Here is a 60,703-nt window from a genome sequence, read left to right as displayed (position 1 = left end):
GTGTGTCTCACTGTGTGAGTGTGTGTGAGTGTGAGTCTCACTGTGTGTGTATGTGTGTGTGTGATTGTGAGTGTGAGTGAGTGAGTCTCACTGTGTGTGTGAGTCTCACTGTGTGTGTGTGTGTGTGTGTGTGTGTGTGAGTGAGTCTCACTGTGTGAGTGTGAGTGTGTTTGAGTCTAACTGTGTGTGTGTGTGTGTGTGTGTGTGTGTGTGTGTGTGTGTGTGTGTGTGTGTGTGTGTGTGTGTGTCTCACTGTGTGTGTGTGAGTCTTACTGTGTGTGTGTGTGTGTGTGTGAGTGAGTCTCACTGTGTGTGTGTTTCTGAATGAATCTTCACTGAGGCCAGCAGCTCCCTCATCTCGTCGCTGTGGAAAGTGACGACCGGCCTGGGGACCGGGAGAGGCTGGGCTGGGGGAGCTTGGTTTGGTCATGGCCCCGTCCCCCCCCGCAGGCCCCTGCAGCAGAGCGGTGGCGCTGGGACTCAGACGTGATTTTCTCGGGGGCCAATTTCTTGGGCAAGGCCAGGGGGGGTTCCTCGGATTTGGATTCGCCTGGGTGTGTATGTGAGACTGAAAGAGTGTCACTGTGTCTGTGAGTTAGTCTCACTGTGTGTGTGTGTGTGTGTGTGTGTGTGTGTGTGTGTGTGTGTATGTGAGTGAGAGTGATAGTGTCACTGTGTCTGTGTGTGTGTGTGAGAGTCTCACTGTGTGCATGTATGTGAATGATAGTCTCACTGTGTGTGTGTGTGTGTGTGTGAGCGAGAGTGTGTGTTTCTAAAACTCAAATGCATTAAGGAGTTACACAAACTTGCTTCTTAGGACTGCAGCCAGCTCCAGAGAAAGCTCTCGCAACTCAAACTAAATGAGTAGCTCAACTTATTTATATTAAGGCAATGGAGGGGGAGAGTTTTGTAGTTTGTTGCCAGTGTATTTAAATGTGTTATATGTGCTGTATTTACATCAGTACTGCCATAAATACAGTGGAATTGAAGGGACACACTTTGTTTTACCTGGGAATCAGTTCCAGTGGTTTGTTGCCAGTTTACCGTCATTAACTGCAGTAAACTGAAAGTACATTTCCCTCCCTCCATCCCTAATGCTAACTAACAATCTTTAAAATCCTCTCTTATTGATTTATTAACACACACTGAGAGACACTCACTCAAGCAGCACTGTATTTGAGGTATCTCGAGTGCTGCTGCAATGACTTGGGCGGTAAGCCAGCGATTCTCGGAAATTATTGATTGTGAAAGGGACTTTTTCTGTGCCTTTGTCTGGAGGGAGGGGAGAGGGCAAGCCGAATGATCACTTCACCTCTAAATCAGTTGAAGATTTCTAAATGCATTCTAAAAAGATCGAAAATGCATTTGGAGGCATTGCTAATGAATAATTTGTCTCTTCTATTACAGCTATAGCCCCAAGCATAATGCAGCAGGGGAATTTGTGCCACCGTTGTGCAGGACAGATCTACACTCACACAGAAAGGAAAGCGCAGAATGCCTGCTGACGATGTGCAAACCACAGTTAGACAGGTGTGAAAGAAAATATAATGTGTGGCTGTTCATACATTGCAATTTGTCCCATGCCATTTACCAAATTAAGAACATTCATTTCATATATCGACCAGCAATCAATAAACATACTATTAAAACAACAGCAACAACAGCGCAGCTCTCTTGTAAAGGAAGAGAGAAGACACAGAGAAACGAAAAGGTCCCCCTGACTGTAGATGAGAGAATTACTGAACTTGGAAAGACACAAAGTTCCGCAACACCTGACATTTTTAGCTGTTGGAAAGACACAGATATATAAAACACATGGCAACAAATATATATATATATATATATATATATATATATATATATATATATATATATATATATATATATAATATATATATAATGTTTTCATTCATTTATACAACAAATACTGTCTATGAACGGTGTGAATAATACTGAAGGCAGCTGGATACGTCGAAGCCAGTCAATCACCCAAACCACTCCTGCAACCAGTTTTTAAAACAATAACTTTGTGATGAAGCCATCGATAAAATAAAATAAAATAAAAACTCAAACAAGCTTTTAAAAAACTGCATCCCGTGGCTCTCAAACATTTAAAACACCTGCAAAAAAACAGCAAGCCCAAATCTGCAGGAAATACACAGGCCTGAAAACTGTTGCTTTGACAGACCATAAGTTCACTGGTAAATCCCTTTTCTGGTTGATCAGCTTCTCTCCGTCTACATCTCCACGTCTTTCCTGATTCCAGCACTTAGTTTCTTTCACAAAAAGCAAAAGTTCTAATAAAAAGCCAGCTATTGCCTCAGCTATTGAATGAAAATGTTCAAACTAACTATAAATCAAACTCAAATGGATAAAGAAGTTACATGAACTGTTTTTGGGACCACCGATGAAAACTAGCTTTGGTTAAATCGGAGTGTGCAACGCATCATCGCATGTTCAATCATGAATGTTTTAATTGCACGTGGTCCCTACCAAATAAATGAAAATATAGAAAGGTTACCATATGGCTCCAGATTAACTGGATGCTTTGAGACAGTCCGGGATTTCAAACTTGCCCCTAAACTGACAGTAATTCTCGTATAAATGAGCTCCACCTTTGCAGAGATGAATTCTGTGGTGGAATTGCTGTGCGCAGCAAACAAGTCCCAGTGATCAGCTGCTTCTGATCAGATCTTAATGAATGAAGAGCTAATCCATCAATAGAGCAGCGAGGTGATGATGAGGAGGATGCTTTGATTGTGTTTGCATACTTGGTGATTGAATATTAACAAACAGAACAGAAACAGCGACTGGCTGCAATTCATTCTAGTATAACACAATTATTTGATGTGGATGTGGGTATTTAACCAGCGTTATTCATTGTAGTGAAGGATGGTTCATTTACACACTCATTACTTTCAGTTTAGGGGCAGGTTTGAAATCCCAGTCTGTCTCACAGCGTCCGGTTCATCTAGAGCCAGATAGTAACTCCTCATGAATTTATTTCTTATGAGTGTAGCCAGCTCCAGAGAAAGTTCTCACAACTCAAACTAAATGAGCAGCTCAACTTATTTATATTAAGGCAATAAGTTTACTCTTTTTTTTTGGAGTAAACCTGACTGATTTTCTATGGCTTATTAATGATGTATGCCCCCCCAGCTGCAGTTTGAGATCACTGCTAGATTATATAGACTGGACCAGTGCAATTGCATTGGAAACACTGCAGTTTGAGATCACTATTGGACTATAGACTGGACTGACAGTGTGCATTGACAGGCTCACCTGTACATATCTGGCAGCATGCATTGACAGGTAGTCTGGTGCAGTGATCAAGCAGGATCCCATGTTAGAAGTGGTGTTGTGAAGATCACAGATGAAGTCCACTGAGCGGTCGCTTCCCTTCTGACCCAGCACTGTGTTCATCTCCCGAGCTCGGACCACTTCATAGGGGTCGGAGGGGGAGGGGGGGGGGCTGGGGGCGGAGAAAGAGACGGATTGTTTCAAGCCTGATTTACTTCACCTGGTCTAAGTGACCACTTTCAATTCCTCCCATTTATATCATCTGTGCTTTTATTTACCTGTATTAAGAAGAGACCACCTGTCTAACAGTGACCACAATTCTGTTACCCAACAATGGAACATTTTAAATCAATGGACTCAAACTTGTATTAAGCAGCCATTTAAGTCTGGCTTTTATCTGTAATCAATAAACATACTATACAGCACAGCTCTCTTGTAAAGGAAGAGAGAAAACAGTATAATCACAGTATAATATTTACATAATATATTTATATTTATTTATGTAATATTTACAGTATAATCGTAAATCTCGAAAAACTACTCACTTCTAAATCTTTTGTAGTCATTTTTGTATTACTTTAGTATAAATACATGTTAATTTGAATTCATATGTTGTTTTTTTCTGACTTTATGTGAACGAAAAGACACAAAAGCTCAGGTTTTCTCATTGGAAACAGTGATATTTTGAAATATCACTGTCCTGGTCACAAAAGCAAAGTTTGTGGGGAATAATAGCCATTTTCTATACTTTTGAGGCATAAGCAATTAGGAAATAACACTTACTACCCAGGAACAAAAATTGTGTTACATAGTGTTATCAACTATAACAAAGACATGACCTCAACAATATTCAACAGTTCTGGCTTAAATTATGCCAGATTCATGATCACAAGAGATTAACAAGTAATTAATAATACGTATGTTTCAATATTTCAAATCAATCATAAATGTATATTTGTTATAAGAGCAAAAAGAAACTCGACAATCAAAATCATTATTACATTTATTCATATTCTCAAAGGAAGAAGAGTAAAGGTTAGGCTTCATAGTTAAATACACATATGTATACAGAAGAAACTAATTAAAACATTCAAGGTAAAGTAATGCATTGTTAAATGTTCATAATGAATCCTTGATGTGCTCTCTGCTCATAGAGTTCTGCATTAGTGAAGCAGGCTTAGCAGTTGGACTGTGTATAAACTTAAGGTATGGTTCGAATCAAAACTAACACGTACTCATTGACGGGAGGGTTGTGCTGATAATGCAAACGTGCATTTATTGACAGGGAGGTTTGAATTGTTGTCTATTCTATTATATTCAATGTAATTGTTGTTTTGTTTGTTTTTTTGTTTTTCTCACCTGCCCAGGGGCTACCAATTGAAACTAGCTTTTAGCTCATTTTGGGCACATCTGACATGTTTTATTTATGTTAAAAATTGTCCAGTGTCCCTGTTAAATAAACAAAAAAAAGTTTGTCACACATTGTGAGGTTGAGTCACGCATTACCGGTGCATTTTCTCCCACTAGCCTGGTAGGATAGAGACACATCCTATTAGCAGGTTGGGGTTTAGCAGGGGGGTGCATTACACTGAGAACTCCTGAACCAGAAAAACATAATGTTTTATACATACTTATAACTTAAATCGAGTGCTCTTTTAAATCGTCATTAGATGCAAAATATCATGAAAAATGTCTCTTAAAGGGGAACTGTAGCCAGGTGTAGTCCTTCCTGCATGTGTTTATTTTAGTTTAGGCTGGCAGGGACAGGGTTAAATTCACCTGCCTTGCCTATTCCTTGTTTGCAGGTGGCTGGTGGGTTGATTGATTGTTAATTGTTCAATCAACCCCAGCCACCTGGTGTAAAAGGAGGCCTCAGCAACTCAATTAGGAGGGGGAGCTGAGCTGGCAACTGGCAAGTGGCAAGTGGGATGTGTGGGGCGGGTGCTGGGTTCTTTTTGGGTTATGTAACCCAGTAAAGATGATAGCCCAGCCTGGAAGCCTTTGTTTTATAAGTTTTGATTAATTCTTTGTGTTTGAACCCCTTTTTTTGGGCCTTGTGCCTATTTGTTTGTAGTTTTAGTTTGTAGTAAATAAAAGCTTTATTTTTTTCAACTGCAGTCTCTGAGCCTCAATCACTCGTCATCCTGTCATAGGAACTCAAGTTGTTTTTCTATTGCATGTGTTACATGTTTCTACTGTTTAAATAAGGTATGTGTGTTATCTTTTTTTTGACATCTGGACATCTTTTCTACACTTTTAAATTGCAGTCCAAAGTGCTCAGTTTCCAAAATAGCTGCAAGCATACCCTTCATACCCCATCAATGATACTTGAGCAGGAGGATGATGGGAAATGTAGTTCTGAAGTTCTCCTGAAGGGTATGTTTGTGACCAATTTACTGCAATTTAATAGTACAGAAAAAGTGGTCCGGGTGTCTTTTATTTTTGATAAGAACAATATGCACACCTTAAACAGTTATAGCAACATATGGGAACATGTAACACACAAAAAAAAACACTTGGTCAAATAATCAGATTAATGTGTGTGGTTTTGTTCATTCTCTTTTCTTGTACATCACTCTAGGATGTCTAACGGGTCCTATATGAATGTTTGTATTGTTTTTAATAAAACTTTACAATCTTTAGAACTTTAGAATCCTTAGAATCTTTGAGTCTTCTGCTTTTTCCTTTGGCAGTTAAGACTGATTTTGTGAAAGTGCTCAAACCAAGTGAACAAACCAATAGACACAAGTGCCCAAGAGATGATTCCCCACAGGGGCACTTCCACTCATTTTTGGAGACTTTAAAACTGGGGTCTCCAATCCTGGTTCTACAGGTTTCAAAATGTTCATTTTGCCACATGCAGTAGTCTGGAGGATTGTGCTGTGCTGTGTCTCTGCTGGACTGTGCTGTTATAGGATGATAGTTATCAATCTTGGCTGTGCTATGTCTGCTGGGCTTTGCAGATCTGATCCATGCTGTGTTGTGCAGACTTGGGATCAAATTCAAATGACTCTAAATGCAATCTGTTGAACAACTTGCATTTGACTTGGTATTTGTATATTGTGAAATATTATTTTCATTTGTATTTAAAATCATGGGAAAGCTTCAAAATATTTTAAATGCAATTAAATATTTTTCAATAATAATACTAACAATAAAGTAAAGTAGAGTAGACATTTTAGTATTGCTGCTGGTAAAGTTTATTCACCTGAAATATGCAAAGGCTTGCAAACTTTATGTTTAGTAAATGGAACAATCAAATGATAAAAAAAAAAAACAAAAAAAAAAAAAACAACAGAAACTGAAGCTGTCTCTTCAAGTTCAGAATGTTATAAAAACGAGAGTGGCTTCCAGTTCAAACCCAGAGGTTAGTGTAACATGCTTTTTTTTTTGTAAAACCCTGCTTTTTGGTTAATAATATTATTAAGCTCCAATATAATTACTACTGTTTCATGAATGTTATACAAATAACGTTACTGTTTTTATTATTCTTGCCAGTCTACACATTGTTTGGATGTGTGTATATATATATATATATATATATATATATATACACACACACACACACACACAGTGTATACAATGCGTTGGCGGTATGTGTTGGTATTTTTTATATGGTGGTAGCAGGCAGTTTCAGTTTTACTGAACGAGAAATATTCCTTTTTTTTTATCCGTGTGTCCTCTTACATTAATTACACTTGGTGTAGGAAAATATTTAGTGGTACATATGATGTATCTCTATACCGTTTCTTAAATGACAAAGATCTTCTATAGTAACTATAACATATATTTGCTAATAATCAGCAGTGGGTATACTAAACAGTTACAAGGATTAACAGAATCATCCAATTCACCACAACGGTGCTGCAAGCATGATTAGCATAGGCACAGCATCACCATCATACAGAAACAACACTTAACATAGATACCTATGTGTACATTCATAGTGGAAAGCTATTGCAAAACTGTTAAAAAAATAGTGTAGCCTAATTAAATTCAATTCAAATTATTTGAAACAGATGTGTCTGTGTACTCTGTGTGTAGAGATGCACAGGAAAACGTTGTTGCCATGAAAATAGGCCTACCGGCTCTGCTCAAGAAAATTATTTTTCATGTTTTGTGAATTTCACATTGCCCATGTTCACAAACCAATTGCTTTTTATTTTGCAAAAAAAAAATAATAATAATATTTGTCAAATCCCAGCTCAGCAGCGATGTTTCACATGTTTACAATAGCAATACCTTCCCCGAATAGCGATGCTGACGTCACACACCGGAAAATTCCAAACTCTTCCGAAATCAACATTTACTGTTGACAGTTACCACGAAGCTCAGAAAAAAAACGATGTCTGTTTGTTTATTAAATTACTTCATTTTTGCACAGAACTTATTAGTAACATCTGTTAATGCCAGTAAAATTTCTTCTGTGTGACCTAATTTGAAGCGGAAGGGTGGAATAACAGCTTAATGAAATTTAGATGGCCAAATATTATTGTCATAAATTAATAACGCAAAGTGGAACATTTTGGAGAAAATCTGAAAAATCTATAATACCATCTGATGGGCGGCCCCTGTGTTCATGGATGATAGTGATTTGTGCAGGCGCAGTGGAATTTGTACTGCAGCTTAATGAGTACCGCTGAAAAACATTACACTGTATACCAGAAAAGACGGTCAAAAAACACTGTATCGACTCCCATCCCCCCCGTCCTCTTGCTAATCTTATTGTTTAAAGGATGCCAGTATTTCTTTATACTCTGCAGTGTTTACATCCAAATAACTTTCCTTCTCCACCCATGATAACATTCCATCTTTCTGATTCTGGTTGATTAATTCGTCTTCACAGTATTGTTTCACCAGTTTGCGGAATCCAATCAGGTAATAAGACTTAGTTGCCTCTTCAGGAAAATTAATCATTCTTTCTTCAATTTCTCTAGGATTCAACCCTAGAGGAAAAAAAAACAGAAACATTAGAAAGTGTTAGATAAGCCTTTTTTCATAAGAACACGAAAAGTGGTTCTTCATAAATATAGCTGGTATTTCCAGAACGCCCCGTGGTGGTGTGTGTGTTTTTATTTTTTTTATTTTTCTCATCATAAAACTACCTTCAGGCTCAATAAATCATGCTACTGGCAAGTTTTCAAACATCTAATAAAGTTTAGTATGCAAAGTAATTTGCCCAGTACCTATGACCTAGCTAATGGTAAATGTCTCCATTCTGAATCCATTATCCATTCTGAAACTTTTTATTTTCTAAATTTAACAGCAACATTCCAGAATGTAGCTGATTTTACTTATGAGATCTCAAATGTCCCATCCAAAAATATAACATACTCTAATGTGTAAGATGTGTGAATTGGAAATTTGTACACACACACACACACACACACACACGTTTGCACACACAAGTTTAAACATATATAGCTTGCACTAGAATCCCCATGGGAAGTGTTGTAGAACCCAGCTGGCTACACAGGGAAATTTGAATTTGCTTTGGTCATTTTGGCTTCACCTGAGGCTGCTACAGACATTTGGTCAGAGAGGGGAAAAGAACATGACTATTTTTATTTAACCCACTTTGGTCTTTAACTTATCTTTGTTTACATCAGGCTTTTGTCTTTTGATTCATTAAGTATTTAAGAGCTCATTTACAAAAGTTCCTTATACTTTTCCCAGGATAACGCACATTATATGTTAAATTTTCATCACCGTTAGTAGTCACCATAACGTGCCCCTTAAACTATACTTTAAATAAGGCAAACAGAAAACAGGCTCGGGTCTGTCTTGAAGAAGCTACGTGTAACCTTGAAACCTACTTTTGCTTGATTGACAGAAATTCCTAATTCAGACCCCCCACTTCATCACAGTATAGCCTATTAAAAGAAAAATGCCAGAGTATTCTACTCCTGTTTGACTATTAAAGTATCAACCTTTCTTATTTTTTATTTTAATTTTGATTTCCATTACACAAGAGTAGGTATTAAAACTTCATGCTGATTTGAACTCGGCTCTCGCCAAGATAAGCACCAACTAAGACATAGCTTTACAGTAAACTAATGTGATCCATCTGCATCTCCATCCATTTGCGTTGCTTTCCATCTGATGATATAGATATCCTTCTGCCTGGTGTTGATGGTTGAAGTGTAATGCTGGCTCCAGGGATCAGCTTATTTTGCCTCCCCAGCGCATCAGCACAAGCAATGTCTGCGATGCTGGCTCCAGGGATCAACCACAGTGTGGTCTCCCCAGCGCATCAGCATGACAACTGTCTGGATTGAGCTAAGTGGGGTACATCTCTGGGGTCTTCAAGTCGGCACCTTCCATCCTCGGTGTTTCGTTGACTAGTACACGACACCTCAAGAGGGCTCAACAGTGATTCTGGCGTCCCAGCATCACCCCCCTCCATCCTCCACTCAGCTCAGCCCAGCTTACTTACCTGTACATCAGCATTGCTTTCTTCCTATTGTGCTTGAGATCCCCATCCAGAATCTTTCCAGTTGCTGCTCCTCTCTGCTGCTTCAGATAAGTTCTTCACTCTGCGACGCAACTCTTGGCCACTGAACCCAACGTCTCTGAGAAACCGGGTTGTAGAGTGTGCCACAAATCCTCGACAACCCACCTCCACTGGGTAAACCCAGACTCCAGCCTCGCTGTTCCGCTTCAGCAGCTAGTTGAGCATAATGTAGTTTCTTCCTCTCATACACCTCATCCTCCCATGGCACTGTTAACTCTACCATATGAACAAGGCATGCTGATCCAGACCACAAGACAATGTCTGGTCGAAGGTTAGTGGTGGCAATCTCAGGTGGAAAAATAAGCCGTTGACCAATATCTGTCAGCATCTTCGAGTCTCTAGCAGCTTCCACTTGTCCTGGATGAGGCTTGGTTTTAACACCTTTTCTTGGTGGTTGCTCTCCACAACTGATTAATCATATCAACAACAAAAACCTATTTCGTGGTGTGGCAATGTTGCTCTGCCCCTGTGTATATTTATTTGTGTTGTATGTTGCGTGTTATCTGTTAATATTGGTGTATAGTCATTGGTACACGGGATATAATATGGGTTATGAGCATGAGTGTTTAAAATGTATGTCTGTGTTTAGGCACGAGGATTGCACAGCACTTCACGTGCAGGTAAAATGTAATATGTGAGCACGGGGAATTGCACTTTATTAATTCACGTGCAGTTGTACCGTGACTCCAATTGAATGATTGATTAGCAATCGAGCCTCGGTACAGCTGCATAAAAGCAGCACGTTTTCACTCACTCAGGGTTGTGTGTTCGGGAGTGGAGAACGGGAGATAGAGGAGAAACGTAAAGTATAATATAAGATCAACTGCTACGAGTGCTGGACGCACCAGCACCGTACTTGTTTTGTGTGGTGTTCGTCCACCCTGTGGTGTTAGTGTCTACTTGTTCTGTCTCTATTTTTGGAGTAAAGTGCCGTGTCCTGTGTTTTCTGTTACAATCTTTATTTTCTGTTTATTTACTACTTATTAAATGCTGAGAGCAAGCAAGCTCTCAGCTTCACCAAAAACCCACGTCTGTGTATTGTCTCGCTTCTTCCTGGTCGTGACATCACCACGCACCTGTGCACTGAGACCATCTTGCCACACGTGGTAAAAAAAATGAAGCAAGAATTGTTTTGAAAACTATTCAAAATGTTTACTTGGAGGCTAAGAATGAAACATCTGAAGAATAAAGTAGCATTTTTTACATTGAAATAAATAAGGGGTAACAGGAAATTTAAGGGGATTCCCCTTCGTAAATGTCCCTTTACTTATGGTAATAAAGTGTACCTTAGTGCCTTAGAGTTTGTTTTGTTTTTTGCTATCAAGTTTCATAATTGGATAACAATTATTTCAACGATCTCTTGTTCTTGTTAATCAAAGCTCCACTTACATTCTACCTTTATAAACTTGGTGAGATCCTTTTATTTCTTTATGTACTCCACCTGGATGTAGACACTATTTCAATAGTTTTTCTTTTTGGGACTGTTTTCTTTTTGATACTTTCCTGATCATCATTTCTTAACTGCTTAATCATTCTGGTTATTTATTATCCTGATGTGCTTTTTATGTTGTATTCTAACATTTCCAACCTCACTTTATTATCTGGTCTTTGCAAAATCACCTGGGACTTATTTTTAATTCAGTGCAGTGGTGACCAGTACCACCTATTTAACAGGGGTGGATTGTTAGTGTGTTTATCTTACAGTAGGGTTCTCCAATCCTGGTCCTGGAGGGCTAGTGTCCCTCCTGCTTTTTGTACCAACTGTACTCTAAATTACTTAATTGGGTCCACCTAGGTCATTTAGGGTACAGTTGGAACAAAAGCTAGAAGGGACACCACCCCTCCAGGACCAGGATTGGAGACCCCCAGAATCATACAGGAAGCTTATTGTACATTCCTGAGCATTGGCTAGTGGGAGGCTATAAACCATGTGATGTGGTTGAAGGTCTATGTTTGCAATACTTAAGAACTAGCTGACAATGGCAAATCTACCAAGAACTAAATAATTATCATATGAAAATGAGAAACGACCAAGATCAAGTTGAGGAGTGAGATTTCCTTCTGGGGATACAGCACCAATATAAAATATACAATACCTGCGTCCTGTTTGAGCCGCAGTGATGAGAAGGGATGGGCCACAATAAAAGACATCTTCAGCAGCTTCTCAGCATCTCCACTCAACAACGTCTGAGTCAGATGATCTCTGGGAGCAGAAATAAGTGAATTAACTGTATTATTGGCACAGCTGATGTACTATAATACCTAGTATGCCCACAGCAAGAGGGGTAAGTCAGTAGAACCTCAGCAAAAGTTTTATTTTTTTTTAAAGCACAGGAGAGACAGAGAAGCAGAGTTTGGTGAAGCTGAGCGCTTGCTTGCACTCAACATTTAATAAACAAAATGAAAGATTTAAACAAAAACACAGCACAACAAAACAGGACACGGCACTTGAGGCCAAATTAAAGAGAATAACAAAATGAATAGACACTAACAGACAGGGTGGATGAACGCTGAATACAAAGCAAGTACGGTGCTGGTGCTTCCAGCACTCATATTTACTTTACTTTCTTTGTTCTCTCCTCTCCACACCCGTTTTCCACTCATGAACACACAACCCTGAGTGAGTGAAAACATGCTGCTTTTATGCAGCTGTACCAAGACTTGATTGCTAATCAATCATTCAATTGGAGTCACGGTACAACCACACGTGAATCATTAAAGTGCAATTCCCCTTGCTCACATATTGTTACATTTTACCTGCACGTGAAGTGCTGTGCAATCCTCGTGCCTAAATACAAATATACATTTTAAACACTCATGTTCATAACTCATATTATATCCTGTGTACCAACTACAATACCGCAACATTAACACAATATATACAACATATAACACAAATAAATAGCACAGGGGCGGGGCACTTTGCCACATGTCACTACTCTCTTTCTACTCCTCTCCCCTCCCCTACCTGAACGCTTCAATTCCCAATGACAGTAACGCTCCTTTTCCAATTCATACTGTAGTTGGTGTGGAAAACGTACCACTTCAGTCCAAAAAGTAAGCATGGATTGAAAACAATTGGGGCTCAGTCAGGCTGCAGAATTAGGACACGTTCAGCTGTAAAGAAACAGCGCTGGCTGCCACACATTTATCGAGCATTGTCTGGTTTTTTGCAGTGAAGTGATGAGAATCTTGCTACTGGACAGGAACAGTTTACTGCTGTGGGTCAACAAAAGGAGCATCTTGCTTCCCTTCCAAAATCACAGATAGAGGAAGAGCAAAGCATGTTGTACAGGAAATGGAAAAACTTGCCTTTGAAGGGTTTTGTCATTGTTTACACAATCTCTTTTCAGACGTGTCAAAACTTAGCCTTACACATCAGAAGAACAGCTTAATTCTTCCTCAGCCTGTTGCAGCAATTGAGAGCTGTGTTTTGACAATTAAAAGTTTCAATGAAAAGCCATAAAAAACATAAAACTAGAGAAATGTTTGCAACCCCAGGCAGGTGTAGAGCAGCAGAAGCTTTACCAGCATTACATTTCATGACATTAAATTTAAGGGCCCCAAGACTCAAGGAGCTTACACAGTGGACAAGAAAAGCAGAGCAAGGCAGAGTCGGGCAGCACAGAGCAAGAATGAGGCATCGCAGGAGCTAAAATGAGTAGAACATTCTGTTGTGTAGTTTTGTTTTCTTGTACTTTAAAGGAGTTGAATTTGGAGGCAGGTAACTTTTTTTTTTTTAACAATTAAACTGTCACCCAACAACTGGATTTGGTGCCCAAAAATGTTGGTCTAATAGCAATTGGCTCCTTGGGTACACAGTTTGTCTGGAGCCATATATATATATATATATATATATATATATATATATATATATATATAGAGAGAGAGAGAGAGAGAGAGAGAGAGAGAGAGAGAGAGAGAGAGAGAGAGAGAGAGAGAGAGAGAGAGAGAGAGAGAGAGACAGAGAGAGAGAAGAGAGAGAACCACCAGAAAACAATAGTTTTTTGCTTATACAGCATAGTATGCTATTTTTTATTTTTTTATTGTATTTATTATTACTATGAATTGATTATCAATACTTATTCAAAATACTCAGGTATTGGGAATATTGCCTGCTGGTAAACATAGTGATTGTATCAAGCATAAATACAGAGCTTTAACAGAACTTGGGGACACAGTCCTGAGAACTTACAATACGCAAAGATGGAACATGTAATCTTTGGAGAGTTATGCTGTATTGTAGAAGTGTTACCTGCAGTGAATTGAGAGTTTACTGTTGCCTGTGGTCAATGCAGCTCTGTGATCCTGATACAGGGTGTTCAGACACAGCAGCTCCTTGCCTTGAGGGTCAGTGTCAGTGCCCATCAGCATGGTGTGCAGTTTCGGGTTCTTTTTCCTCAGTTCTTCATTGGCTTGATGGTTTTTCTTTACTTTGTTAAAAGCATTCCTCAGTACGGCCTTCGGTGGGATGTGGTCTGCCTTTGTGACATGCCCAGAATAACCTTCGTTCACATTCAAGCCCCTCATCCTTACATTTCATAGCACAAGAAAAATATAGAAATTAACTTAGAGTAAATGATCATGTTAAATTTAACACATGGATCAAACACATCAAGGGATATGCAGTTTCGCAAATGTGCAAAGTGACTTGAGGCCAGTTCGTGATTAACCCTTTTCAGACTGCAATGATAATTGCGACCAAATTTGCACAATGATGTTATTGCTTACTAGACAGTGACAAGTGTGTTGTTTTTTTCATATTAACATGAAAACCTTCAGCAGACTTCAGGAAATTAGGAAAACAACATCTAATCTTGTTTGTAAATGAATATGATATTTATTTATTCACTGTGTATATTTACTTTCTGCTGGGAGATTCTGCTTCATCACTGAGCTCAGTCAAGTGCAAAAGTGCTGCCTGACAGCAGGGGAAATTATTTATGAAATTCTTTCCTAGCTTTGAGTGTGTGGGCAATCTTTGTTATCTTTTCACTTTTCAAGTAGGAGATCACTAAATGTCTCTTTTGAGAACATTTCTAAAGAAAACATATTTAAGTGAATTTTAAAGCTTGTTTCAAGCATTCAAACTGGGCTGTTATAGGTTATACTTAATCATATAGTAAAAACTTTGTATCTTAACGATCCTCAGACTCTCGGCTGTTTAGAAAGGTATAATATGCCATACTTTAGGTGGATATTTGTGCTGATACAATTACTAATGATGAATCTTGTCAGTCGGCCCTCAGAATGAATAGAATTCTCAATCTGAAAAGGGTTAAAGGTGCTGTATGCAGTTTTGTATTGCATAGAAACACCCAGGATATTAGCAATAACTACTCATTATAAACAAAATGACATTTCAGTCTTAACTATACATTACCTTTCATACTTCCCTATGGTTCCTAATTTGTACTCTAGGACAAGATTAGATTCGGTTATATTCGAGTCTTTCGTCTTAACCCTTTTCTGGAGCTCTTTGATATCCTCCTCTTCATAGTCATTCTCCCACTTCTCCTTTCTCTTGATCCCACCCACAATTGTGTACTTTCTGGCATCTTTGTATATTCTGTCATAGCCCTGTTGAAGCTTCACAATTCCAGTATAACTTTTCAAGTTCTCAAGAACCTAGTCCATGAATCGAGGACAAAAATGACAACATTTAGAAAAATCATGTACAGTGCCGTGAAAAAGTATTTGCCCAGTCTGATTTTCTGCTATTTTTGCATATTTATGACACTGAATGTTATCAGATCTTCAACCAAAATCTAATATTAGATAAAAGGGATGCTGAGTGAACAAATAACACAACATTTTGATAGTTATTTCATTTATTTATTAAAGAAAGTTATGCAACACCCAATGCCCTGTGTGAAAAAGTAATCGCCCCCTTAGACTCAATAACTGGTTACGCCACCTTTAGCAGCAATAACTGCAACCAAACGCTTCCTGTAGTTATTGATCAGTCTCTTATAGCACCGTGGAGGAATTCTGGCCCACTCCTTCATGCAGAACTGCTTCAACTCAGTGACATTTGTGGGTTTTTGAGCATAAACTGCTGGTTTCAGGTCCTGCCACAACATCTCAATGGGGTTTGGGTCTGGACTTTGACTGGGTCATTCCAAAACTTTAAATTTCTTGTTTTTCAACCATTCTGATGAAGACTTGCTTGTGTGTTTCGGATCATTGTCTTGCTGCGTGACCCAGCTGTGCTTCAGCTTCAGCTCATGGACGGGTGGCCTGACATTCTCCTGTAGAATTCTCTGATACAGAGCAGAATTCATGGTTCCTTCAATGATGGCAAGTCGTCCAGGTCCTGCTGAGGCAAAGCATCCCCAAATCATGACACTATCACCACCATGCTTGACTGTTGGTATGAGGTTCTTACTGTGGAATGCAGTGTTTGGTTTTTGCCAGACATAACGGGGCCCATGTTAGCCAAAAAGTTCCACTTGTGACTCATCTGTCCATAAACACTGTTCCAGAACTCTTGAGGATCATCCAGGTGCTTTTTGGCAAACTTGAGACGAGCATTAATGTTCTTCTTAGTGAGCACTGGTTTCCGCCTTGCTACTCTGCCATTTTTGCCCAGTGTCTTTCTGATGGTGGAGTCATGAACACTGACTTTAGCTGAGGTGAGAGAGGCCTGCAGATCCCTGGATGTTGTTCTAGGGTTCTTTGTGACTTCCTGGATGATTTTACGCCTTGCTCTTGGAGAGATTTTGGCAGGATGGCCACTCCTGGGAAGATTCACTATTATCCCAAACTTTCTCTATTTGGACAATATGGCTCTGACTGTGGTTTGGTGGAGCCCCAGAGCCTTAGAAATGGCTTTCTAACCCTTTACAGACTGCTAGGCATCAACAACTTTTTTTCTGGAGGTCTTCAGGAGTTTCTTTTGATCGTGGCATGATGTGCCTCTAGAGTCTGTGTGCTGACAACTTCACTCTGAAGGTAAGGGACAAATTTAGTCAGATTTATATTGGGCAGGGCTGGCCCAAATCAGGCCTGATTGTTAACCAAAGTATTTAAACATGTGACCCTAACTCTCCCTTTAATTGGGTTGAGTTAACTAGGGGGGCAATAACTTTTTCACACCTGAAGATTGCATGTTTGATTACCTTGCACACCAAACAAATGAAAGAAGCACCAAACTTTGGTGTCATTTTTCTCTCAGACTCCCTCTATATATTACTACAACCCACAAAAAGATCTGACCAAATTCAATGTAAAAAATGTGCAAAAATGCAGAAATTCAGACAGGGGGCAAATACTTTTTCACGGCATTGTATAACAACCAATCCCCAATCTCCTTCTTAAAAGTGTAGAAAATTGGTGCCAATCAATAAAAGTGTGCATTTGTTTTTTAGATTAAGATCATAAAATATTTTCAACCAGGTTACATTTAATCAAATTCCATTTACTGTTTCTCAATACTTTACTTAGCATGTCTGGTACAAACTGCCCCAGTCTGTGGAATCCTATGAAATCCGGTATCTGGTAATGGTTTCTGGCCGGAGGGCAGGATGCCTCCTATAGACAAGATTGAGCTGGTCTCGAATCTGGCCGTTGCCATGCCAGATTTGGCTGAGAGTTCCCAGTGGGTGAATTGAGGCAGTGCCACCAGCTGAGGTGGGTTTAAGTTGGCTGGAGCTCGGTCAGTTCACCAGATCCACGGATCCTCTGATCAGTTTGTTAAACAGTGCGAAAAATAGCAGGTGGCTTTGAGAACGCATACTTTGAGACGAACAATCTCCTCCATTGCGGTGAACTGATGTGAATTGGGTATTCCAAATTGGGGTGAAAAGGGGGGAAAAACAATTGCTGATTCCAATTAAAAATAATACAAATTTTAAAAAGGATGATAAGTTCAATGCCGTTCTAGATTAATGAGCTACAGAGCAACCCGAACCGAGCAAGCTGATTCAGAATGTGAATTTAAATAACCTTTCTGAGATCACAAATATACAAACTGCCAAAGCGTTGAACCCCTTTACTACTCTGTAAGCATTTAGTAAAGAAAAAAAATGATCAAAAGTTGTTACCTCATCTCTGACTTGGTTTCTCAGTTTAATCGCTTCATGCTTAATTTGGTCTTCCTGGCTGTTGCCCTTTGCCTGTATGACAGCGTGGTACAGACAATTCTGCTTCTCTGACTTCAATGCAGTGATTGTGCCGTCTGGTTGGATAATGCCAAAATGGCCAGTGAAAGGATCTTCTCTTCCATACATACGATCTTTAATCTTTGCAAGGGAGCCTTTGTCACTAAAAACAAAACAAGAGAAATTGAAACATATTCAGATTAAATAGCATCTGAAGACACTTACAGGGTAGATGTTCTGAGAAAGGCCAGTCGTAGTGAAAACATACCACAATTGGCAGATTTCATAGTGACAGTTTTTAAAGTTTATTATTGCATACTAAAAGAAAGCGTAAAGGAAAGAAGGGCGCTACAGTATTCTCATTTAAATGTTTGTTGCAATAAATTAGCCAGTAACAGCGGCCACACAGTTCCCTAAAATGTAGGGTGAACAACACTATGACCACTGCAGGCATAAAATGACTTAACTTGGTGACAGGCTACAGGTCATTTTATAAATCAGACAGCTGATCAATAATGATGTGGCAGCCGAGCCTGTACCTATGCTTAATTTGGTTTTCATTTAAATTGGAAATGCTGATTTGGGTTAGAAAACAAGGACCAATAAATCACTTATTGTTGGAGAATAATCTTTTTGCAATCACAGGAATAGTGTTTTATAAACTCCCTTTTAAAGGTTTGTTAACTGGCAACTGTTTAAAACATGCTCTCAAAAGTTATTACCAAATTGATGTGATTTTAAGTGACACAATAACCAACATCTTTAGCACATCTCTTTATAGTATATGTCCATCCATGTGTGAATTCATGCAGAAATGCCCATGATTGCATATTCAAGATTGAACTGCATGAAGAACAACTGCTGCAAAGCACTGCCTAAAATGTTTCAAAGCATTGCGCTGGTACATCATTATATATTTATATATATATATATATATATATATATATATATATATATATATATATATATATATATATATATATATATATATACATACACACACACACACACACACACGCGCACACACACACACAAGTCAAAACAACATTACCTTTCAAGTGTGTCCCGATTTTTTGTCAGCCTTAATGTTATGTCTCCTGCAGAGCTGTTTTTCCCAGCAAATTTCACATCTGAAATCTGCTTCCCTTGTTCATCCACCACTATGAGTTTAATTCCTTTGCCGTCGATCAAATCACTCTTTGTCAAAGCCAGAAGGTCAACAGTTGTAGCTGGATGGTTTACATCGTTGATTTTCTTCACATATTCTGTGATCTCCTTTCTCTCAGCATCTGTGAGAGATTTTGCAGGACCCTTGATTGATTTCTTCATGTCTTGAATGTGGCTTTGGTCAGAAAAGAACCGGTGAGTTGTGTTGCGACCCAGGAGGTTGCTAACAGCATCTCCTGCAGCCTTGTTTAGATCTTTGCGGAAAGTTCTGGTTACTGTAGAGGTCAGATGGCCAGTGAAGGTTTCTAAGAATGCACTCAACAAAGTTTCTGAGATCATCTGACAAAACTCCAATTTAAGTTTCTCTACTTCTCGGAAACTATGTCTCCCATCCTTCTTGTACCCTGCATTCTTTTCTATTTTTTGTAGACATTGCTCAGTGTCCTTAATGAACCCTGGAACAAAGTTGTTGTCAATAATCGATTTGGTGGGAAGGGACTGGAACATCTGAACAAAGTCTGAGGTGTACTCTATGACTTTCAAACTTAATTTGATGACTCCTGGGACAGTGCCAGGGACTTTGGCTTTCTGCATCAGTTCCTTGGCATGATCATGCACTTTTGAAATCAGTTTAATAACCTGGTCGAGCACAGCATGACTGTCTAGTAGATTAGACACATTAGAATTGCAGCTGTCAACCAGGATGCCAGTTAGCATCTTTTTGATGTTTTCATGAATTTTGAAAGTGTCAGGGTCTTCTTTCTGCAAGGCAGCTTTTGGAACTCCGTGTATAACTATCACTTTGGTCAGATACTGATCTAGATCAGCATTGTCTTGTATGCTGCCAGTGATGATATCTGTGAAGCTTTTTTTTAGAATATCATTGAAGGCAGCCTTCAACCCTTCATCGACGGCATAGTTCAAGCCTGTGGTCACAGTTTCCTTCGCAATTTCTTGAACCGCATATTTCCCTGCTTCCTTGAAACTGGTGGTCAATGTTTTGCTTGACATCAAGTTTTTCCACGATTTGTTCATTGCGTCTTTGGAGAGGGACGAGGCAGTCGTCTTCGCTGTTCCCTTCAAAAATGTCGCTGCGTTCTTCCCTGTGCGGATGATATCGTCGACTGCGGAGGAGAGCGTTTTTGTTCCAGTCAGGAGGCATTTGGTAGCTTTATAAATGGATGTAACTGTTTTCTTAATGAAACTGAACCCAGCTGTAGCTAACGACATCCCAAGGCTGATGGATTTGGAAATGGCCCAATCTGCCCAGTCAAATGTACCATTTATTATACCTTGTATACCTTCAATCATATCTGAAACACCTCCTGAAATCAACCCAAGGCCAATCTGGCTTGCTGTTCCAAATGACAAAGCACATACCAGAGCCCCTAGGAATACCTGGCATGCCCCAAGTAAGGCACAGATCAGAGCGTTGATGCAGAACTTTGGCTTCTTCTTGACCTCGAAGACGATGCCCAGACCATACTCGTACAGTGCCATCAGCTCAGTTGTGACAATGTGGTCTTTCTCATCCAGAAGGGTGTAAACAGCAGCCACTTCGGTGATCGCCTCTTCCTTTTTTATTTCAAGCTCAATCAATTTTGTTTTGGCATTGTTGATGTTTAATTTCCAAGAATTGAACACGCTCAACCTCGTCTCCATTTGTGCTTGGAAACTGGTGCCCTCTGGATGGTGGGTTGTAAAATTTGCTGAGCAAGACATTCGGCAAGCTACCATTGTGTTTGTTGCTTCGAGGATGTGGACATCAACATCTTTTTCTAAGTCATTCAGGAGCTCTATCGCCTCCTTCATGTAGCCATCTTTCCCCATATTGATTGTGATGAAGGCCTGGTTGTACTTGGAAACTGCTCTGTAGACTTGGTCACCATTTATTGCTTCCTGCCAGTAGGTTATTGCGCCATAATCATTTTTCTTGTTTTTAGCATGCAGGTCCATCCTTTTCACAGCTTGTTTGATGTGATCATAAAAATTGTCACTTTGTCCTTGTAGGAGTTTACCCATAGAGCGCTCTAACATTTGAGAGAGCTCTAACTTCAGCTCATTGACATTCACATGCTCATCGATTTGTTTCTCATGCAAAGTAAGCCACAAGGCCCAGCATTCCTTCAAGGCATTAAGGGCAGGATGGTAGTCAAATTGATTTCTGTATGTTTCATAGATTGAGGGTATCTTGTTTGTTGCAGCAGGATAAAGTCTTTCCTCTTCAGTGTAATTCTTTTCAAAGCTGTTTAGGAATGTGCAGAAGCAGGCGAAAAGCTCTTCCCTTGTTTTGATTTCCAACAGCTCGTCGCTGACCATATCCTTGATGCGATTGACCTCGTACTCCTCTCTCAGTTGCCTCATGATTTCAATGGGCTGGCCCTGGTAGGCTTGAGCCAGGTTTTCATAGTTCAGAACCATCTGCACCATTCCTGGACTGCCTTTGCGGGCTGTGCGGCCAAATACTTGCTTCTCCACACGGCGGCTGTTGGGAAAGTGGGTGAGGATGACACAGAGCCCTCCACATTCATTGACCTTACTGTCCACTTTGATATCAGTCCCTCTGCCTCCCAGGTTGGTGGCGATGATGATGCTCCCCGAAGAAAATTTGACTTTTTCAATGTTGTGTTTCTCACTAATGGTGTACATTTCAGGTACAGGGAAAAATTTGGAAGCGGTCATTCTCTGTTTAAGTTCTTCCGCGGTTTTCATATCTTCGCAAATAACTAAAGCAACTTGTCCTCTCTCTGTAACCTTCTGGACACAATCACAAATAGTCTCTATCCACTGACTTTTTCCTCCCCTAACTTGAACCACTGGTAACTCAACCACCTTCTTGTGGCGATGAGCCGGCACTATGTAGCTTTCAGTTTTATACTGATTACGTAGAAAGGCAATGTCTGCTTCTCCTCCTAATGTTCCAGAGACACCAAATATTCCTTTATGATTCAGGTATCTCTGAAAGTAATGGAAGTTGGACAAGTAATTTGTGACGTTGGATAAGGGTGTAATGGCCAACTGGTGCTTCATCTCCAGAAACTGCTGCAGACCATCTCCCCAGCGTTTGTTCTTCTCCAGTACTCCACTGGCCTTGAAATCCACTGGGATTATAGCATGGTAGTGATGTTTCTCAGAGTCCTGAGCTAACGTTGCATCTTCAGACACAAAATCAATCATGTACTCCCGATTCTGTGTCATACAAATGGCTCTGAGACCATTCTCCACATAAACAGGCAAGCGGTTCTCAATGTAATCCTTCAGGAAATAAGGGATGACTATGAAAGGCTCTGACTTTGAATCTTGCAGTAAGGGAATGTTGGAATCTGAGTATTTAATCCTGGACCTTAATTCAGAAACTGTAGCTTTTATTATCTCTTCCTGAGATACTATTTGACATGCACATCCACCTGGTAAATGAAGCATCTTTATTGAATGTTCTCCACTGTGTGAATTATGTTCCCCAAATGGAACTGCTTTATTCTTCACAGCTGAGTAACACTTAAAGGAAACTGTTTTATCCAGTGCCTCCTCAAACACTCTGAGCAGGTCGTGTTGTTCACAGACATCGATTTTGTCCATGATGATCTGAAGAACTTTAAAGTTTTGCTCTTTAGATTTTTCAGAGGCGTTTTCCTTTTGTGCTTCCATCTCAGCTGCCTGGACCTTGTCTATATCTTCCTGTGTGAAAAAACCCAACTGCAGTCCAGGCTGTAGAATATCCAGTGACTTGAAATGTTCGGATGTTTCTGAGCCCATCACAGTCATTGCAGCAGCTTTGTGAAAATGCTGAATCTTTGTTGCCCACTGGATCTCACCTGTCTCTGCCATTTCTATGGGCTGATACGTGTAGATCATCGACCATATATGAGCCAGTATCTGTTCAGCATGTCTCAGCCCGCTCGCTTCGTGGGACAGAAACGTCACCTGGACTCCGTTGTCTAAAGTCATGTAATCCACTTCATCCACAATGACCAGTTCAAATTCCCTCTCCCCTCGGGTTTGTGTCTTTTCAAACTCCTGCTTCAGGGCGTCGGCCGCAAAATTCCCCACTGTCCCGTACACAATCTGCTTGGTGTAGGCTGCTGTTATTAATTCATCTTGCTTTCTGAAATCGTTACTGTCGTTTAAGACTTTTGGAGGTACTACCGAAGAAGTCACGTCAAACATCTCATACAGCTTCTTCCACTCTTCTTGGTCCCGACGGGCAAGGACTGGGGAGCTGGTCACAACATCTACTCTCGTGCCTCGGATTGCTTGAATGGTAGCGAACATAGCTAAAATACTGGACTTCCCCTCCCCAGTCCCAATCTCAAGAAGACATCCGTTATCTTGACTCGAAAGGAGGAGCATCAGTAAAGATGCAAGCTGAGTGACTCGTGGGAAATAACCTTCAATTTTATTACCGTCTTTTTGGATGGTTGTGCTGTCCTGGACTGCAATGGACAGCCCAATCAAAACTTGGGTTAAGGTTTCAGGATCAGGATTGCTGAAGTCCAATAACTTTGCCATTCTTATGCCATCATTTTTCATCTCCTCATTAAGGTCAAAATGTTTATATTTTGGGAGTGCCTCCATCACTTTGCTTAGTACTTCTTCAATAATTGAAATATTTTTTTCTGGATAGTTATTGGCCCGCATCTCATTCAGGATGGTGGTGAGGTCCTTATCCTTTTCGTTTGCAGTGCACATTTGCAGGAACTTGACAGGATCTTCTTCCTTCATGGCAGAGATGACAGTAAGCAAGTCGAGTCGGTATGTCTGTGTCTTGTGAAGGACGGAAGCCATTTGATCCTGAGGAATGTGAACTGTGAGGCGGATGAAGACCACTATTTCCAAGGGTGTCCAGACTTTGCTGAACATAATTTGAACAAGGAGTTCCTTGCTTTCACTCGCCAGCTCAGAAAACATGTCTAGGACGCTCATCACCAGGTTTCCCGCTAGCGTGGCATTTCGTTGGTAAACTTGTACCAGGAGACTGAAGAGAAAGCCGTACTTCTCGTCACTGTTTGGTTGGTCCTGCAGTTTGGTCAGGACATGTGAAGTTCCCTCCACTGTCAGCTGGACCACCGCTTCCAGAATGCAGAACTTCTCTGTCAAGGAAAGATGCTCATATCTGACAGCACTGTCGAAGGCAAACTGAGACCAAATTGATAACTGCCGCTCCCTACAGTACTGGGCTGTAAGCTCATTTTGTAACGTTTTCATCCGATCTTCAATATGTGAAGACTGTAGGCTTTGGTCTTCCTTAATGTCATATTTTACCAAGAGAGTGTTGAACTTCTTCTCAATGTCTCCAAGCTGCAAAAAAAACACAAGAAAAAGAAAAAAAAAAACAGCTGATCACAATACAACTCAAATAACAAACATAACATTTTGCATTTGTTTTATTGTATTTTTACATAAAATGCTGCACTGTGTAGTGAACTTATTTTACTATGTAACTTATTACAAGCCCCAAGAAAGATCAATAGAGACTAGTGAAATTAATCAAATAGTATAGATTGCTATTCTTCACTTGTTGTAGAGAAGCATATTATTGTATATCAATTTAATTTAAATAAATTAGTCCCCAGTTAAAAAGCAATTTTGCAGAATCCACCCTGGGTTGCAGAATTATTGATGTAGCGCAGAATTATTGTGATAGTAAGAAAGAACTGTAACTGTTGGTTGTGTTAAATCCGTGCACAATAAAATAAAAGAAGCACACTAGCTGCAGGTTTAAAACCAGTGTACTGCTACAAATATACATGCATTTGTTTCAACAGTGCTACACAGCAACTCCAAACTGGAACACCAGTGTCACAAGTAATTTAAGTTTAAACTTTTAAGTTTATGGAAATTTTCGTACTTAGGCAGAGTATCCTTAAGGCAGAGCTGTTGAATTTTAAAAAAGCTACCTTTTATTAATCTTTCTGAAAGCAAACAACTCAATAATGTAACACTGGCGGACAGCTGCTCATCAAATCCAAGTGTAAAATGTATACATTTATATGAGCAAACCAAAGCTTAACTGGAGGCAGAAGCCACTTAAAAAAAGCAGCAGATCGTGCTCAAGAGTACCCAAGACAGTTACGAGGACAGGGGGGGAAACATTTTTGCAGAGCAATGTCATCCTTCCTCATCAGAGAAAGTGAACAGCTGATGAATATTTGAAGCATAATTCCCAGTTTGGAAATCTTGGAAGGAAAAGAAACTGCAACAGGGAAAACTGTAGTGAATTTGTCATTTCAGAACTCTGCTGAAGCTCGTCAGGACCGGCATTTATTTATTTACTTAGCCTATTTTATCGTCTTCCTGCTGACAATGGCCTCATAAAATTTGAGTTAACCTTTAGAATTAATGAAAGTTTCAACAGATGTGTTGATGCATTTAATCTGCTCTTTTCAGCATGGATAAGTTTTGAGAACAGTGTTAAAAACAATCAAAATAATCTATATTTGCCTTCAAAAAGGCTATCGCGAAATTCAGGGTTTTCTTTGTGGAAATCAGAGTCTTGCCGTAGAATTTGGTAACATTTTCCATGCTTTTTACGGGGGACTAATAAACATGCTGTAGAACATTGGTATCCAACCCTGGTCCTGGAGGGAAACACTCCAGTAAATTTTGTAGCTCACCTTAAATCACTAATTTCTAAGAATTGGAAACACATGGAAGTTATTGATCAATTAAGTAAAGCCACTTCTTTAATTAAGGCAATGGTTCTGCTTGAGGTATTCAGGTTTTTGTTCCAAATGATCTCTAAATTATTTAGTTTAATAAATCACTGTCTACTTAATTGATCAAAATAAAATTGTTCCATGTATTTAGAATATGATGATTTAATGGTTATCTATAAAACTTGCTGGACTGTTGCCGTCCAAGGGAACCCTGCTGTAGAATATCAATGTGTTATATCAATATATTAGATATGGCACTCAAAACAAAGTGTTACCAAAGTAACATTAGCAACAACGACAATGACCTCATCAACATTGATAGCAGATGCAAAATAATAATAGTAATACAGATAATTGAATAATACTAAGAATAAAAATACTCTCATCAGTTGTATCACCTTCAACAAAATAAAAATAATAATAATAATAATAATAATAATAATAATAATAATAATAATAATATAATAATAATAATAATACTGCAATAGATCATCATTCTAATAATAAAATTATAAAAAATAACCTCGTCCGTGTCGATTGCAGCGGCATCGTCTTCCACCAGTTGCTGTAGGATGTGGGAGCGCTGGTGATGACGCTCCTGTCCCTTGAATTCCTGCTTGAGTTTCAGTTTCTCCGAGACGTTGGCCAGCTGCCTCTCGCTGGCCTTGTTTTCTCTCTCTATCTCCTCCTGAATCCTCCTCTCCCTCTCCAGGCGCTCCAGGCGTCTCCTCTCCTCCTGCTCTTCTCTCCTCCTTTGTTCCTCCCTCCTCTCCCTCTCTAGGCGCTCCAGGCGTCTCCTCTCCTCCTGCTCTTCTCTCCTCCTTTGTTCCTCCCTCCTGCATTCTTCCTTTTGTTGCTGCAGTCTGAGGTCATTTTGTCTGCCTGTAGAAAAATGAATGGGTCTCAATTATAATTACAGTAGAGTCAATTATATGATCTTTGATCAACCGTACTGTCTAATCAACCAAATGCACTTGATGATCACATGATGAATTGTGTGTTGTGTATTAAGCATGCAACAAAGATTGCAACTAAAGAAAGAAGACCATTTTGGCTTTCAACAAGAATTTGGAAATAGTGAAAAGACTGAAAGATGTAAAATTTGGAGATAGGAAAATACACTTAACAGCACTGTCAGGAGTTTGTGGTTGTTCTTAAGGTGGATGAGCCAGGGCATTATCAAGAATCAAAATAACCTTTATGATCAGGAGAAGGAGCAGCCTACTGTGTCGCATTTTCTCAGGGGGTATCACAGTGTTAATAGACTGCAAACAGTGCTACCCGCTTATCATTATAAGCACACCCATTTCCTCTTTTATAATCTATTGAAAATATTTGTAAATAAAGACATTGCATTTCATTTAATATACATAGGTGCTGATTCTAGGGGGACAGGTCCCCCCACCTTTTGCAGAAGGGGGAACGGTATATATATGTTTGACCCCCTCACTTTTAAGACATTTTTTAAAATAAATAACTAAAATAGAATGTGGTTCTGTACGTCTAACTAATACATTGCATTTGATTATATAAAATCAAATAGTCGAACAATCCTTTCCCCTCAATAGACTACTCTACCCATGTAAATGTACAGTGCGTTGATTGACAGGAATTCACTCCACTCCCTTGTACAAATAATCAAAAGGAGACTGACATTCGCTCTAATCTAGCAATCACAGGGTTTGTTAAATTATTCCGTTCTTGTTTGAACTGCAAAGGTACATTGATCCCGCCTCACTAAACGCTGAGGAACGGCACACACTGCAGTGTGAACGAGTGTGGTTTAATGAAATTACATCAAATCTGCTCTCTGTCCTTTTATTTCATTAGTTATTATGTAGCGGTTTTCTTTGTTGTCGATGGGTAAAAAACAAAATTAAAATTTGCTTAGCTATGCATCCATCACAAAAAAAAAAAAAAAAAAAAAAAAACATGCCCGGTTTTGTCAAGATTGTAACGTGGCTTAACTGTCAAAGAAAATACAAAAAGAAGTACATAAGGATTGGCCTGAGAAAACCGTGTTCTTAATCGCTCAGGAGTGGTGAATGTGTAAGAAGGTGGTGCTGTGCTGTTTGTAAAGCTGAGAATACCGTGTTCTTAATCGCTCAGGAGTGGTGAATGTGTAAGAAGGTGGTGCTGTGCTGTTTGTAAAGCTGAGAATACCGTGTTCTTAATCGCTCAGGAGTGGTGAATGTGTAAGAAGGTGGTGCTGTGCTGTTTGGAAAGCTGAGAATACCGTGTTCTTAATCGCTCAGGAGTGGTGAATGTGTAGGAAGGTGGTGCTGTGCTGTTTGTAAAGCTGAGAATACCGTGTTCTTAATCGCTCAGGAGTGGTGAATGTGTAAGAAGGTGGTGCTGTGCTGTTTGTAAAGCTGAGAATACCGTGTTCTTAATCGCTCAGGAGTGGTGAATGTGTAGGAAGGTGGTGCTGTGCTGTTTGTAAAGCTGAGAATACCGTGTTCTTAATCGCTCAGGAGTGGTGAATGTGTAGGAAGGTGGTGCTGTGCTGTTTGTAAAGCTGAGAATACCGTGTTCTTAATCGCTCAGGAGTGGTGAATGTGTAGGAAGGTGGTGCTGTGCTGTTTGTAAAGCTGAGAATACCGTGTTCTTAATCGCTCAGGAGTGGTGAATGTGTAGGAAGGTGGTGCTGTGCTGTTTGTAAAGCTGAGAATACCGTGTTCTTAATCGCTCAGGAGTGGCGAATGTGTAAGAAGGTGGTGCTGTGCTGTTTGTAAAGCTGAGAATACCGTGTTCTTAATCGCTCAGGAGTGGTGAATGTGTAAGAAGGTGGTGCTGTGCTGTTTGTAAAGCTGAGAATACCGTGTTCTTAATCGCTCAGGAGTGGATAATGTGTAGGAAAGTGGTGCTGTGCTGTTTGTAAAGCTGAGAATACCGTGTTCTTAATCGCTCAGGAGAGGCGAATGTGTAGGAAAGTGGTGCTGTGCTGTTTGTAAAGCTGAAAATACCGTGTTCTTAATCGCTCAGGAGAGGCGAATGTGTAGGAAAGTGGTGCTGTGCTGTTTGTAAAGCTGAGAATACAGTGTTCTTAATCGCTCAGGAGTGGTGAATGTGTAAGAAGGTGGTGCTGTGCTGTTTGTAAAGCTGAGAATACCGTGTTCTTAATCGCTCAGGAGTGGCGAATGTGTAAGAAGGTGGTGCTGTGCTGTTTGTAAAGCTGAGAATACCGTGTTCTTAATCGCTCAGGAGTGGTGAATGTGTAAGAAGGTGGTGCTGTGCTGTTTGTAAAGCTGAGAATACCGTGTTCTTAATCGCTCAGGAGTGGATAATGTGTAGGAAAGTGGTGCTGTGCTGTTTGTAAAGCTGAGAATACCGTGTTCTTAATCGCTCAGGAGTGGCGAATGTGTAGGAAGGTGGTGCTGTGCTGTTTGTAAAGCTGAGAATACCGTGTTCTTAATCGCTCAGGAGTGGTGAATGTGTAAGAAGGTGGTGCTGTGCTGTTTGTAAAGCTGAGAATACCGTGTTCTTAATCGCTCAGGAGTGGTGAATGTGTAAGAAGGTGGTGCTGTGCTGTTTGTAAAGCTGAGAATACCGTGTTCTTAATCGCTCAGGAGTGGATAATGTGTAGGAAGGTGGTGCTGTGCTGTTTGTAAAGCTGAGAATACCGTGTTCTTAATCGCTCAGGAGTGGTGAATGTGTAGGAAGGTGGTGCTGTGCTGTTTGTAAAGCTGAAAATACCGTGTTCTTAATCGCTCAGGAGTGGTGAATGTGTAAGAAGGTGGTGCTGTGCTGTTTGTAAAGCTGAGAATACCGTGTTCTTAATCGCTCAGGAGTGGTGAATGTGTAAGAAGGTGGTGCTGTGCTGTTTGTAAAGCTGAGAATACCGTGTTCTTAATCGCTCAGGAGTGGTGAATGTGTAAGAAGGTGGTGCTGTGCTGTTTGTAAAGCTGAGAATACCGTGTTCTTAATCGCTCAGGAGTGGTGAATGTGTAAGAAGGTGGTGCTGTGCTGTTTGTAAAGCTGAGAATACCGTGTTCTTAATCGCTCAGGAGTGGTGAATGTGTAAGAAGGTGGTGCTGTGCTGTTTGTAAAGCTGAGAATACCGTGTTCTTAATCGCTCAGGAGTGGTGAATGTGTAGGAAGGTGGTGCTGTGCTGTTTGTAAAGCTGAGAATACCGTGTTCTTAATCGCTCAGGAGTGGTGAATGTGTAGGAAGGTGGTGCTGTGCTGTTTGTAAAGCTGAGAATACCGTGTTCTTAATCGCTCAGGAGAGGCGAATGTGTAGGAAAGTGGTGCTGTGCTGTTTGTAAAGCTGAGAATACAGTGTTCTTAATCGCTCAGGAGTGGTGAATGTGTAAGAAGGTGGTGCTGTGCTGTTTGTAAAGCTGAGAATACCGTGTTCTTAATCGCTCAGGAGTGGCGAATGTGTAAGAAGGCGGTGCTGTGCTGTTTGTAAAGCTGAGAATACCGTGTTCTTAATCGCTCAGGTGTGGTGAATGTGTAAGAAGGTGGTGCTGTGCTGTTTGTAAAGCTGAGAATACCGTGTTCTTAATCGCTCAGGAGTGGTGAATGTGTAAGAAGGTGGTGCTGTGCTGTTTGTAAAGCTGAGAATACCGTGTTCTTAATCGCTCAGGAGTGGTGAATGTGTAAGAAGGTGGTGCTGTGCTGTTTGTAAAGCTGAGAATACCGTGTTCTTAATCGCTCAGGAGTGGTGAATGTGTAGGAAGGTGGTGCTGTGCTGTTTGTAAAGCTGAGAATACCGTGTTCTTAATCGCTCAGGAGTGGTGAATGTGTAGGAAGGTGGTGCTGTGCTGTTTGTAAAGCTGAGAATACCGTGTTCTTAATCGCTCAGGAGTGGTGAATGTGTAAGAAGGTGGTGCTGTGCTGTTTGTAAAGCTGAGAATACCGTGTTCTTAATCGCTCAGGAGTGGTGAATGTGTAGGAAGGTGGTGCTGTGCTGTTTGTAAAGCTGAGAACACCGTGTTCTTAATCGCTCAGGAGTGGTGAATGTGTAAGAAGGTGGTGCTGTGCTGTTTGTAAAGCTGAGAATACCGTGTTCTTAATCGCTCAGGAGTGGTGAATGTGTAGGAAGGTGGTGCTGTGCTGTTTGTAAAGCTGAGAACATCGTGTTCTTAATCGCTCAGGAGTGGCGAATGTGTAAGAAGGTGGTGCTGTGCTGTTTGTAAAGCTGAGAATACCGTGTTCTTAATCGCTCAGGAGTGGTGAATGTGTAGGAAGGTGGTGCTGTGCTGTTTGTAAAGCTGAGAATACCGTGTTCTTAATCGCTCAGGAGTGGTGAATGTGTAGGAAGGTGGTGCTGTGCTGTTTGTAAAGCTGAGAATACCGTGTTCTTAATCGCTCAGGAGTGGTGAATGTGTAGGAAGGTGGTGCTGTGCTGTTTGTAAAGCTGAGAATACCGTGTTCTTAATCGCTCAGGAGTGGCGAATGTGTAGGAAGGTGGTGCTGTGCTGTTTGTAAAGCTGAGAATACCGTGTTCTTAATCGCTCAGGAGTGGATAATGTGTAGGAAAGTGGTGCTGTGCTGTTTGTAAAGCTGAGAATACCGTGTTCTTAATCGCTCAGGAGAGGCGAATGTGTAGGAAAGTGGTGCTGTGCTGTTTGTAAAGCTGAGAATACAGTGTTCTTAATCGCTCAGGAGTGGTGAATGTGTAAGAAGGTGGTGCTGTGCTGTTTGTAAAGCTGAGAATACCGTGTTCTTAATCGCTCAGGAGTGGTGAATGTGTAGGAAGGTGGTGCTGTGCTGTTTGTAAAGCTGAGAATACCGTGTTCTTAATCGCTCAGGAGTGGTGAATGTGTAGGAAGGTGGTGCTGTGCTGTTTGTAAAGCTGAGAATACCGTGTTCTTAATCGCTCAGGAGTGGCGAATGTGTAGGAAGGTGGTGCTGTGCTGTTTGTAAAGCTGAGAATACCGTGTTCTTAATCGCTCAGGAGTGGCGAATGTGTAGGAAAGTGGTGCTGTGCTGTTTGTAAAGCTGAGAATACCGTGTTCTTAATCGCTCAGGAGTGGTGAATGTGTAGGAAGGTGGTGCTGTGCTGTTTGTAAAGCTGAGAACACCGTGTTCTTAATCGCTCAGGAGTGGCGAATGTGTAAGAAGGTGGTGCTGTGCTGTTTGTAAAGCTGAGAATACCGTGTTCTTAATCGCTCAGGAGTGGTGAATGTGTAAGAAGGTGGTGCTGTGCTGTTTGTAAAGCTGAGAATACCGTGTTCTTAATCGCTCAGGAGTGGCGAATGTGTAAGAAGGTGGTGCTGTGCTGTTTGTAAAGCTGAGAATACCGTGTTCTTAATCGCTCAGGAGTGGAGAATGTGTAGGAAAGTGGTGCTGTGCTGTTTGTAAAGCTGAAAATACCGTGTTCTTAATCGCTCAGGAGAGGCGAATGTGTAGGAAAGTGGTGCTGTGCTGTTTGTAAAGCTGAGAATACAGTGTTCTTAATCGCTCAGGAGTGGTGAATGTGTAAGAAGGTGGTGCTGTGCTGTTTGTAAAGCTGAGAATACCGTGTTCTTAATCGCTCAGGAGTGGTGAATGTGTAAGAAGGTGGTGCTGTGCTGTTTGTAAAGCTGAGAATACCGTGTTCTTAATCGCTCAGGTGTGGTGAATGTGAAGAAGGTGGTGCTGTGCTGTTTGTAAAGCTGAGAATACCGTGTTCTTAATCACTCAGGAGTGGTGAATGTGAAGAAGGTGGTGCTGTGCTGTTTGTAAAGCTGAGAATACCGTGTTCTTAATCGCTCAGGAGTGGTGAATGTGTAAGAAGGTGGTGCTGTGCTGTTTGTAAAGCTGTTCCGTGAAATCAATACAATCCCATTTCAATCCCAGCATGTTTAACTGTCCTCTTAATTTTTAATTAGCAGTCCCGTTACCTTGGCCTGAGTTTCGGGCTGATTTTCTGCAGACAGTAGGAAACATGTACGTGGCCTATGAGTATGCAGGTGTGTACACGAATACAGAGAGAAAACGGGTAAAATCTGCAGCCTTTTAACTGTCAGATCGTGCTGAATTGTTCAAAGTTTTTCCAGTTGATAAAGTGATTTTACATTGGTTACTATATAATTAATTGCATACTGACAAGAAAAAAAAGATAAATATTGAAGTTTTTTTTTGTTTATTGACCCGTCACAATAATATTTGAATAGTGTATTAAAGACACTGTACAAACCTTTTAATGTAGGAGCCTATATTAAATAACTTCAACTAGAGCTAGAAAGTCTGTTTCATAAGACTCTGTAGCCACGTAGAATGCCGGATAAAAAAAACAAAACAAACGTGATGTCATGGGTAACTTTCATCCCCGCCCCCCGTCCCCACCTTAAAGTAGGGAGCGGAGCCCCTGTTCACATATTTACTCTGTTCAGGTTCATTCAGTTTCTCACTAATTGTGAAACAAAAAGACTTTCAGTGTCTTACGTTTTACAACAATCACATACAGAATAGAATCCCTTACACTCCCATCTCATTGCCTTTTCATTGTCTCGTGAGCACCATTCCTCTCACCTGCCATTCAGACAAATCAAGCCAGGTGCTATTTGACTTGTATCATTTCAAACAAATACCAGTTATTTGCCAGTAATCTTATAACAAGGGAGAAATAGAAAAGTGTGACAATCAAACGTGCACATAATCAAAAATAATATCGTTTGACCCTGTTACAAGTAACTGTAGTGTTATTACTCCCATTGAAACTGCCACGTTATATTATGTCCTTATTATAAAAAGTACCGTTAGTACAGTTGCGGGTTAGTAATGTGTTACACCCAACTCTGGCTCTCTCTCAAATAGCCTAGAATTCGAGAATGTCTTGCTCCTCCATACGCGCAGGCAAACAAGCCACACACACGACAGAAAGAGAGAGAAACAGTAGCATGCAAGAAAACTTGCCTGGTTAATGAAACAGTTTTTCGGTGTGTGGTATTCAAAGGGATCTTTAAAGGAAGTACACTAAGCAGATCAGATGGCTTACCGTAATTTGGACAACTGGGCACATAGCTTTCTGTGGTACATGCCAGTAGAATGTACGAGCGGTCAGAGCTCTCTCGGATCGTGAAGGTCGGGTTCCGAGCAGCGTAGTATTCGTATAATAGATCTTTAGATCTGTAACAGATTTCTTTGTCATGGCACCCGTACTTGATGTAGATGTAACTGTGAAAGGCTTCTTGCTTGTAATCTTTTTTATCAAAGGGATAGAGTATGCCACTTCCCTAAAGACACAAAGGAACAAAAAACAAATCAATCTTAATGATATGTTGGCCGTGCAGTGAACTATTTTACCTCTCAATCTTGTCTCCTCAAGACCCAACTGTTCAGACTGCACCTGTTGACGCTGAATTTCCTCTCCTCTGATTGCGTTACTCCCCTGTCTAGCTGATATTGGCGTGATGTACTGTACTGTATTGTACTTCATTAGCCAAACAGGACCTTGCTTCACGCCTTCCTTATGTAACGTGGTTCTTTATCTGGTGCTCTGTAGCTAGTACACTGTGTGTATATTGTTATATGTACTGTACACTGCTTTGTATTAGATTGAAATTACTTAAATACATTTTGTCTACGGGTTGCATGGATGTTTTTAAGTATTCCATTTGTAATTATTTAAAGTTACAAATACATAGTTTTGTACAGTAAGTATAACTAAAACTAAAGACTTTAAAAGTTTTCACTGCAATCAATGTACTAAAATTGAGTTTTTTCAACAAAAAAAAATGCATCAGTTGGTTTTACTCAATTGCTATAAGTATTGTCACCTTAACTGAACAAGTACTGAACGGTACTGAACAAGGCAGAGATCAGAAACATACACTGTAGAAAGGAAAGGTAGCCTTACAGGATGCTGCTTTCCTGGTAAGGCTGGAAACACAACATGAATAAAACACAGAAAGTTCAATGGGGATATGTCACAGAGACGGCCGAAGTGGGCGGCGTCAGAACCAGGAAAAGGAATGAAATACACAAAACACAGCACGGATGAAATGAAGTGATGATGGCGCTGGCTGGCGCCGGTTTATTGTAAAATAAAAGGGTTTAACAAAGAAAAGACAGGACACGGCACTTCACGCCAAAATAAATAGACAAACAAAACGAATAGACACGGACAAAACACAGAGTGGATGAACGCTACACAATCTATCAATCAATCAATCAATCAATCTCTCTCTCTCTCTCTCTCTCAATCTCTCTCTCTCTCTCTCTCTCTCTCTCTCTCTCTCTCTCTCTCTCTCTCTCTCTCTCTCTCCCGAACACCCAACCCCGAATAGGTGACAACGTGCATCTATATATACTGTTGTGCTGGGATTCAATTACCAATTAATTATTCACTTGAATCCCAGCACGTGAATTAATAAAGTGCAATTCCCCGTGCTCACATATTATTACATTTTACTTGCACGTGAAGTGCTGTGCAATCCTCGTGCCTAAATACACATATACATTTTAAACACTCGTGTTCCACAGACCCGTTTATATCCCGTGTACCAATGTCTATACACATAACAGATAATATACACAGGGGCGGGCACTTTGTCACAGGATATAACACCAGACACATGTACACAACAAAACATGCAACAACACAAGAAACAAACCACTCAATAATACGACCAATGCACTCTTACACGAGAACAGTCACAATCTACCGCAAGGCATGTTGGGAAGGTGGAGTTAATGTCACGTGGTTAATTTAGTTGGAAAACTGAAATCAATTAATTAAAAGTACTCATTGATCATCATTTTTAATGTTACTTTGTTATTTTGTTTTGTTTAACTTACATATAGCAAGGTATGCAGACCTCTCACAATTGAAGTGTGTTTTACAAAATGGACCTTAGTAAAAGCAACAAAAGCACCAAGCTAAGGCACGTCACCAGAAGTGCAGGGTGTGTCCTACAGCCTGGAGATCGCTGTGCCACCGCCAACTGTGGCCAGGAGTCCCGAGGGGCTGGAGCACAATTGGCTGAGCGCCACTCGGGTTGGGAGGGCTTAGGTCAGCAGGGTAATCCTTGTCTCACCGCGCAGCAGCGACTCCTGTGGCAGCCTGGCTCCTGTGAGTTGGCTGTAAATTGCAGGTGGAAATGCGTTTCCTCCGACAACGCGACAGGTCTGGATGGCTAAGCTGTCGGCTTGCAGTGTGAAAAGAGGAGGTTGGAGGCAAGATCTTAAAAAATTAATAATTGGATATTCCAAATTGGGGAAAAATGGGGTAAAAAATGAAAAAAAAAAAAAAAGTATTATATAAGTAATGACTGTATAAAATTAAAGCAAAGCTAGACAACAGTCATTTCCCAGTCATACTCCAGTTCTGTGTTCAAAGCACTGGGATTGGTCGTTTAGTTGAATTTCAATTTTTAACGAGGGCGGGTCGCCACTTTTTTCTTTTTTTTTTTTTTTTTTTGGCTGAAAAGCACTTTTTATTTTTCAGGTGTACAATTTATAAATTGCGTAGCCAGGTTTCTGAGCAAATGCAGTGACTTCCAGGCAGTGTGCGCGACTGGTTATACAAGCCTTGTGCTCAGGCTAAAAAACAGTTTGTAAAGCTACTGTGAGTTTTTTTTATTTATTTTGTTCTACGTGGTATATCTAAATATATATATATTTGAGGGAAACTATGGCATTTGATTTCCTATTTTAAATAATCGTTGTTTCTCTGTTATTAAAAGTATTACTGCCCTCACATTGAGTGATGCTCCTGTCTCTGTGTATCCTACAACATATAAACGCTCACTCGCTGATTTCTGTTTATTCAGCATGCATTAAGGGAGTTGTAGTTCAAACTGGAGAGAGTGCCCATGTTTTATTTTTTGTGTTTTTTTTTTTAACATTTTTTATTGGATCAAAAGTCAAGAAAAAAGCAAAATAGAAAATAGAGACAAAATAGTTCCATACAATAGACAACAGCTGTAACATAACATTATCATGGGGGGGGGGGGGGGGGGGGGGAGTCTCAATATACATAGACTTTATAGCTTTTTCATATATTATAGGTCTTAACGGCTTTTTTGTTATTTTTTTTTTTTTTTTTTTTTTTTATTATACTAACATATTGTTCCATTTCTTTTGAAAAAACAAAAAAATTAGGTTTTTGGAGAGTAAATTTACATTTATGGATATGGAATTTGGCCAACAAGATCAATAGATTTACCAGAAAGATTTAATTTTTGTTTGTTTTCACATATTTTGTTATTCCGAATAAGATGTAGCCCAGATTTAATTTAATGTTATTATTTATATTTTTATGTCTTTGGTTGGTTAGGTCAGTCCAAAAAAATTTGAGTAACTACAGTTCCGTAATAAATGGGTCATAGTTTCAGAGTAAATATTGCAGAAGGAGCAGCGAAGGTCAATGTCAGGTTTTATTTTTTTTAGGTTGTATTTAACTGGGTAACATTTATGGATAATCCTTAGCCTTGTTGGTCAATAAGTATTTATTACAGTGTCCAGGAGTCTTCCCAGTTAACACCTACAAAAATGCAATTCCAGTATGCAACAGCAGAGGCAACAGAGATACTGTCACTTCGAATAAGAGACCTGATCTCCTAATTGTTATTATTTTTGTTATGAAGAAGGTAATCATGTCCTATAAATATATCATTTGGTTCTAAAGAGGGCAAAGGGCAAGAAGCCCCTTTGGTTCCACTCTGTAAAAGCATTCTCACAGCACAGGGAATGGCATCAAAAACAACAGCATATTCCAGAACTGTGACAGGAAATGGAAATTCGGATAGAAACTCTGCAGAACTGAAAAGTTGGCCTGTAGGGTGGAGAAGTTGACTATCTAAGAGTATATTCTTATAGAACCAATTGGGAAAAAACAAAGACTTATTTTTGTATCTAATATCTCTGGTGTTCCAAATGAAATATCTGTGAGGTGAGAAGTTATGTTTGTAAATTAGAGACCAGCATAAAAAAATCTGTTTATGGAAATGTGAAAGTTTTATAGCAATTTTATTAATATCATAATTACATAAGAGTATGAAATTTAAGCCACCTAAATTATTAAAGAGATGGGCAGGAATAAAGTTCCAAATTGAGGCAGGATTCTTAAAAAATTGTCTAATCCATTTAATTTTAAAAGTTTTGTTTAGGGAGAAGTCTAAAAAGTTTAGACCCCCACATTTAACAGATTTTTTTTTACATAGTGGGTCTTGTTTTTCCAAAGGACATTAAATAACATTCTATCAATTTTTTTTTTTTGCATATCTCATCAGAAACATCAAGCAATAGTGCCGTGTAGATCAACCTGGATAAAGCATCCGTCTTAGTCACTAAACACCTTCCCCACAATGATAAATCCCTTTGGAGCCATAAATTGAGTTTTTGTTGTACAGTGATAATGAGTGGGTTAAAGTTTAGGGAGATTCTTGACAGTTGGTCTTTATTAATGTTAATTCCCAGGTGCTTTACATTGTCTTTTACAGGGATGCCACAACTCTCTGCATCTGTACACTTATTAACAGGGAGGAGCTCACATTTTTTAATATTGAGGAACAAACCAGAAGCTTTTGAAAAGAGGAGTATTGCATCAATAGCTTTTGACACTTGTGCTTTGTCTCTTAAGAAAAGTGTTGTGTCATCAGCTGATTGACTAATAAAGACAGTTTTATTAGCAACTGAGATTCCTTCTATTTGGCTTTTCTTAATGTGAATTGCTAATAATTGCAAGGCTAATAGAAATAAGTACAGAGAGATAGGGCAGCCCTGCCGAATCCCCCTGTTTATATTGAATAGTTGAGAGGGTCCATGCTGTAATTTGATGGAGCAATTACCATTTCTATAAAGGGTTTGAATGGCTTTAATGAAGCCTTCACCAAAACCAGATAAATCAAGGGCTTTCAAAATAAAATGATGCTCAACAGTGTCGAAGGCTTTATAGAAAGAAAAGAAAAGAATAAGACTGTATTCTGATCCAAGAGCAGTGTAATCCAAAATATCGAGGACCAGTCTAATATTATTTCCAATGTGCCTGTCTTTCATAAAACCAGATTGTGATTTGTCAATTATACTATTAAGAACATTCTTAATTTTCATTGCAAATATTACAGCCATTATTTTATAGTCATTATTCAAAAGACAAATAGGATGGCAATTATCTAAAAATAAAGTATCTTTTGAGGGTTTTGGAATTAAATTAATTAAGCCTTGTGTCATAGAGGCAGGAAGACAACCAAATTCAATGCTTTCCAAAAATACATTGTGAAGGAAAGGAGCCAGGTCTTTAGAAAATGTTTTATAAAGTTCAGAAGTGAGCCCATCGTTACCTTATTACTTTGAAGGGTTCTAATGCAATCTACAACATCCTCTTGTGACAGGGGAGCATCACATAGTCTTTTGTCATTATCATCAATTGTCTTTATATTTTCTTCAGTTGATGCAAAGAAGTATTCTATTGAATCCAAAGAGAGCTTAGATTCATATATATTTTGGTAGAAAGACATACAAAACTTGGCTATTTCCTTCGGGTTCTCTGTAAATGTGTTGTTAATGTTAAGTTTATTTATGGAATTATTCTCATAGTGATGTTTCTCCAATTTAAACAAATAAGCTGAATTGTGTTCACCCTCCTCCAACCATTATTTCATGAATGAATAAAAGCTTTTGCTTTGTAAATGTATGCATTTGATCTCATTTGCCCTGTAATTCTGTAAGCTGGACCTTATTTTCATTGGACATGTTTTCAGGAGACAATTTGGATAAAGATAATAATTTGACTATCAACTGAGTTTCCTCCTTTCGCCTGGATTTAGCTAGTTCTGCTCCACTTTTCATTGTCAGTCTTTTGAGTTTGTATTTTAGTAGTTCCTAGTTTTTTCTGAACATCTTTTCTGCTAATGCATTCTACCAGCATAAACCAATAGTATTTTTTATTTTATTTACAATAACATCATTTTCTAGCAAGGAATTATTCAGTTTCTAGTAACAATTTTTTAATTTTGCTTCATGAGAAAGAGATAAATCTAATTGTAAAATTATAGACTTATGGTCAGATAAAGGTGTTGGTAGAATTTCTACTTTAGTCACATGTATGGATACAGTGTTGGAAGTTAGCCAAAAATCAATTCTGGATTGCTGAGACTGCATGTGCTATCCATATATCTGTGTTTGAGAACAGCAACTCCTTCAGCATGAGCTGAGCCATGTGCTATCCATATATCTGTGTTTGAGAACAGCAACTCCTGCAGCATGAGCTGAGCCATGTGCCATCCATATATCTGTCTTTGAGAACAGTAACTCCTGCAGCATGGGCTGAGCCATGTGCTATCCATATATCTTCTGTGTTTGAGAACAGTAACTCCTGCAACATGGGCTGAGCCATGTGCCATCCATATATCTGTGTTTGAGAACAGCAACTCCTGCAGCATGAGCTGAGCCATGTGCCATCCATATATCTGTCTTTGAGAACAGTAACTCCTGCAGCATGGGCTGAGCCATGTGCTATCCATATATCTTCTGTGTTTGAGAACAGTAACTCCTGCAGCATGGGCTGAGCCATGTGCCATCCATATATCTGTGTTTGAGAACAGCAACTCCTGCAGCATGGGCTGAGCCATGTGCCATCCATATATCTGTGTTTGAGAACAGCAACTCCTGCAGCATGGGCTGAGCCATGTGCCATCCATATATCTGTGTTTGAGAACAGCAACTCCTGCAGCATGGGCTGAGCCATGTGCCATCCATATATCTGTGTTTGAGAACAGCAACTCCTGCAGCATGGGCTGAGCCATGTGCCATCCATATATCTGTGTTTGAGAACAGCAACTCCTGCAGCATGGGCTGAGCCATGTGCCATCCATATATCTGTGTTTGAGAACAGCAACTCCTGCAGCATGGGCTGAGCCATGTGCTATCCATATATCTGTGTTTGAGAACAGTAACTCCTGCAGCATGGGCTGAGCCATGTGCTATCCATATATCTGTGTTTGAGAACAGTAACTCCTGCAGCACGGGCTGAGCCATGTGCCATCCATATATCTGTGTTTGAGAACACCAACTCCTGCAGCATGGGCTGAGCCATGTGCTATCCATATATCTGTGTTTGAGAACAGCAACTCCTGCAGCATGGGCTGAGCCATGTGCCATCCATATATCTGTGTTTGAGAACAGCAACTCCTGCAGCATGGGCTGAGCCATGTGCTATCCATATATCTTCTGTGTTTGAGAACAGCAACTCCTGCAGCATGGGCTGAGCCATGTGCTATCCATATATCTGTGTTTGAGAACAGCAACTCCTGCAGCATGGGCTGAGCCATGTGCTATCCATATATCTGTGTTTGAGAACAGCAACTCCTGCAGCATGGGCTGAGCCATGTGCTATCCATATATCTGTGTTTGAGAACAGCAACTCCTGCAGCATGGGCTGAGCCATGTGCTATCCATATATCTTCTGTGTTTGAGAACAGTAACTCCTGCAGCATGGGCTGAGCCATGTGCCATCCATATATCTGTGTTTGAGAACAGCAACTCCTGCAGCATGGGCTGAGCCATGTGCTATCCATATATCTGTGTTTGAGAACAGCAACTCCTGCAGCATGGGCTGAGCCATGTGCTATCCATATATCTGTGTTTGAGAACAGCAACTCCTGCAGCATGGGCTGAGCCATGTGCTATCCATATATCTGTGTTTGAGAACAGCAACTCCTGCAGCATGGGCTGAGCCATGTGCTATCCATATATCTGTGTTTGAGAACAGTAACTCCTGCAGCATGGGCTGAGCCATGTGCTATCCATATATCTGTGTTTGAGAACAGCAACTCCTGCAGCATGGGCTGAGCCATGTGCTATCCATATATCTGTGTTTGAGAACAGCAACTCCTGCAGCATGGGCTGAGCCATGTGCTATCCATATATCTGTGTTTGAGAACAGTAACTCCTGCAGCATGGGCTGAGCCATGTGCTATCCATATATCTGTGTTTGAGAACAGTAACTCCTGCAGCATGGGCTGAGCCATGTGCTATCCATATATCTGTGTTTGAGAACAGTAACTCCTGCAGCATGGGCTGAGCCATGTGCCATCCATATATCTGTGTTTGAGAACAGTAACTCCTGCAGCAGGGGCTGAGCCATGTGCCATCCATATATCTGTGTTTGAGAACAGTAACTCCTGCAGCATGGGCTGAGCCATGTGCCATCCATATATCTGTGTTTGAGAACAGTAACTCTTGCAGCAGGGGCTGAGCCATGCGCTATCCATATATCTGTGTTTGAGAACAGCAACTCCTGCAGCATGGGCTGAGCCATGTGCTATCCATATATCTGTGTTTGAGAACAGCAACTCCTGCAGCATGGGCTGAGCCATGTGCTATCCATATATCTGTGTTTGAGAACAGTAACTCCTGCAGCATGGGCTGAGCCATGTGCTATCCATATATCTGTGTTTGAGAACAGTAACTCCTGCAGCATGGGCTGAGCCATGTGCTATCCATATATCTGTGTTTGAGAACAGTAACTCCTGCAGCATGGGCTGAGCCATGTGCTATCCATATATCTGTGTTTGAGAACAGTAACTCCTGCAGCACGGGCTGAGCCATGTGCCATCCATATATCTGTGTTTGAGAACAGTAACTCCTGCAGCATGGGCTGAGCCATGTGCTATCCATATATCTGTGTTTGAGAACAGCAACTCCTGCAGCATGGGCTGAGCCATGTGCTATCCATATATCTGTGTTTGAGAACAGCAACTCCTGCAGCATGAGCTGAGCCATGTGCTATCCATATATCTGTGTTTGAGAACAGTAACTCCTGCAGCATGGGCTGAGCCATGTGCTATCCATATATCTGTGTTTGAGAACAGTAACTCCTGCAGCATGGGCTGAGCCATGTGCCATCCATATATCTTCTCCCCACTGAGATCTCCAAAGATTGTTATCGTTACTACAGGAATGAGATTCTTGTATAAAACAAAGGTCTGAATTCAAGTTTTCAGCATAGAGAAATAAAGCTTTACGATTAAGATGATCTCTTAACCCCCTGGCATTAAAATAAACCATAGAAAGATTAGAAATTGTGAAACAGTAACAGTAGCCTACTTTAGCAGTACATCAGTTAACTAAACCTGTTTAGAAGAAACAGCGCTGTACCTATTCAGTTTTGAAATTCTGGATATTACATTGTGCCTAGATGTGTATATTTACAAAAAAAAGTGAAGATTCAAGCTATTTATAATAACGCTAAAATAAATAGATAATAATAATGAATAAGAACTTGCTTACTTCACTTGTAATTATCATAACCAGGACCTACATAAAGTAGTTCCGTTTTGAAAAAACTGAAACTGCGACTTCTTCAACTTTCATCCGAGACTAGCAGATTTCGACGCCTTCCACGAAAGCCCTTGCGCCAACAAAATAGGCTTGTTTCCCTTCTTTGCACGCCTTTTCGTTTCCATACAAACGCAAATCCCACCGCCTCTTGTATATTTCCAGTTCTTCTATTTTTAAACCCAAATCATCTAACCTTTTCTCCGTATTATTTACCCGAGCTTTCATTTGATTTACCTTATTTTTTATGTCTTAATTTCACCGAACATGAAATCAATAGTTTTTTTGAGCCCTTCAATCTTCATTGTATTCGCAGCCATTAGTTTTTGCAGACCATCAGCTCTTTTGTTGATTATGAGTTTCAGTGTCGAAATTATATTATGTTCCATGTCAAGGATTGTATCCTTTCGGTTTTCTAGTTTTCCCTTTGTTGTTGCTGGTCTTTTTGATGGCGTTTCTGGAAGTTCAGTGAGCTCAAAGGTCTCCACCACGATGTTGTTTGCAGTGTATTCTGTCGAGTTTTCTACCGTAACGTCAGCACCTAACTCAATCTCTGAAGCAGTGCTCGTTTTTGACTTGGTGTTGCTTTTTCTCGTTCTGCTGTTCATGGCAGCTCGGTATGTTTTATCCTTTTCAAGTTTTATATTATCCTTCTTCTTCTTTATTGTTTTAGTTATCTGTTTAATGGAGTATTATTCAGACATGAGCAGATCATATATCGACAGTCTCCTCAGCTAATTTACCACAAACAGAAGTTCTCAATTATTAATTATTATTATTAATTTTTAGAAGTCGACATTAGTATCCATGGATTTAAGTTATTTTTGGTGTTTTACATAATTTCCGATTTGCATGCTAGACAACTTGTTATTAACTTTTTAGGTACGAGCTCCGTTTATACGATGCACTCACACTGCCATCATGTGCTTCTGTAGTGTGATGTCACATCCACTGCTAGGTGGTTCTAAACGAGCAGGCGAGTCAATGGCAAAAGTCATTAGTGTGTTTTAAAACCTCTGTATATTAAACGGTAATAGGTATTTTTTTTTTTAATGTAAATAAAAAAAAAAAAAACAGTAAACGAGAAACTTGCCTCGACATGATAAGTTAAAAACTTTTTTGGTTTTCAAGACACCAAGTGTCCCATCATACAACGATGATAGTTATTCCCTGGATTTGAAAGAGCTGTCTCAACTTTTAATTCATTTTTAAAAAACAATGGGAGCACCATATTGTTTTGTATCCAAGGAAGGAAGTGTCGACAGCACTAAAGATCCGTATTGTTACAGAGGTATCGTCAGAACTACATATCTCAAAGTGCCGTGACGTGTACTACAATACCTGGATGCCAGACGGCTATCTTATTTTTCATTATAATTAAATAATCAGAATATATATACTATATATATATTATATATATATCAATATTAATAATATTAAAAGTATCTATATATATTAAGAGAGACTTTGAAAAGTTCCTGCCTTAGAAGAGACCACATGTATCTTTCCATGTTTGGTACTAAAATACAATTATATGTAGCCTGTAGATGAGCGAAAAAAATACCAAAAACATCCATGTGAACAGCCATACCAGTAATTCTAAAATCTCCATATTAGTAAGACAGACAGAGAGAGAAAGAAAGTGAGACTGAGAGACAGAGAGAGCGAGATGCAGAGTAGGGAGTAAGAGGGAACCTGTGAGACAGACTGACTGAAAGAGAAAGAACAAGAGAGCAAGGAAGGATGCATTTTATTATTTTCACCCCCTCCGCTCCCCTCCCCTCCCCTCCCCCTTTTCTTATCATTGCTGTAGTTCTGAGTCAATTATTTACCTTTAAGTAGGGGGAGGTGCCCTTAAAGGACCAGCAGTAGGACCAGCAGTAGTTGGTTTCATTTTTGATTGTCACAGTGTTACCCATGATTCAGACTGCAAGGCTGAAATGCTGAAAGGTAAAAAGCCAGCTTGTAGGTTATGGAAGTCATTGCAGTTTGCATACAGTTATGTGTAACGAATACAGTCTGTATGAGGGTTTCTCATCTATCCAGCTTTCTATACCCAAGCAGCAGCTGAATCCTCCCTTTTTAAATATTCACACCCACCCTGCTACATTCAGAGTCAATATAAAATCACACTTTATTTCAAGGGTCACCTATTAACTAATTAACAAACTTAAAGGCGACCTCAAGTGGGATTTGTGTGTGTGTGTGTTATATGTTCCCCTATGTTGCTACAACTGTTTAAATAAGGTGCTCATATTATTGTAATTGTACTTATTTGCAATCCTGACCACTTTTTTATACTATTAAATTGCAGTCTACAGTGCTTGATTTCCAAGATGGCTTCAAATGTACCCTTCAGAAGAACTTCAGAACTACATTTCCCATCATCTTCCTGCTCATGTATCTATGATGGGGGTGATGGGGAATGTAGTTCTGAAATTCTTTTGACGGGTACATTTGAAGCCATCGTGGAAACCGAGCACTTTGGACTGCAATTTAATAGTGTAGAAAAAGCGGTCAGGATGCCAATAAATAAACAAACAAACAAACACCCAGCTTAGCTAAACAGTTGCAGCAACATATGGGAACATGCAACACACACAAAAGAAAAACATCTCAAGTACCCCTTCAAGGCTGGGATTAAATTAAAACTTTGACCCACCTGCAAATTACTACCCAGTGTACAGCAGGTGTTTTACATGAGTAGAATACGCTTCTCACAAGAAACTACCAAGAAGTACAGGTTTGTAATTTGTGATTAGCAGGTGGGTCAACATTTTGATTTAATCCCAGCACAAGCAGTAAAACATGTTAATAAACATCAGTAACTAGCCAGTTAAAAGTGCCCCCATTTACAAGCAATCATCTTTAAAAAGTCGTCTGTAGAGGGCTCCCCCAACTGTAGGGGAATGTAAACATTTTTAATTGTATGTAAAGGACAAGGTTAACTCACAGAAAGAAAGAAAAAAGTCATTTTTTTGTCCAACAAGAATTTAACCTTATCCATAGACCTTAGCCGTTAAATACTAAACAAAATATTCTAAACCTTGATTTCAGCAGATTCTTTTTTTCCTCTGTTCTCCTTTATTGGTGGCACTTTGCTTGCTGCTCAGGTGACATGGGACTTATAAGGAAACTGCCCTTCTGCACTTTCACTCTGACTGATTCTCTGACTTTCACTCTGACTGATTCCAAAACAAGATCTAGGTCTAAAAAAAATGTCTAAATGCTGGACTGGGATTATGCTGGAATACTACAGTACATCTTTCATTCTGACTTTTCAAAAGAGTCTCAATAAATCAATGCTGGACTGGGATTACACTGGAATACTACAGTACATCTTTCATTCTGACTTTTCAAAAGAGTCTCAATAAATCAATGCTGGACTGGGATTACACTGGAATACTACAGTACATCATTCATTCTGACTTTTCAAAAGAGTCTCAATAAATCAATGCTGGACTGGGATTGGTCTTGGTTCATTTGATCTTGGTCTCGGTACATTTGGTCTTGGTCTTGGTCTCAGTCTTGGTACATTTGGTCTCGGTCTTGATCTCAGGACATTTGGTCTTGACTACATCATTGAATATGACCAAGCACTGACTTGGAGCTGGATCTGACGAGACAGTTGCCCTAGAGAAAACATCTGGTACAATATTTAGACTGCCCTTTTTATATAGAACTTTGATCTGAAATTGCTGAGGACGTAAAGTCCATCGAGTAAGCCGGGAGAAGGTTTTCTGCTAATTGAAAATCCAGGATAAGACAACATGGTTGGTGACTACTTCAAACTCAGTGCCTTCCAAATAGTGTTTCTATTTTTCCACAGCCCATACTATTGTGAGGCATTCTTTCTCAGAAGTAGAATAATTGTGTTCAGCCCTTTGCAATATTCAAGAAGCGAAAGCAATCACCTTTTCACTCTCTTCAGTTTTTTGCGCCGGAACAGCCCTGAGCCCGACCTCACTGGCATCAGCATACACAAGGAAAGGTAAGTTTATATCCAGTCGGGAGAGTACGGGAGGTGCCACCAAGTCTGCTTTCAGCTTGTCCAGTCTCTCCTGACATTCTGTCATCCAGTTCCACTGGATCCCTTTCTTCTTCAGGTGGTTCAATTGAACAGCGATTTCTGACAGTCTGGGAACAAACTTATGGTACCAGCCAACGAGCCCTAAAAACCGCTGAACCTCCTTGGTGTTCCAAGGAGTAAGATACTCCTTACCTCCACTCATTTGGCAGAGATGACATGCCCCTAAAAATTAAACTTGGACTTAAAAAAAATGATATTTCTTTAAGTTAAGAAATAAGTTAGCCTCATGGAGTTTTTGGAAGATGGCTTGGAGAATTTGAAGGTGAACTTTCTTGTCTAGAGAGTACACAATGGTGTCATCTATGTATACAAAACAGCTTTTTCCTCGTAGTTCCCTCAAAACCTTCTCCATCAACCTCTGGAATGTGGCGGCTGCATTTTTCAGATCGAAAGGCATGACATTAAACTGGAATAATCCAAGCAGGGTTGTAAAAGCAGTTTTCTCTATACTGCTTTCTTCCATGGCCACCTGCCAATAGCCAGACTTCCAATCTAATGTGCTGAACACTGTAGCCCCATAGAGGGATTCTAAAATGTCATGTACGCTAGGCATTGGATATGGGTGCAGTTGAGTCTTTAAGTTGATTCCTCTGTAATGAATACAAAAGCGATATGTGCCGTCAGTTTTCTTTGTGAGTACCACCAGGGCCGACCAAGATGAATGACTCCATCTTCAATCATTTTGTTTCACATTCGAAGTGGAGACACACTGTAAGCCTTGCACTGGACTGGAATAGCACCAGTAGTGTGGATCCAGTGCTTAGTTACATTGGTTTTCCCCAAACGGGAACCTGAGACTGTGGGCCATGAATTCAGAAGAGTGATCAGTTCTGGATTTTCTTTAACACCCTTGTGAACAGGTTGACTGTAGGGGTGATGTCGGGCAGGAAAGAATAACACAAACAGGCAGTAGTGGGGTTGAAACTGAGATGCAATGGCTGCGCTCAGTGTTTTAATGAAACAAATAAAATATTTAAACAAAAACAGCACATGGCACTTGACCTCAAATAAAATAGATGAACAAAACGACAAAACAGTAAACAAACCGTGGATGAACAGACAAACAAGTACAGTGCTGGTGCTTCCAGCACATTGTAGCAATTATTTATTTTCTTACTTTTTATTCTCCTCTCCACACCCATTCCCCATTCATGAATACACAACCCCGAGTGAGTGACTATACACCAATATTAACACACAACATATAACACAAAGAAATAGCCCAGGGCCGGGGCACTTTGACACAACCCTCCATCTCTGAATTTGCTAGAGTTTGGATCACTGGGGTTGATATGGCCAGGTACAGCAGCACCCGTGAATGGGATTGTTTAATGGTATGCTACAGCGGCCATGTGAACTCCTTTGGACCCCGATCAAGAAAAGGAAAAAATGTATAACTTTCTTGCTGCCTGACCTCATCCATAATATATGTATCTATAGACCAGTAATCGTCAGGCCATAGGTAGGACAATCGAGTCTTCCCAATGGCCCCGTGTGACTTCCCGTCAACACAAAGGTCTGGTCTGGGCATGGCAGCAGCATTACGTGTGGAAGGTTAAACTTCTGCCAGAGCTGTAATTGCATGAGAGTAAAGGTGCACCCAGTATCCAACAATGCTTCTACTTTAATTCCTTTAACTGGAACCATCAATAAATACCTATAGCTACTCAAGCATTTTTGGAGTTTAGACCAAAAATGCTGTACAACACTAATGCTTATTAGTAAATGTATTGATCTACGTGGCATAATTAGCCTTGAATTTAATGGTTTAATCATGCTGGGCCACTTTTTTCTCTGCAGATACTGGACGAGAGGCATCCCCACTATAATCTCCAATTGCATTTAGCCCAGCCCAATGTGGTTTTCTGGGGTAAAATAGCAGGTAAACATAGGATTTTTTTATACTGTGTGAGTGGCTGTGGTGGGGCGTCCCACCCATGTGCGTGTTTTTGTGTTATATGTTTTATGTGGTGTGTTATTGTTGTGTATATATATATAGTGGTGCACAGGTGATTTAAAATGTATATTTGTATTTAGGCACGGGGACTGCACAATCACTTCATGTGCAGATCGAAGTGGGTATTTGATGGGGGCACAGGAAGTGCACAATTAGTTCACGTGCAGATGTACCGAGATTCAATTGAATGACTGATTAGCAATCAAGTCTCAGTACAGCTGCATAAAATAATGACCGTTTCACGCATACAGGGCTGTGAGTTCATGGGCAAAAGAACGGGGAGGGAAGGAGAGTAAATTTAAAACTAAATAACAATTGCTGCTCATGGTGGAGGATGCTCATGGTGGAGGCTGCTCATGGTGGAGGATGCTCATGGTGGAGCACGATGCTCATGGTGGAGGAGGCTCATGGTGGAGCACGATGCTCATGGTGGAGGAGGCTCATGGTGGAGGATGATGCTCATGGTGGAGGATGCTCATGGTGGAGTACGATGCTCATGGTGGAGCACGATGCTCATGGTGGAGGAGGCTCATGGTGGAGGATGATGCTCATGGTGGAGGAGGCTCATGGTGGAGTACGATGCTCATGGTGGAGCACGATGCTTGTTTGTTTCGTCCACTGTTTGTTAGTGTCTGTTTGTCTGGCTGTTGTGTTGTTTGTTTTGTGTATCAGTGTTTTTGTTAAACCTTTTTATTACTTTATTAAATTTATTGAATTAGATCAGATGCTTAGAGTACTAATTAAAACACATGTGTTGTAAATTATATTATAGATTGCTCTGGATCTTTCAGCCAATCAGAGCACGCAATTCACCTTCTGTATTTGACAATGAGCAAGCACCTCAGCCACGTAACAGTATTCTCTTCATCAACTCTTTGTTTTCAATGAAAAACATGACATTTATAAAGACACCATTAGCGATCTGAATAACTTGGGTATAAAAGCAGTTTAAGTGTGAAACTTGGTAAACATGGAGTCATCCAGATTTTCTCTGAAATTGCAAAAGGGCTTAACTCTCTGTTTTTAAAATGTATTGGTGTGGGTTTATTAAAAAAAAAAACACATAACAATCACGGAAGCATCATCTCTAAATAACTCAATAACTACTGACTGTTTAATGTTCATATTTTTATACAAACTATACCACACGATTCCTAGCATGTGATAACCCAGACAACTTGAACAATAATGCCATGAGGCAAGAAGGTGCTGACCTGTTCATTGCTCAAATACCGACATGCATAGAAAGCCTAGACACTGAGCTCCATTTCCCAATGATGTTTCATAAATAATGATTAACAACATTTCCAGCAAACCTTATCCTGTTTATTTACCACTTTATTACCTAGTCTAGCATGTGATATCCCAGGCTGTCAACAATGCAGTGCAAACCCCTAACTTTGCACTTTAATAACTTTGGCATACTTTGTCAGAATTGCACATAGATTTGCATATTTCTATTGACTTGCAATGTTGTGAAAGTGTTCAGGGTTTCATGAAACCACAGTGTCAGTTTCCGAGATCTGGATACCAGTTTTTTAGTTAAAGCTTTTTTTTTTTGCGTTTTTTTGCTCTCATGTACAGGCTACATGGCACTGAATTTCTGCACCAATCCAAGTAAGGTACGTGTGGTCTGTGCTGAGGTTTTGAAGGTTAGGTGAAAAAAATATGAAACAGTTCATGAATTACAATAAAAAAACATACCCGCCTAGCATCCAGGACTTTATAAAATCCTAACGAATCCTTTATTAAATCACAAGGAATCCTGCCCCTGCATGTCAGACCATGCATTCTGGGGTGTCTGTAAACAATGCAATCACTTTGACACACTTTCCAGTTTGAACTACAGCTCCCAGAATGCATTGTTTTATTCATCGTGCACTGCATCACATCGGTGCAGCGGATTTAACAGCAGTTTGGGAAGTTGGCTCTTTTGAGCAAAACTTATATTTGTTTGAAGTATAAAGGAACAAATAACATATACACGGTAAAGTAGAACAAAAAAATCATCTTGTTCTCTCTCGTCTCATATCTAATTCTTGTACAAAAGAGCCCAGTCATTGTACAAAAGGCACGATCTAATGGCAAAGGCAGTTTTTAAAATACAACACATGAGAATGTTGGCTAATATTTATGTCAGTATTTTTATTGGCGCTACAAATTTATTAAATACACAACTCTACACCCGTTTTCAAAAGATTTACAGTCTCTGAATCTAGAATAAATTGACAGACGTGTCTCCTGGCACCAGATCTGATTAAAATCAATTGATTCAATGGGACCTTATCAAGCAAAATCCCATAGGAATGGGCCAGTAGGTACCTACTAGCCTACTAATCCCTAAATCTACCCCTACCCATAATCCTGATGTTTACAGCTAACCTAATCTCTACCCTTAAATCAAACCTCAACCCCTAAACCTAACTTACTATTAAAGTAATTTTCACCGCTTTTTAGCACCCCCTAGCGGCTACTGCATCCGACCTCCATTAAGAGCTTCATCCGGACTGGCTCTACCTGTTAGCAGGCTAGTAGGTACCTAGGGGCCCATTCCTATGGGATGTTTTTTGCTTGATTACGTCCCATTGAATCGGCTGATTCTAATCAGATCAGGTGGAAGTGATCACATTAGTGTTTTGCGCCCTTTGAAATTTTATATTCTGTGACCAATTGTCACAAAGATGGCCGGAGTGGGGGATGTCAGACCATGGAGTTTGGTGGAGCTGAGCAAATGGTCTCACTCAGCATTTAATAAATGAACAGACAGTCAGAAAATAAACGGTTGTAAGACAAACAAAAACACAGGACACGGCACTGGTAGCCAAAATAAACAGACAAACAAAACGGACTAACACTAAACAAGACACGGTGAGCAGATATTTTACTTATTATTATTATTATTATTATTATTATTACCTTGTCTCCAATCCTGTTCTCCACTCACCGAACACACAACCTCGAGTATGTGAAAACATGTTGCTTTTATGCAGCTGTACCGAGACTCGATTGCTAATCAATCATTCAATTGGAGTTGCGGTACAACTGCACATGAATTCATAAGTGCAGTTCCTGTGCTCACATATTATTACTTTTTACTTGCATGTGAAGTGCTGTGCAATCCTCGTGCCTAAATACAAATATACATTTTAAACACTCGTGTTACACAGACCCGTTTATATCCTGTATACCAATAACTAAACACCGACACTAACACATAACACAACACAAAATACACACAGGGGCGGGCACTTTGCCACACCAATCTATCACTTTGTTGCTTTTGATATTTTCAGAAAACTTCAAGGTTTCAGATCAACTTTGCATCTCAATGTCAGCTCAGCATTATTCATATTTACACTTAAAAATAGAGATCTTGTAATCCTAATCAACGAAACCCCATTCTCACATTAAATATTTTGTAGAAAGATGAATACTAACCTAGTAGCTGCTTCTGAAGTTGTGTTTTGTTAGGAAACCCAATGGCTTTGTTCTTGCCCGTAGTTTGGTTTTAGTGGTTAGCTGCTGTTTTTATATTCAGACACAGTAAGAGACATGTTGTGCACATAGCTACATGCATAGGAAACGTGTGTGTCAACCAACCGGCCCACCTCAAATGAAAGTAATACAAACATGTGTATTGGTCAAATGTAGCTTCATGTATATTTACTTTAAGTGTGAGAGAGCCGAGAAACAGCTCTGAGTATGATGTCCATTTTAGGACATCCTCAGTTATCACCCCTCCTTGAGTCAATCCTCACCCCTCAGCGAGTCATTCATTACCCCTCCTCAAGTCAATCCTCACCCCTCCTCCTCAGTCAATCCTCACCCCTCCTCGAGTCAGTCCTCACCCCTCCTCCAGTCAATCCTCACCCCTCCTCCAGTCAATCCTCACCCCTCCTCAGTCAGTCAGTCCTCACCCCTCCTCCAGTCAATCCTCACCCCTCCTCGAGTCAGTCCTCACCCCTCCTCGAGTCAATCCTCACCCCTCCTTGAGTCAATCCTCACCCCTCCTCGAGTCAGTCCTCACCCCTCCTCCAGTCAATCCTCACCCCTCCTCCAGTCAATCCTCACCCCTCCTCCAGTCAGTCGTCACCCCTCCTCCAGTCAATCCTCACCCCTCCTCCAGTCAGTCCTCACCCCTCCTCCAGTCAATCCTCACCCCTCCTCGAGTCAGTCGTCACCCCTCCTCCAGTCAATCCTCACCCCTCCTTGAGTCAGTCATCACCCCTCCTTGAGTCAGTCGTCACCCCTCCTCCAGTCAATCCTCACCCCTCCTCCAGTCAGTCATCACCCCTCCTCGAGTCAGTCGTCACCCCTCCTCCAGTCAATCCTCACCCCTCCTCCAGTCAGTCATCACCCCTCCTCCAGTCAATCCTCACCCCTCCTCGAGTCAGTCCTCACCCCTCCTCCAGTCAATCCTCACCCCTCCTCCAGTCAGTCCTCACCCCTCCTCCAGTCAATCCTCACCCCTCCTCCAGTCAGTCGTCACCCCTCCTCCAGTCAATCCTCACCCCTCCTCCAGTCAATCCTCACCCCTCCTCCAGTCAGTCCTCACCCCTCCTCGAGTCAATCCTCACCCCTCCTCCAGTCAGTCATCACCCCTCCTCCAGTCAATCCTCACCCCTCCTCGAGTCAGTCCTCACCCCTCCTCGAGTCAATCCTCACCCCTCCTCGAGTCATCCTCACCCCTCCTCCAGTCTCACCCCTCCTCCAGTCAGTCCTCACCCCTCCTCCAGTCAATCCTCACCCCTCCTCGAGTCAGTCCTAACCCCTCACCCCTCCTCGAGTCAATCCTCACCCCTCCTCGAGTCAATCCTCACCCCTCCTCGAGTCAATCGTCACCCCTCCTTGAGTCTCACCCCTCCTTGAGTCAGTCCTCACCCCTCCTTGAGTCAGTCGTCACCCCTCCTCCAGTCTTCTCACCCCTCCTCCAGTCAGTCCTCACCCCTCCTCCAGTCAATCCTCACCCCTCCTCAAGTCGATCCTCACCCCTCCAGAGAAGTAAAAAAGAGATTCAGTCAGATGAGGTAAGTGAAAAGCAGTTATATGTTGAACGTTTTAAAGATGAAGTTCCAAGTTAATTAAAAAACTATAAAAAGTGTTTTTTTTTAATTGAATATTATTGCCCTCTCTTACAAATAGTTGAAACTGAGAGATAATCACAGATTTTCAGTTTGTATGTATAAACAAAACACATTACAATTATGCTTTAATTATTTTGAGTAGTAGCTGGGTTGTTTTTTGATATTAAATCCAAAGGGGGGGGGGGGGGGGGGGGGGGGGGGGGGTGTCCCAGGCCCCAGGCCCCAGGCCCCAGGCCCCAGGCCCCGAATCTTTGGATTGATCTGCACCTGTCATCATTGTCAGTGTTGGATGTTTTCTCTGGCACGTCTTTCGTGTTTCAACAGGAAACAGCTCAGACTGCTCGCTGTACTAGCTGCTGCACTGACACTAGCCCCATTAACCACAAACAGCAGCATCCTCCTTGAACTGTGTTTCACGTGCAACAGGTCACGTATTATGTGTCGTCTCATGGCAGTAGTTAGTAGTTTGCTACTGAGGTTTCTGTGGTTAACGTTCTCTGTAAATTGCACACAGATCTGCTTCACATTCGAACAAAACATTACAAAGTTCAAAAAAAGGTCAAATTACAAAAAAGGCTTGATGTTTTGGGGTTTTGTTTTTGATCAGATTCTACTTCATAATTAAACTGAGAAAAAGCTGTTAATTACAAAACAGTGGCTGTTTTTACTTTCATATCTTGACTTTTGCCTTATTTTTTATTTAAACAGAACCGGAAAATTATGTTAGTTGTTCATCCCCTTACTACTTTTAACTTTCATTACCTTCTTGCAATCGTCCAAATCATTGTGCTTTTGCTATTTTGTCCAATAGTTTAACAGAGATGTCCTGACAGGTTTTCTTTGCAGTATAAAATACCCAGTATGGAGTGTACACAGCAAGTCCTTCAGACACCTGTTCTCAGTATTTCGCCAAGCATATCAAAGAGCATTTTAGGATATTAGGAGGATACACAAAACATGTGGTTCGGTATTACAGCGTCCACACTTCCTGATACACCGCACTACCTGATGCGATGTACAGGGGGTAGTCTGGAGTCGTTCTCGAGTGCGGTATTAAGGATGGACGCAAACCGCATTTAGAACTGACGCTGGACAGACATATTTAGCGGGGCCGGGGTGTGTGTTTTTTCTCTTTTCTGTATAAATTCATTTTCTACAGCTTTAGAAAATGAAACAGTACAGTGTCTACAGAGTTAATAAGATTGTGTCTAGTCATACAAGATATACTAATCTTATCATCTAGTCTTTAAACAGAAATCATCTGCTGTTGAAAACAAGTAATACATTGCTTTTTCAGTTGAGTTTCCACATACTGATTTAGTTGTACATCAGTTGCAAGTGTTACGCTGTTCTGCTCTGTTTACATCAACATACCCATGATGTTATGAAGGGGAGCAACATCGACAGGACAGCTTTCAAAGCTTCTTTCTCCAGTGCAAAATGTGCTCCACCTTTTTGAAATGCAAATAAACTCCAACTAATACTCCAGCCAAAACTGTTTAAGTGAAAAAAAAAATATTCATTTACTTTCTCTTTTCCATACCTATGATGTCTCTTGCTAGATTTCACCTTTAAACTTTTACAATTACTTTCAGAAAATCACGAGCAAATTTTGCTCTGGAGCAAAAAGTTTTGAAAATCATCCTGTTCCTGTATTAGCTAAATTCATTTTACCGTTGAGAGGTTTATCAACGTTTTAATTATGAATAGTAGTCAGAATAATAGCAATAAATTACAAACATAAATGAGAGGGTAATTAAAGTAGAAACGGAAAGGGGAGGGGGCAAAAATATTGCTGCTTCAGGACCCCAATCAGCTGCACTGCCACTGTCCAGTGTTACCACATGTGAACATAAACATCAAACACCCTGGGGCCTGATCGAAGGGGAGTGTCATATCAGGTTGAATGGTTTGTATACATGAATTTTGAGAAAGAACTCTATCGTTGATATGAATCCAGGGTAAAATAATGTGACATCACCTGTAATTATCATTATTGAGAGAATCATAGAATCAAAGTGCATTGTCTCTACATAGCAGAAATACGAAGTTGCAGCTGAAATGGTTCATGAGGTATTACCAGTGGGTTTGCAAACTCATACAAGCTGCCCTCACTGGGATATTTAAGAATAAAGAGTGAAAGGTGGCTAACCTACCTCTCCTTCCTTGCAGGACCTACATACAATGTATCATAACGTTCCACATACTGGGTTTGCTGGCTGAAATACAGTATTAAATAAAGAGTTATATCTAGAAACAGTTTTTTAGAATTCCTGAATTTCTGACCTTAGTGAATCACACTGTTTTATGGTATGATTCGAGAACAAAAAACTTGTCAAATAAATTTAATTAAACTGGTGCACTGTATAGTCTTTTCAAATAGCGAAGACAGAATAAATAACTAAAACAGAGGTCAGAGAACCACTGGCAAACTCAGACCACAACATGGTCTCATTTGAAGTGTTTTTTAAAACCCCAAAAGTAAAGACGAAACCTAAGGTTTACAATTTTAGAAAAGCAAACTATGAAGGTATGAAACAGAGACTAACAGAAGTAGATTGGAGTAAAATAGAGAAAACACCCATAGAAGAAGGATGGTTGGAAGAATGTAGTACTAGAGGCGCAAAACAATTATATCCCTAAAGTAGACAAATCTAAATGTAAAACTAAATTGCCAAAATGGTTTAATAGATCAATTAAAAAAAAAAAATATTAAGCGAAAAAAGGCACTTTATAGAGCGTTAAAAAAGGACCAAAAAGAAAGTACACAGAAAGAGTACACAGAACTGCAAACGCAAGTCAAAAAGGAAGTTAGAAAGGCCAAGAGAGAAATAGAAATGAACATTGCTAAGGGGGTTAAAACCAATTCCAAAATGTTTTTCCAATATTACAACAGCAAGAGAACATTCAAAGAGGAGATTAAATGTTTAAGCGATACAAATGGCAAAATTGTAGATGAAGAAAAAAAAATAGCAAATATATTAAATGATTACTTTTCATAAGTTTTTACAAAGGAAGATATGGACAACATGCCCCACATGTCATCCAGTTCCTATCCAGCTTTAAATAACTTTAGCATAACTGAGGCAGAAGTGTTAAAGGGACTAGGAGCTCTTAAAATAAACAAATCCCCTGGGCCGGATGAGATCCTCCCAGTAGTACTCAAAGAAATGAAAGAAGTAATTTACAAACCGCTAACCAAGATCATGCAGCAGTCTCTTGACACAGGGGTTGTACCGACAGACTGGAAAATTGCAAACGTAATACCGATCCACAAAAAGGGAAACAAAACTGAACCAGGTAACTACAGACCAGTAAGCCTGACTTCTATTATATGCAAACTTATGGAAACTATAATAAGATCCAAAATGGAAAATTACCTATATGGTAACAGGGTCCTGGGAGACAGTCAACATGGTTTTAGGAAAGGGAGATCGTGCCTAACTAACTTGCTTGATTTTTTTGAGGATGCAACATCGATAATGGATAATTGCAAAGCATATGACATGGTTTATTTAGATTTCCAGAAAGCTTTTGACAAAGTCCCGCACAAAAGATTAATTCTCAAACTGAACGCAGTTGGGATTCAAGGAAACACATGTACATGGATTAGGGAGTGGTTAACATGTAGAAAACAGAAAGTACTGATTAGAGGAAAAACCTCAGAATGGAGTGTGGTAACCAGTGGTGTTCCACAGGGATCAGTATTAGGTCCTCTGCTATTCCTAATCTACATTAATGATTTAGATTCTGGTATAGTAAGCAAACTTGTTAAATTTGCAGACGACACAAAAGTAGGAGGAGTGGCAAACACTGTTGCAGCAGCAAAGGTCATTCAAAATGATCTAGACAAGATTCAGAACTGGGCAGACACATGGCAAATGACATTTAATAGAGAAAAGTGTAAGGTACTGCACGCAGGAAATAAAAATGTACATTATAAATATCATATGGGAGATACTGAAATTGGAGAAGGAATCTATGAAAAAGACCTAGGAGTTTTTGTTGACTCAGAAATGTCTTCATCTAGACAATGTGGGGAAGCTATAAAAAAGGCTAACAAGATGCTCGGATACATTGTGAAAAGTGTTGAATTTAAATCAAGGGAAGTAATGTTAAAACTGTACAATGCACTAGTAAGACCTCATCTTGAATATTGTGTTCAGTTCTGGTCACCTCGCTATAAAAAAGATATTGCTGCTCTAGAAAGAGTGCAAAGAAGAGCGACCAGAATTATTCCGGGCTTAAAAGGCATGTCATATGCAGACAGGCTAAAAGAATTGAATCTGTTCAGTCTTGAACAAAGAAGACTACGTGGCGACCTAATTCAAGCATTCAAAATTCAAAAAGGTATTGACAGTGTATATATATATATATATATATATATATATATATACACACACATTTGTATAATGGACATACTATTGTGGACAATATTTGCAAAAGCTTTGTAAAATTAACAAAGTTCATGCAGAATAAACCACCATAACAAAGGATAATGACACAGTTCTGAGTTTGTTTGCAAAGCAAGATTAGAATGTTGTCCATGTCACCATGAAACAAAGCTGGACACTGCATTTATTGTAGATATCTTTCCTCTGTATGTCTTGCAGAAATGCTAGTTATTATCTCTGTGAAATGGGTGTGTGTGACTGGGGCAGACACTATGACTTGTGGAGGGCTGTGTAGGCAGGGTGTGTGTGGTCTGAGTTCAGTGCAGACAGAGCTTCAGACTGGTCACTCGCTCACCACGATGTTTATCAAATTGAGAACACATTGTGTGCTCTCAGGAAATGTGCTGCTCAATATTGATCTTATCACTGATGTTTATGCAGTGTTAAAATTAACGTTATTTTGCATAATGATTAGGAGTTTGCAAAAAAAAAAGGTTCCTTGTTTTGTATTTGTCTTTGTTTTGAAAAAATACCCACAAAGACCTTTCTGTCAAACTAACACTGTTTCCACCTCTTAGTCAACTGCTTTTCTGAAACTCCTCGACCAGCACACATAAATAATAACCAGGCAGTAATTCTGAGGCAGAAACTGAGGCTGGATAAAGGGAATGTGTGCCTTCACATGTGGAGAAATTCATCCATTACTTTCTTTAAAATATTTTTTGATGGATTCACATATATTATTATTATTATTATTATTATTATTATTATTATTATTATTATTATTATTATTATTATTATTATTATTTGTGTTTATGCTTCTTGTCGTTTTTGTTTAAAAGTTAAGAAAGGCGAAAAAAAATGTTTTCAAATTATACAGGATTTTTTTTTTCCCACTGAAATAACTCCAATGTTTAAACAGCGTGTTTGGCAGGCAGGGACTCGTTGCCTTTTTGTGGAACTGAAGAAATCAATACAGTAATTAGGGAGCTGTTTTAATTTTTCTTCAGGCATGCGCAATGTATCTTTTGCTAACTTTGAAGTTACCAGTGTTGCCAGATGTCCCCCCAAAAAAGAAGAAAACTTTATAATTACCCCAGTACCTCTAATTGTAAACATAACACTTACGCTGGTGAAATGTTCAATATATACTGAATGTATTAAGAGACAATTCATACAAGTGGCACTGGAATCTAACTTTAATAGCAGAAACACATCATATTAAATATTCCTGTTAATTGCATAGCCCAAGTGCTTACTGTAACAGTTATATGGAATTAACTAGTGTGTACAATTATCAGTAACATATACATTGAATTGTTAAACTGATAATTGCATACAGTTAAGATTTCTTTTTGAAAATGCATGTTCCTTATTCTGGTTAACCACATTCTGCAAAATATGCTGTGCAACCTCTTTGACAGAGGGGGTCCACCTCAAAGATCCTGAAAATAAAAAGGGAAGTTTGATTTGTAACAAATGTAATATGAAGAAACACAAATATTACTTTTGACAAGTAAGGCCATAAGTAAGCTTCAGCTGTGAGGCAGTTCTGCCATTTCATTGTTCACCAGTGAATTATAACATAAATGTATTGAAGTATTAATGCTATTATACCTGTTAAGGCTCTGGACCTCCCAGATTGCCTGTCAGATGAGATTTGAAACAGCCTTGAAGTATCTGACAAAAGGCAAATTGGAACATTTTATTGCTTGTTGGCTCTAACATAATGACAGGAGAAGCACTTTTACCTACCAGGGGTATTGGGCCACAGCCAATGAAGTTTTGTGCAGTATACAATTTATAAACTTTAAGTAATATAATGCATTACGATCACATGTTGACCACTGTTAGGCTGTTTTGGTAAAGAGCTGTACTTTCACCTACAAATAAAACATTCTTCTTAGTGACTAATAATAATAATTTACCTGTATTAGTTTTTCACATTTTTATTTATTTTACTGTTATCATTCCAATGTGAGCTAGAAACAAAGACCCTACACACAAACACACACACTCAGGCTCACACACTCACATACACACACACACTCACTCACACACACACCCACTCACACACTCACACACACACACACACACACACACACACACATACAGTACAAAAGTATATGTCTGTGACATCCATACAAGATTGTGGGTAGTTCTAGAGCTGAGGGTTTAAGTTTTGAATAAAGGGTCAAATGTCACTGGAGAAGTTTGTGACGTGA

At 40.0% G+C, this 60,703-nt stretch overlaps 1 protein-coding gene across 1 annotated transcript; it reads right to left on the bottom strand.

The window, feature by feature from the left end:
* Nucleotides 1–6,484: 6,484 nt before the first annotated feature.
* Nucleotides 6,485–44,892, bottom strand: LOC121306263. The gene is made up of 9 exons (XM_041238006.1): nt 44,786–44,892; nt 33,670–33,907; nt 26,263–26,621; nt 18,968–24,381; nt 17,860–18,079; nt 15,198–15,442; nt 14,070–14,345; nt 11,911–12,017; nt 6,485–8,246 (listed from the first exon to the last, which is right to left on the bottom strand). Exons 1-9 carry the CDS (start codon nt 44,870–44,872, stop codon nt 8,023–8,025), a joined length of 7,170 nt encoding a protein of 2,389 aa, XP_041093940.1. The 5' UTR covers nt 44,873–44,892; the 3' UTR covers nt 6,485–8,022.
* Between the last annotated feature and the right edge of the window lie 15,811 nt (nt 44,893–60,703).

This window comes from Polyodon spathula, chromosome 47 (assembly GCF_017654505.1).
Source record: "Polyodon spathula isolate WHYD16114869_AA chromosome 47, ASM1765450v1, whole genome shotgun sequence".
Lineage (NCBI taxonomy): Eukaryota > Metazoa > Chordata > Actinopteri > Acipenseriformes > Polyodontidae > Polyodon > Polyodon spathula.
The sequence above is the reverse complement of the archived record's forward strand: the minus strand, read 5'-3'. Positions and strand labels throughout refer to the sequence as shown.

What these genes read in the sequence shown, in the direction of transcription:
- LOC121306263 (XM_041238006.1), bottom strand. Translation starts at nt 44,872, where the DNA reads ATGGGTAACACTGTGACAATCAAAAATGAAACCAACTACTGCTGGTCC. An exon ending in GCACCTCCCCCTACTTAAAG is followed by an intron (nt 33,908 to 44,785) that starts GTAAATAATTGA and finishes TTGTGTCTTTAG; the next exon opens with GGAAGTGGCATACTCTATCC. An exon ending in AAACTCTCAATTCACTGCAG is followed by an intron (nt 12,018 to 14,069) that starts GTAACACTTCTA and finishes TTCTGCTCCCAG; the next exon opens with AGATCATCTGACTCAGACGT.